Source organism: Euphorbia lathyris, chromosome 9 (assembly GCF_963576675.1).
Source record: "Euphorbia lathyris chromosome 9, ddEupLath1.1, whole genome shotgun sequence".
In the NCBI taxonomy this organism is placed as follows: Eukaryota; Viridiplantae; Streptophyta; class Magnoliopsida; order Malpighiales; family Euphorbiaceae; genus Euphorbia; species Euphorbia lathyris.
Genome location: NC_088918.1, coordinates 39046276 through 39118364, shown reverse-complemented (window position 1 = coordinate 39118364; position 72089 = coordinate 39046276). Strand labels below are relative to the sequence as shown.

The 72089-nt window shown below is 38.8% G+C and overlaps 1 protein-coding gene across 1 annotated transcript; it reads right to left on the bottom strand.

The window, feature by feature from the left end:
- Positions 1-51766: 51766 nt before the first annotated feature.
- LOC136205122 (uncharacterized) lies at positions 51767-55264 on the bottom strand. Its single transcript, XM_065995605.1, has 7 exons — positions 54947-55264; positions 53643-53720; positions 53447-53522; positions 53030-53103; positions 52872-52942; positions 52616-52659; positions 51767-52151 (listed from the first exon to the last, which is right to left on the bottom strand). The coding sequence occupies exons 1-6, from the start codon at positions 54977-54979 to the stop codon at positions 52617-52619; spliced, it is 375 nt and encodes a 124-aa protein (XP_065851677.1). The 5' UTR covers positions 54980-55264; the 3' UTR covers positions 51767-52151; position 52616.
- Between the last annotated feature and the right edge of the window lie 16825 nt (positions 55265-72089).

Below are 72089 nucleotides of genomic sequence, written 5' to 3'. Positions count from 1 at the left end.
CATTAGAGAGGTAATAATAGATCCAAATATGATTGTTGATCGCATGTATTACTGAAAAGCATAAAACTAAATCTAAATTCTATTGCTATTTGAGGATTTAATCCAACTAAGGGCTTTTTAAAATGCTAGAGCTTCAGATAATTTAGGGTCAAAGAGACCGCATAAAGAACCATTGCTAGCATAACTATAATATCTGAATTGGTCATGAACAAGAAAGCCAAAAGAGTTGTATCCCCATTGGTAAATATACCTGCATCCAAATTGCAGATAATGATTCTTGTTGAAGTGTTATGTTGGGGTTTAGTGTCCTATAGATAATTGTTCTAGGATACGAACTTAATGTAAATAAAGTGTCCTTTATATCGTTTGTTTTAATGAGATATGGTTTCATAACTATATAAAGGCAATCCCTTTTTAAGAACTAAATAAAGTCTAATAAAAGGAAATCCATAAGTTTGTTTAAAGTGATTATAAAGTGTTCATACAAGCATGAAGTGAGACGAAACTTTATGATAAACTAATAAACCTAAAACCACCCCAAGTCAAGTAATATGTTTAGGATTGACATATCACTGCTGAGACTTGCATGTAACAATGTCTTCTGTCGAGACAGAAAGCTGATCTCACAAGCTTCATATATACAGATATCTGGACAGTTACATGGATCCAATGAAAAGAAGTTCATTAGGATTGGGGACCCGACTTGAGATAACAGGATGGGTAGATTCATCATTGTCACATATTCATCTCATTGGTATTAATAGGTATAAGTAATCCTCAGACTCAAAGGAATGTTAATTGGTGATTCTGGATTACGGAATGTGATGCTTTGATCTTGTTGTAACACGATCCATAACAGAGATGACTCTGGGGTGTGAACGGCAGACGTTGGGTATCACAGAAAGTAATTGCAGGATAATTATACATTGGATTTAGCATTTGTCACTCCCGATAAATGGGAGATACGTCCATGGATCGCTTGTGGAAGACTCGACTTTAAATCCTTGGAAGGTGATAGCTTAAGACTTGAAATACAGATTTCACTTAACCTATCTAATTGGAGTTGACTCGGCATGTACAAGTAAAACGAACGTCTCACTATATGTGACTTGACATTATCTATAGTTATAAGATTCAGTTCAAGGATGTAGTTGACAAAGGATGGAATTATACTGTAACTAATACGGAAAGGTCAACGACAGAATCAACCTGTCTTCTTATAGCTCTGGGGGAATGTTTCGGATTTGCTAATCACATTTCGCGTACTCATTCCGTTATGCAAAGATTAAATATAATTCTGTGAAAATTAATTTAATAGTTGCATATGACTAGAAACAATAAGAACCTAATGGGTCACACATAAGACTTGGATCCCAAAAGAGAAACAAATGTTAATTAATTAATGAAAGCCCAACTGAGTCCACTAAGGCCCAGTATATAGGGGGGGCGATTTTCATGTATGAAAATACATGAATAATTTAATTTGATTTTAACAATTCTAATTAGATTATGATTTTGAATTAAATTAATTAAAGGATAAATAAGTTAGGAGTTTTAATTAGATTAAATTGCTCCTATTATTATCCTATAAGGTTACTATTATTACCTTTATATTTAATATATAATTAAAGATAATAAATAAGAATTATATTCCGAATTAAATTCTTATTTCAGTAACCTAATTCTATCTAACTAGGGTTTTAGATACAAGAGAATATAAATACCCCCTATATGTGTGATTTTCGAAACACACTAGAGCAACCAAGAGAGAGAATTTCGACCCCCCTAGACGAGGACGAAATAATCCACCGCTTCCTACCGATTCAATTGATTTCATCTCTTTCTCTTTATCCTTGATTTGGGTTGTGTTTTGTTTTGTGCTCGTGAACTCGGAGTAAGAGTTGAGGGCACTTCGCTTTCAACGGTAGATAGTTCGTCATAAGGTATTTCCTTCTATCCCTCTTTATATGAAATAACGATTAACAGATCTTGGTTTAATGAAAAAAGGTTAAAATTTTTATATTTCCGCTGCCATACGTTAGCCTTAATTCCAACAGTGGTATTAGAGCCTGCGTTAAATCCGTTATTTCATATATGAAAATTTAGAAGTTTTTCAATCAGATTGAATAAATATTTATAGTTAGGTTAATTAACAAATCTATTTTGATTAATTAGTTCTAAAGATAAATAAGTTTTATTTAGTTGTTAATTAAAATAGTTTATGCATATGTTCCTAATTATTTCGGTTGATAATCATTATAACAAAATCTATTAGTTTTATAGTTAGATTGATAAAAGTTAATTTTATTGATTCTAAAGATAAAACGGAAAATCTATAATAGGTTTTCTTATTTTCTGAAAATCGTTTTAAAACTTATATGTATGTATATATATATAATTAAAAAAAAAATTGGACAGCAGCTCGGGTCGCGCCTCACGACGCAACCCCGGCAGCAACCGCACAGCGGCTGGCCGCCGCTGCCGTGAGGCAGCTGTGGGCCAGACGCGTTAGGGCTGCTGCCAGACGACAGCAGCCGCGTCCTCGGGCCCGGCCCGATATCCACTTATTTTAAAACCGTTTTAAAATCAGTTTTAAATATATTTGTATATATATATATATATATATATATATATATATATATATATATATGTGTGTGTGATAACCCGCGAAGCCCAAAACGGGTTATATTCATTTCGCAAGCCCAGCCCATATTAAAGCCCCATGGGCTAAGATTGGACGGGACCCGAATGAAGAAAGCGGGCGCAGCGAGTAAACCGCCCCGAATTCCTAAACGTAGCGTCAAGACTCCCACTCAGAACCACGTTCGTTGCCATGAAAGCCACGAAAGGGACATGGCCTAAAAAGGGGTAACCGCCCTCAGAACGTGGCCCACTAAGGAGTAACCGCCCTCGGCGGTTACCCAAAAAACACCTATAAAAGGCCTTAAGAATAAGGGGGGAGGTACGTTCACATTTTTTCCCACAAAGCTATTGCTAAATTATAGACTCATTTTTACAAAAACTGACTTGATCGTCGGAGAGTTTTCCCGGAGATCCTGTCTCCGGTTTTGTTTTGCAGGTAACTCCGGCAAAGAATATCAAAGCGGATCCAGCAAGTTATCATTGGTGCGGTGAAGGTGGACCTTTTTTACCAACACTTGGTTAAAGGTACACGAAGAACATGTCAGAACCATCACGAACGACCGGTGTTACGACCAGATCCACTAGCATGAACTCACGAGGTTCACGGATTGCAAATTCGCAGCCTGCAGGTACTCAGCCTGTGGTGCCTAGCTCGTCAGGCCCCTCGGGACAATTGGGTCCCTTATTGGAAGTGCAGGTGCAAAATGAAATGGAGATGTCCAATAGCGATTTCGTGCAGATGGCAGGACAGGTCTTGGCTTCGAATATGAGCCAGGCGGCTGGCGATCGAATGATTAATTTATTAACCGCCCTCGCCGAACGCGATACCGCCGTGGCGCCTGCCCCTCAGGAACCTGTGGTTATCTCAACACAATCACCGACTATTCCTGTCATACCTGTCCTTCCGCAGCCATCTCAGGTGCCAAATCAAGTGGGCCAGAGTAGTCGCACGAATCCACACAGTCACCCGAGCAACTACTCGCACCCAGATCTCATTACGATGACACATCCAACCTGGCAACCATCCCAATCGTTGCCAGGAATGCAAGGCACTCTTCCGCTACAACAACTGGACCCTTTTCCTCACAGACGTTCGGAATTGATGACGCCTAACACAACTATGTCTGGGCGTGAGCACACATGGAACTTTGATCCTATAATGGGACGGCGATTGGTCCACCAACAGGCACCCGTCTCAACACCGATGGGCGAGTGGATGCCATCTAGAATTCACCAGCAGCGGATGGAAGAGGTCCGGCGAGTACCCGATATTGACTTAGAAGATCAATTACGGAGCATGATGGAGCGAATGGGGTACTCACCTCGGCCGAGAGCAGAGGTCCAAAGCGATTCACCTTTTGCCCCTTCGTTGCGGGAATTCATTCCAGATCACAGAATCAAAGCACCTGCCATACCAAAATACTATGGGGATCCAAATTCTGACCCTGAGGCTCATGTCAGGAACTACAGAGAGTTAATGGATGTTGCAGGGGCAAGCGAAAGCATAATTTGCAGGTTATTCTCGACAACTTTGGGCGGTGCGGCATCTGATTGGTTTCGATCTTTACCGGCAGAATCTATTCACAATTGGCAACAATATAGTCGGGATTTCTGTGCGAAGTTCGTGGGCTGTAAAGCGGCAGATGTGACAGATAGACAGCTGAAGGAGATCAAACAGAGAAACTATAATTCCCTAAGGGAATTTGTTGTCTCCTTTAACGATATCCTGGTGCGATTGCAGAACCCAGATATCGTGAGTATTCGCAACATCATGGCGGATGGAACCACAGATTGGAGCATGCGGGAAGAAATCATCCGTAACAAACCACGCACTGTAGCCGAGCTCATGAAGATAGCAAAGGAATTCATGGAAGTGGATGATGTCAACAGGGAATATAGAGCCCAAACTCGGCGAGAAAGAGAGGCCGCTAGAACCACTTCGGACAGTCGGCGTCAGACCCAGTCCAAAAGTAATTTTGTTCGAAGAGGCGATCGTCCCTTTCAAGGTGGAGGATATCACACGCCACTAAACACGACTCGCCAAGAGGTGTTACTTTGGATCAAAAAGAGCCCCTTGAAGAAGGATGTGCGGTTCCCCGAGGTGAAAGGCCGAACCAGTTTCGGGCGCTATCCCAGTAAGTATTGCAGGTTCCACAGGTTGAATGGCCATGACACAGATGATTGCTACGAACTGAAGAAGGAAATAGAAAAACTGATCGAGAGAGGCAAGCTGAGTCAATTTGTAAGAAAAGAAACAGCTGATGAGAAAACAACGCTCCCGCATGAGGGAGAAACATGGCCAGAAAAAAAGCAGAAGAAAGGGGTGATAAACGTGATAGCAGGCGGAATCTACGAGCCTCCAACAAAAAGAACTCGCCGTGAACGGCGAAAGAGCAACACACATAGGGGGGATTCCCTCAATTACTCATTTGCGAGAATCACGGAGCCACATGCGGATGCCCTGGCGATCACGATGGCCGTTGAAGGATGGGACGTCAAGCGGGTCCTTATCGACACAGGCAGTTCTTGCAACGTCATTACCCGTACAGCATTCAACAAGTTGGGAATCAACGACGAGCGGGTGGAACACACCTTCATGGATGTAACTGGTTTTGGGGGTCAATCCTCCCAAACAAGTGGGCAGGTGGTGTTGGAGGCATAAATGGGCGATAAGAATCTAAAATGGCGAGGTGATTTAGAATTCGCAATTGTTGATCTCCCACTGGCCTACAACATAATTCTGGGACGGCCATTCCTGTCGGAGACGGAGTCGCTCATCTCAATGAAGCATTTAACGTTACATTTGCCAACACACCAAGGGCGAGTCATAGTTGAAGGTGATCAACTTGTATCTCAACAGGCCTATACATTATCACTTGAACCAAAACCGGAAGAGGAGGATAAAGTCGAAGAGAAGCTGCCGACAGAAGCATTGGGAGAAACGGAACTATTCGCCATCTCGAATGACAAGAACGTGCGAATAGCGGCTGGACTCTCAGAAGAAACAAAGAAAGCCATTACCGAGGTATTGATCCAATGTGAGTCGGCATTTGCCGCCCCAAATGAAGTGCTAAAAGGAATAAACCCAGACGTAGCAACCCATCGGTTGAATGTAGACAAAGGGGCAACCCCAGTGCGGCAAAAGAAGAGGGGACATGCTCCTGAGCGGCAAAAGGCGATTGAAAAAGCAGTGGCGGACTTGCTAAGGTCGGATGCGATTCGAGAAGTCACCTATCCGGAATGGCTAGCCAATGTGGTGCTAGTCAAAAAGCCAAATGGAACGTACAGAATGTGCGTCGACTTCAAAGACTTGAACAAGGCATGTCCGAAAGATACGTATCCACTTCCTAACATTGATATATTGGTAGATGGAACTGCAGGATATGAAGCTTTATCATTCACCGACGTGAAATCCAGTTACCATCAGATACCCATGGAGAAGGCGGATGAAATCAAAACATCATTCATAACTCACCAGGCGACTTATTGCTTCAAGGTGATGCCCTTTGGATTGAAAAACGCGGGAGCAACATACCAGAGGATGATGAACAAGATATTTTCAGACAAATCCGGCGAGAACTTCTCGATCTATGTTGATGACATGATCATCAAAAGCAAGAAAATGCAAGACCACCCGCGGGATATCAAAGAAATCCTAGAAGTGTTGATCAAATATGGCCTCAAATTGAACCCAGAGAAATGCACATTCGGAGCAAGAGCGGGAAAGTTCCTGGGTTTCATTGTTAGCGGCAAAGGGGTTGAGGCGAATCCTGAGAAGGTTAAAGCAGTAATGGAGATGAAGACGCCAAGGAACATAAGGGAAGTACAGAGACTGAACAGGCGGTTGGTGGCATTAGGGCGATTCATATCATGCTCAGCTAGGCGATGTCTACCTTTCTACAATGCCATCAAAAAATCCAAGTCCTTTGAATGGACGCCGGATTGTCAAGAAGCATTTGAGGGGATAAAGCGATTACTATGTTATCCGCCCTTAATGAGCAGGCCGGAAGACGGAGAAGATTTGTTTCTTTATGTATCCGTCACCAGCATGGCGATATGCACTGTGATGGTGCGAGAAGAAGAAAGGCAATAATATCCAGTATACTACGTGAGCAAAGTCTTGAAGGACGCAGAACTCCGGTATTCGAAGTTGGACAAAATGGCCCTCGCGGTGATAACCACGGCGACTAGATTGAAACCATATTTTCAGGCGCATACTGTCATTGTGAGAACTGGCATCCCAATGCGAAAGGTATTGCAGAAACCTGATGCATCCGACCGGTTGATGGAATGGTCAATTCGCCTGGGCGAATACGATATCCGCTATGAAGGAAGACCAGCGCTAAAGAGCCAAGTGCACGCCGACTTCGTGAACGAATTCACCTGGGATGATGATGAATGTCCAAAGGCACAAAAAGAAGAGTGGAGCATGTACACAGATGGGGCCTTATCTACAGACGGAGCTGGGCTAGGAATCGTCATCAAAGGTCCGGAGGTTATCCGCATGTACTATGCAGCAAAATTAACTTTCAAAACTACCAATAATGCCGCAGAATACGAGGCTATGATATGTGGATTGAGGTTGCTCAATGAACTCACCCCAGAAAGAGTGGTAATCTACAGCGATTCCAAACTCATGATAAACCAGATCACAAAAAATTATCTGGTGAAACAGGAGGAGCTAGTAAAATACCATCAGGTGGTCAGCCGATTGACACAAGAGTTAACGCACAAGGGAGTCGTTTGGGAGATGGTGCATGTTCCACGAGGCCAAAATGCAAAAGCTGACGAATTGGCAAAAGCAGCGGCAAGTAGAGAACCATGGAGTCAAAAAGCATGCAGCTTGGAAATAAAATCGGCACCAGCATTCGAGGTTGATCAGATTATGATCATCGAGGAACTGGAAGACGATGAAGATTGGCGGATGCCAATCCGTCAATATCTGGAGCAGGGAGATTTGCCGGTTGATAAGAGCTTAGCCAGAAAAATAATTGGGCAGTCGGCACGATATTCAATGCGGGATGGAACTTTGTATCGGAAATCGTACACATGTCCATGGTTGAAATGCGTTAGTCGCAATGAAGGAGACTACGTGCTGCGAGAACTACACGAAGGAATTTGTGGCGCGCACGAAGCTTCGGCGGCATTGGCAAGAAAGGTCAAACTGATGGGATACTACTGGCCCAAGGTGGTGGAAGATTCCCAGAAGATGGTTGCGGAATGTCACAACTGTCAAATCCATGCGAATGAAAAGAATGTTCCCGGAGCTGAACAAATCACTATAATGACGGCGTGGCCATTCGCAACATGGGGAATTGATATAGTGGGTCCATTCCCAGAAACAACAAAGAAAAGGAAGTATTTGATAGTCGCAGTGGACCACTTCAATAAATGGGTAGAAGCGGAGGCAGTAACCGCACAAACACCCGAGCGAATGATCGAGTTCTTACAAGAGAACATTATCATGCGATTTGGGATCCCGCAGAAGCTTATAACCGACAATGGCACCCAGTTCAACTGTGCCAAGTTCAAAACATACTGCGAAAGCATGGGAATCAAGAATCATTTTTCTTCTGTAAACCATCCCCAATCAAATGGTGTGACGGAGGTTACCAACAGGGCCATGGTTCAAGGCATCAAGAAGCGGCTAGGTGACAAAAAAACAAGTTGGGCGGATGAGATACCCCATATGTTGTGGGCATACAGAACCTCTGTAAAGGCAGCAACAGGCGAAACACCTTTCTCGCTAGTTTATGGAGCCGAAGCAGTCCTACCTATTGAAATCAAGTCGCCCACAGATCGGACAATTTATTATTGCGACACACAAAATCCTATCAACATCAGAGATGCTTTGGATTCTGTGGAGGAACGAAGAGAAAAAGCTTACATGCGAATGGCAATGTACCGCAATAGAATCAAGAAATACCATGACAGAAGAGTGCGAAAAGTAATGATCAACGAAAACGACTTGGTCTTGAAAAAAGCAAATAAAATACAGTCTAGAGATGGCAAAGGCAAGCTAGGCGTCAACTGGATCGGGCCATACAAAGTATCCAGGAAGATGGGACCGGCCACTTTCGAAATAGAAGAAATGAGTGGAAAGAAGCTCCCGCGCACCTGGAATCTAGAGAATCTACGCCTATATAGAAAGGCCGAGTAGTTCGAGGAAATGACGAATACTCTTTTTCCTTTTATGAGTTTTTCCCACTGGGTTTTCTGATAAAAGGTTTTAATGAGGCTTCGATCCCGCACAATTGGTGTACATATGTAATAAACTTTTTGTCGTCATCAATAAAAGTTATTACATTCACTCAGTATGTTACAACAAAATGCGGATTCTTTACAAAAACACATAAATGTGTTGCCTCTTAAAGAAAGGCGGATGCATGATTACGCATCACTCGCAAAAAACCTTAGGGTTAAAATCAAAAACACATAAATGTGTTGCCTGTTAAAGAAAGGCGGATGCTTGATTACGTATCACTCGTAAAAAACCTTAGGGTTAAAATCAAAAACACATAAATGTGTTGCCTGTTAAAGAAAGGCGGATGCATGATTACGCATCACTCGCAAAACCTTATGATCAAAACTTATGATTATTTTCGAAAGAAGAATTATAAGTTAAGGCATAAAATTAAGCGAATAAACGAGTACTCAAAATTGCAAAAAGGGTCTGGCCACCCTAGCTATGAAGAAACACAAATATGGAGTCGGTAAAAGGACAAAGGGCACATATAAAGGGCAAAAAAGTGACAATCACACACATATGAAAAGCAACAACCGAAAGAAAATATATATATCAGAGCGGTTTGTTACATACAAAAGTCCAAATATAAGTTAAGCTATGCTACAGCTTCCTCTCCTTCGCCCCTAATTCCCTCCTAGACTGCGGCGACTCCCTCATCTCCTCCGGTAGGAGGATCTACTTCAAGCGAATCCTCAACCCTTGAATCGGTAACCGCTTCAGTAACCTCTTCGGTGAGAGGTACCTCTTGCACAGGTTGAGAAACGGCTTGGGGTGCCTCTCCTATAAAAAGACCCTAAAAGGGCTCTTGCTAGACCAAGGGGGAGGCATGTGATAACCCACGAAGCCCAAAACGGGTTATATTCATTTCGCAAGCCCAGCCCATATTAAAGCCCCATGGGCTAAGATTGGACGGGACCCGAATGAAGGAAGCGGGCGCAGCGAGTAAACCGCCCCGAATTCTTAAACGGAGCGTCAAGACTCCCACTCAGAACCACGTTCGTTGCCATGAAAGCCACGAAAGGGACATGGCCTAAAAAGGGGTAACCGCCCTCAGAACGTGGCCCACTAAGGAGTAACCGCCCTCGGCGGTTACCCAAAAAACACCTATAAAAGGCCTTAAGAATAAGGGGGGAGGTACGTTCACATTTTTTCCCACAAAGCTATTGCTAAATTATAGACTCATTTTTACAAAAACTGACTTGATCGTCGGAGAGTTTTCCCGGAGATCCTGTCTCCGGTTTTGTTTTGCAGGTAACTCCGGCAAAGAATATCAAAGCGGATCCAGCAAGTTATCAATATGTTTCAGAAATTAATAGTTTTATGTTTTGATTATCGAATAAAAAGTTTATTTAAAAGTTTGTTTTACCTATTTGTAAATCAAAAGTATTAAATGAATTGAAATCAAAATAATTCGGACATGCATCATTAAAGTTTTGTATAGTTGTATTAATCTAAAAGGTTAATATAGAAGATACGAAACTGTTAGAAGTAAAATTGGATGAAAGTTAATTTGATGTGTTAACGTGATTAACCTGAATATTACATAAAGTATTTATGTAATCAACCAATTAAATTTATTTAATTGAGTCTATGCATGTTTGGAGTTATGGACATATTTGGACCCTCTTTTAGTCTTTTGGTATTTTTAAAATAGGGCATGCGAGTCCTGTCTTTCTACTATCTATTGTAATTTCTCCTCTCATCTAATTCCCTTCAAGTTAATTGAAGTTTTCTTTAGTAGAATAGAAATTAACATGTAATTTCAAGGCGCCATGGATAAGACGGAAGACCTAAAGAGAAATATTTAATAGTTAGTATTTCCCTAGGTTTGGCCCTTTATTCCGTCTCTGGCTCGACAGAATAATTTAGATGATATGTCCATAACGCCAATGTATGTGTCTGATGTATGCTAAAGCAAATCAAGACTAAGTTAGATTATGAGACTTAAATAAAATCCCTCACTAATTAAAAGTTAAGTAAATAAGCAAGTTATTAAAATCGGTTGCTCCTCCCTAATATTATAATTCAGCCGGCAGTACTGGGGGCCTTTGGGTTGTTGAGCAAACTCAAGCTCGGAGGTCTTATGGTAACACCTGAATTATCGAAAATCATTCTTTCATGAGTATTGGGTAATACTTAAATTAGATTATGATAATTGGATGAGCAAACTCGTGTTGTCATTAACTAATGGGCAATATGGTTGGGATTAATATGAATAGCATATTAGTTACTAATGTGGTTAGTAACCCAATAACCTAGGAATCACATCAAAGATGTGATTGATTATATGAATCTACCTAACAAATGAGACTAGCTTGTTGAACAAACTCAAGGTGAAATCTTAGGAGTTAGGATCCTAGCTCACTAAAGGATTTGCGAAATTCTTCGAATTAATATGGAGGGCTATTAATTTGGCAAAATAGTGGGAGCACTCTAAAATGAACAAAAGGCCTATAATTTTAGATTGATGTATTTTAAAGCAAATGAATAACGTACGTTTACTCTTTCTCACTCTCAGGTTAAATTAAAACACTCCTAAAATCATGACTAAAACCAATCTGCAAAATATACTTACCGATAACAAGTTGAACGGTTCAAACTTCATCGACTGGTTTCGTAACCTCAAAATCGTTTTGAAGTTCGTTAAGATAGGGTATGTACTTGATACAACGATACCCCCTATCCCAGCTGATGATGCTCCCATCGAAGAAATTGATGCTTACCAGAAGCACAAAGCTGATGACGATCATGCGGGATGCATCATACTTGCATCGATGACACCGGAATTGCAAAGGCAACATGAGGAAATGGATGCCTATTCCATCATCATGCACCTAAAGGAGTTGTTTGGGAAACAGACTAGGTGCGAACGCTACGAGATATCCAAGTTGCTATATCGTTGCAGGATGCAAGAGGGCACATCTGTGATGACACATTGTGTCAAGATGATTGGCTATATTACCAAGCTTTCTAGTATTGGATTCACGATGGATAACGAACTAAGCATAGACTTAATTCTTCAATCCCTCCCAGAGAGTTATTCACAGTTCATCATGAACTACCAGATGAATGACTTGCAAACCTCTCTTGAAGAGCTTGCAAATATGCTCAAGTCAGTTGAGCCTAGTATGAAGAAAGACAAGGCAATACCGGCTCTTGTCATAGAGGGATCAAAGAAGAGGAAGGGGAATTTTCCCAATCCTAAACATCCCAAGAAAGGCAAGGGAGCCATGCCCACTAGAGCTAAGGGAAAGGAAGTGAAGAAGCCCAAAGGAGAGTGCCACTTTTGTGGTAAAGACAGGCATTGGAGAAGGAACTGCAAGGAGTACCTAGCCTCCCTCAAGAAGGGAAAGGGCGGTGCTTCAACATCTGGTATGTTTTATATTGAAATAAATACAGTTTCACAGTCTGAATCTTGGGTACTTGATACCGGATGTGGATCTCATATTTGTACAAATATGCAGGAACTAAATCGGACTAGGGAATTGAAGAAAGGGAGCATAAACTTGCGAGTAGGAAATGGAGCAAGAGTTGCCGCCCTTGCCATTGGAGATTATGCTTTGAGCTTGCCCTCTTCTGGGCTTGTAATAGAATTAGGGAACTGTTTGTATGTTCCAGAAATGTCTCCTAACATTATTTCTATTAGCCGTCTTGTTGACGACGATTTTCATATTTCAATAAAAGACAAACATTGCGATTTTTATAGAGATGGGATTTTCTATTTTTCAGATATATCACAAAATGGGATTTATGTGCTAGATGACAAAATTTCTGTTTTCGCAATTGATACCAAAAGACATAAGCTAGATAATTCAACTTACTTGTGGCATTGTCGTTTAGGCCATATAAACAAAAGACGCATGCTTAAGCTACATCAAGATGGGCTTATAAATTCAATTGATCCTGAATCATTGGAAACATGCGAAGCATGTTTAAAAGGTAAAATGGCAAAGACACCCTTTAGCAATAAAGGTGAGCGTGTATCAGACGCTCTAGGATTAATACATTCTGATGTATGAGGTCCTATGTCAGTCCAAGCAAGAGGAGGATTCAGATACTTCATAAGCTTCATAGACGACCATACCCGATATGGTTATTTCTACTTGATGAAGCACAAGTCCGAAGCTTTTGAGAAATTCAAATGCTTCAAAAATGAAGTAGAAAATCAATTAGGAAAGAAAATAAAGATACTTCGATCCGATCGAGGTGGCGAATATCTTTCAGATGATTTTCTGAATTATCTAACTGAATATGGGATATGCTCACAATGGACACCTCCCTATACACCACAACACAATGGTGTATCTGAGAGGAGGAACCGTACCTTACTAGATATGGTACGATCCATGATGAGCATATCATTACTTCCAAAGACATTCTGGGGCTATGCCTTAGAAACTGCCCTCTTCACCCTAAATCGAGTACCAACTAAATCCGCTAGTTCCACACCATATGAATTGTTCGTTGGTAGGAAACCCACATTCTCATTCATGAGAGTATGGGGTTGTTCAGCATTTGTCAAACGCATAGCGTCAGACAGACTAGATTCTAAATCTGATAAGTGTTTCTTCATTGGATACCCTAAGGAAACTGTGGGGTATTACTTCTATCATCTAGATGATCAGAAAGTAATAGTATCCAAACATGAAACCTTCTTGGAGAAAGAGTTTCTCGAAGAAACAGAAAAGGGAAGCATAATTGAACTTGATGAAGTTCAAGAACAAGAAACACCGACTGAAACAACAGAGGCGGTTGAGGAACCCGAAGCAGTCCCATTAGATGAGACTCAAGTGCCACCCATTCGTAGATCATAAAGAGTTCGTGAACTCCTAATTAGATAAGGTTTTCTAGTGGGAGATGATGATGAGGTTCCCATGTTAGACGACGAACCCGAAAACTATGAAGAGGCTCTTAACAGTCCAGATTCTAAAGCATGGCTCGAAGCCATGGATTCTGAGATGGATTCCATGTACACCAACCAAGTGTGGACTTTGGTTGATCCACCCGAAGGGATAAAACCCATTGGGTGCAGGTGGATCTTCAAAAGGAAGACTGACATGGATGGAAAGGTTAGCACCTACAAAGCTAGGTTAGTAGCGAAAGGATATCATCAGAAACAAGGAATTGATTATAACGAAACTTTCTCTCCAGTGGCTATGTCCAAATCAATCAGAATAATGCTCGCTATTGTCGCTCACTACGATTAGGAGATTTGGCAAATGGATGTGAAAACAGCTTTCCCAAACGGAAACCTGCTTGAGGATGTATATATGATGCAACCTGAAGGTTTCACATCAAAGGATGCAAACAAGGTTTGCAAACTTCAGAGATCCATTTATGGACTCAAGCAAGCATCAAGAAGCTGGAACAAGCGTTTTGACGAAACCATAAAACAATTTGGTTTCGAACAAAATTGCGAAGAAGCTTGCATTTACAAGAAAGCAAGTGGGAGCTCAGTTGCATTTCTGATATTATATGTGGACGATATATTATTAATGGGAAATGACATAGCTCTACTACAGTCGGTAAAAGTATGGTTATTTGGTAACTTCTCCATGAAAGACCTTGGTGAAGCAGCTTATATACTTGGTATAAAGATCTACAGAGATAGATCAAGAAGATTGTTTGGTCTTTCACATGCTACATACATCGAAAAGGTGCTAAAGCGGTTTAGCATGCTTGAATCGAAACGAGGTAACTTACCCATGGTACATGGAGTAAAGTTAAACAATCATCAATGTCCTAAAACCGAAGATGATAAGAAGCACATGGCTGTAATCCCGTACACCAGCGCAATCGGTTCGATTATGTATGTTATGCTTTGCACTAGACCTGACGTAGCGTTCGCGTTAAGTATAACGAGTCGTTACCAAGGTAATCCGGGAGATGAGCACTGGAATGCCGTCAAGAACATTCTTAAGTACTTGAGAAGGACTAAAGACATGTTCCTAGTGTACGGAGAAGGGGGTCTGAAAATAGAAGGATTTTCAGATGCAAGTCATCTGACAGATGAGAACGATTTTAAATCCTAATCAGGATACCTGTTTATCTTGAATGGGGGCGCGGTCAGCTGGAAGAGTTCCAAGCAAGGAAGCGTAGCTTTCTCTACGACTGAGTCAGAGTATATCACTGCTGCGGAAGCAGCAAAGGAAGCGGTTTGGATTAAGAAGTTCATTACTGAACTTGGTGTGGTGCCTGACATTGTAAATCCCATTACACTGTACTGTGATAACAATGGAGCCATTGCGCAAGCAAAGGAACCACAGTCTCATAATGCATCCAAGCATTACCTGAAGCGATACCACATTGTAAGAGAAATTGTGGTAAGAGGAGATGTGAGAATAGAAAGAGTACCTACTGAGGACAACTGATAGCGCGACGCCTAGTGGTAGAGTTTTCACGACGAAATGTATATATTATGAGTGCGGACTCTATATCTATGGATGTGATCTTTATAAATTGCTCTTAACTCTACTAGACGCTACGACTACTTAGGGGCAAGTGTACCCCGTCGTATCAAGTAATAATCCGGTTAAGACCGGGTATCGAATCCACGGGATTTATAATTGCAAGTATTAAACGACTCGGTTTTATACGTTATCTAAGCGGTGAGTACTTTGAGTTGGTGTAAGACACAACTACAAACTACTCCTAACCTATTGGTGACACAGATTTATGTAATGGAAAACTCCACGGAGTGATATGGGTGACGATAAGTTATAAATATAATATGCAATAACTCCGAATATATTCGGTTGACGATTTACTCTTGCAAAGATGACTACGTGTAGTTCGATCGACCCGTGAAGTACTTAGACCACGTGGTTCCTAGTCAAGGGGTGTCTAATGCTGGGGATCAAAAACTAGGGCCCGTAAGTTCCGTGGCTTGTCAATTCCTACGGTTTCCGGTTTGTCACTTTCTGTAAGGCAACACATATATGAATCCCTAAAGATAGCCCGAATGGCGTTGGAAATCGCGTTCCCCTACACAATAATCAATTAAGAGTATCAAAACAAGCAATAAACATCAACACGTATATAGAACGGAAATTGCAAATCATATATTATAAATATGGAAAGCGTGAATGTGGAATACAACCAAGCCTAGTACATAGGAAGAGTGCAAGCTAATTAGCAAGTAAAGAGGGAGAATTCGGCCCTCGGGACTAGCTAACCGGACTCAAGGCCGTCTCTTAGGACTTGGAGGTGGAACTCTCGAGCTTGGTGAACGAAGGTGGAACGGAACTTCGAGGAAATGACGGATCAAATGAACAAGCTCTCGAGGTGGTAGAGTTTTATTACATAAAACTGAATCTAAAACAACAAGAATTCTATCAAAAGAAATAAGATGTAGCTATGTACAAGGTTTCAAGAGATGTCTAAATGAGTGCTAGTCACTCTTATTTATACATCAAGCTAGGGGTAGGATTGTAACTTCACAAGGTACAAGTATAGAGCAACATTATTTGGTACAGAAAACCCATGATACGCCCCACGTAAGGTGGTCTACGCGCCGCGTAAGTGCCCATTCCGTCAGAAATCTCCTGCATGTGGACCAATTCTATGTCTTGTTGTCTCAAACACGTCCTGCGTAGCTGAAGTACGCCCCGCGTAAATGAGTTTCTGAGATTTTATCATTGAGGAATTGCCTGGTATGCCCCACGTATATGGTGGTACGCCCTGCGTATGGAGAGTTGACTCTGGGAAATAGTGCAGTCTGACTTTCAAGATTAGGCCAATTATTTCCGACAAGTGTCATACGCCCTGCGTAGGGTGGCATACGCCCCGCGTATGCTGAGTCAATTCCACATGGCGTCTGCGGATAAGGCAATTATTGCTGACACCATGTTTTACGCCCCGCGTAAAGGACAATACGCCCCGCGTATTTGAGTAGATTTTTGCTCCTTGCTCGTACCTGAAATACAAATCTTAAGAACCGAGTTAGCTTGACGTTTTTATTTCCTAAACTAATCAAAAACACGGAAAATTAACTAAAGGTACGAAATTTATTCTTATTTCTTTATTTTATCAAAACACTTTATTTTTGTAATTAAACTTATTTATTTTATCCAAAATCAACCCGTAAATCACGCTAAAAGATAGGGACGAAACGCCCCTATCAAACCTCCTCGGACTTTAAAGTTTTACTTGTCCTCAAGTAAAAGAAATCGAAAGACAAGGGATTGAGATAATTGAGAAACAAACCGAAGGTTGGTTTTACCAAGTGCGTGATTTCAAAGTTACGGTTTTATGCAAAGGTTTCGGTAAGTACCTACGCAAGCAATTGATTACAAAAACTTATTTGAGGCCTCCATGATTAAGTTTAATAGGCGATATTAACGGGAACCGATCATCTTTTGAGAACTCGGTAGTACCTCACCAAGGAATTTCACTCTTACGCTCAATTTTTGGTGGGTCGGTGTTTTCGCACTCTTCCTTGCACTTACTCAAGATCATGTTGAATTTGCATTTTCATCCGGGTTTTTCCTCCTATAGCATGGTTAGGCAACATTAAAAATGAACCCGAAGGGGGGTTGTAATGTGGGTGGCTTTTTAGTGGTTAGTTTAAAGAGACTCAAGTTCCAAAATACCGACTTATGATCGCACCGTATTTGGCTTCGGCCTTAGCGAATTTTACAAGATATACTTCAAAATTGCTCGGGTGGAGCTTGAGAATGCCTTTTTACTTTTATTGTATCCTTTGTTTTGATAGAGGCACAAAAACAATATTTTGAAAGCTTATGGTGCTCATTTGCTAAGGTCGTGACTTATTTCGGATAATTCGGGTGCAAATTGATTTTGTCGGTATTTGAATAAAAGGGTTAAATGTTAAAAGGGTATTAATAAAAAAGTTGGTTAATAGGCTCGAAGGGGTTTCCTAATGTTTAATGAAAATGAGAAAAATAAATTAAGAAAAATTAGCCTAAGTAGGTTCAGTTTATCATCTATTGCCTTTTTACCAAAAATAAGTGTACTTAACCCGGAATTGGATGCAAATTCTATGAGTCGAGTGAAGTCAAAGCTCTCGAAAAATTGTGAAAGAATTAGAGTTCTCGTACGAACTCTTTTAGGCTCAAAAATACCTCACAAAGATTCGGGTTTAAATTGTGTACTATCAAGTCTTCGCTAAATTCTCAACTATCCCGTTTTTATTACCTTTTTAAAGTTCATTATGGAGATGACATGTGAGTTAGGACTCAATGCTTTTGTTTAGTACTAGCCTAAGCTTTTCATAAATTCCCTAACTTCAAAACCAAGACTAAAATTTCTCAATTAAATCATCCTTTGTGTTCCGATGTTTTTATTTTTAACGACAAATAACGGAACTTTAATTAATTTCCGAGGGAGGTGTAGCGTGTCGGAAGAATTCAAGAGTTAATAAATTTGTTTAATTATTTTGATAATTATTTGATTTTTATTTTTTTGTTTTTGTTAGTGCAAACCAAACTAAGAGTGCGGGGTTGCACGACCCTCCGCGTTATTAAAATGACGCCTATTCCAAAGGCGTCGCAAAAAGAGGTTAAAACAAAAACAAAAATAAAGTAAGGAAAGGAAACGAAGACCCTTAGTGGTCAGGGGCCCTACGCGAGGCGTATCCCTAGGGGCGCCCCGCGTAGAAGAGGCTTTTTAAGTGCACCGGGGCCAGAGACTCAGATACGCGGGGCGCACGTAGAGGGACGCCCCGCGTGTTCCGAGCTCTGAGCCATCTTATTATGGAAAAGGTGGAGCACGCGGGGCGTAACAGGGATACACCCCGCGTGAATGTTATTAACTCACGCAAAAACATAAATAACAAGCACGATGCGCGGGGTGTGTAGGTGTGTACGCCCCGCGTGGCTTATTCTCCTTTGGATAAAGTGGGATTTTTTTTTTCAAAGAAATGACATACGGAAAATAAAAGTTGGGAAAGAAAACTCCCTTATTCGAGCTTGGGTTGCCTCCCAAGAAGTGCTACGTTATAGTCGGTGAGCTCGACTTAGCATTTCCTCCTAGGTGTATACTTCCATTCGCGTTAGAAATGCAAATTCTTGAATAAACAATCCGTACCTACAAAACGGATTGTTAGCTTCAAAAGAATTTAACAAAAACCAAAAACTATATTTACAGAAATTATTGAAGAGTTTCGTTTGCTCCCTTTTTGACTCCTTTGGTAGTTCAAAAAGAGTGAAATATTCCGAGGTAGAAGGAACCTCAAACTCTTCTAGCTTTGGATTTATTTCCATGGGCCCGCACACAACCGGCTTATCGATTAGGATTTCCGGATCCTCGCAGTTGAGACATCCTACATGACTTGGGGACTCCTCTTGAGAGGGCTCAATTAACTCGACCCCTATAACTTGACCACCCAGATTGGCGTCTCGAATTGATTCATCCGTGGTTGAATCAATACGAGACGTCAATCTAGTGATTTGATTTCCCAAATCCCTGCAATATGCCTCATTGTTAGATAATCTCACTTGAATATCTTTAACGATAGAGATTACCACATCAAATTGCGAGGGAGATTGTTGGTGCGAACATTCGTCATCCATGAGGTCGTCCCACAGATGACAATTATAAGACATCATACCATGGAAAGAAACTTAACATCAAGAAACAAAATAAATTATTCACAAAAAGAAAATGAAATTTACAAATGCTCAGACTAACAATAAAACGTTTTTGTCTAATATTGCAAGAAATTATAAATCCCCGGCAACGGCACCAAAAACTTGATAGCGCGACGCCTAGTGGTAGAGTTTTTACGACGAAATGTATATATTATGAGTGCGGACTCTATATCTATGGATGTGATCTTTATAAATTGCTCTTAACTCTACTAGACGCTACGACTACTTAGGGGCAAGTGTACCCCGTCGTATCAAGTAATAATCCGGTTAAGACCGGGTATCGAATCCACGGGATTTATAATTGCAAGTAATAAACGACTCGGTTTTATACGTTATCTAAGCGGTGAGTACTTTGAGTTGGTGTAAGACACAACTACAAACTACTCCTAACCTATTGGTGACACAGATTTATGTAATGGAAAACTCCACGGAGTGATATGGGTGACGATAAGTTATAAATATAATATGCAATAACGCCGAATATATTCGGTTCACGATTTACTCTTGCAAAGATGACTACGTGTAGTTCGACCGACCCGTGAAGTACTTAGACCACGTGGTTCCTAGTCAAGGCGTGTCTAATGCTCGGGATCAGAAACTAGGGCCCGTAAGTTCCGTGGCTTGTCAATTCCTACGGTTTCCGGTTTGTCACTTCCGGTAAGGCAACACCTATATGAATCCCTAAAGATAGCCCGAATGGCGTCGGAAATCGCGTTCCCCTACACAATAATCAATTAAGAGTATCAAAACAAGCAATAAACATCAACACGTATATAGAATGGAAATTGCAAATCATATATTATAAATATAGAAAGCGTAAATGTGGAATACAACCAAACCTAGTACATAGGAAGAGTGCAAGCTAATTAGCAAGTAAAGAGGGAGAATTCGGCCCTCGGGACTAGCTAACCGGACTCAAGGCCGTCTCTTAGGACTTGGAGGTGGAACTCTCGAGCTTGGTAAACGAAGGTGGAACGGAACTTCGAGGAAATGACGGATCAAATGAACAAGCTCTCGAGGTGGTAGAGTTTTATTACATAAAACTGAATCTAAAACAACAAGAATTCTATCAAAAGAAATAAGATGTAGCTATGTACAAGGTTTCAAGAGATGTCTAAATGAGTGCTAGTCGCTCTTATTTATACATCAAGCTAGGGGTAGGATTGTAACTTCACAAGGTACAAGTATGGAGCAACATTATTTGGTGCAGAAAACCCATGATACGCCCCGCGTAAGGTGGTCTACGCCCCGCGTAAGTGCCCATTCCGTCAGAAATCTCCTACATGTGGACCAATTCTATGTCTTGTTGTCTTAAACACGCCCTGCGTAGCTGAAGTACGCCCCGCGTAAATGAGTTTCTGAGATTTTATCATTGGGGAATTGCCTGGTACGCCCCGCGTATATGGTGGTATGCCCCGCGTATGGAGAGTTGACTCGGGGAGACAGTTGCAGTCTGACTTTCAGGATTAGGCCAATTATTTCCGACATGTGTCATACGCCCCGCGTAGGGTGGCATACGCCCCGCGTATGCTGAGTCAATTCCACATGGCGTCTGCGGATAAGGCAATTATTGCTGACACCATGTTTTACGCCCCGCGTAAGGGATGATACACCCCGCGTAAAGGACAATACGCCCCGCGTATTTGAGTAGAATTTTGCTCCTTGCTCGTACTTGAAATACAAATCTTAAGAGCCGAGTTAGCTTGACGTTTTTATTTCCTAAACTAATAAAAAACACAGAAAATTAACTGAAGGTACGAAATTTATTCTTATTTCTTTATTTTATCAAAACACTTTATTTTTGTAATTAAACTTATTTATTTTATCCAAAATCAACCCGTAAATCACGCTAAAAGATAGGGACGAAACGCCCCTATCAACAACGTTGCATATCCGTTGACAAAGCCCTTAACCCAGAAAGTACATGATCGTCATCTTAGTTCTACTAGGATAAGTTGTAGAAACAATTGGCTTTAGTCCAATTGGGAGTATGTTGGGGTATAGTGTCCTATAGACAATTGTTCTAGGATATGAACTTAATGTAAATGAAGTGTTCTTTATATCCTTTGTTTTAATGAGATATGGTTTCATAACTATATAAAGGCAATCCCTTTTTAAGAACTAAATAAAGTCTAATAAAAGGAAATCCATAAGTTTGTTTAAAGTGATTATAAAGTGTTCATACAAGCATGAAGTGAGACGAAACTTTATGATAAACTAATAAACTTAAAACCACCCCAAGTCAAGTAATATGTTTAGGATTGACATATCACTGCTGAGACTTGCATGTAACAATGTCTTCTGTCGAGACAGAAAGCTGATCTCACAAGCTTCGTATATACAGATATCTGGACAGTTACATGGATCCAATGAAAAGAAGTTCATTAGGATTGGGGACCCGACTTGAGATAACAGGATGGGTAGATTCATCCTTGTCACCTGTTCATCTCATTGGTATTAATAGGTATAAGTAATCCTCAGACTCAAAAGAATGTTAATTGGTGATTCTGGATTACGGAATGTGATGCTTTGATCCTGTTGTAACACGATCCATAACAGAGATGACTCTGGGGTGTGAAAGACAGACGTTTGGGTATCACATAAAGTAATTGCAGGATAATTATACATTGGATTGAGCATTTGTCACTCCCGGTAAATGGGAGATACGTCCATGGATCGCTTGTGGAAGACTCGACTCTAAATCCTTGCAAGGTGATAGCTTAAGACTTGAAATACAGATTTCACTTAACCTATCTAATTGGAGTTGACTCGGCATGTACAAGTAAAACGAACGTCTATCTATATGTGACTTGAAATTATCCATAGTCATAAGATTCAGTTCAAGGATGTAGTTGACAAAGGATCGAATTATACTGTAACTAATACGGAAAGGTCAACGACAGAATCAACCTGTCTTCTTATAGCTCTGGGGGAATGTTTCGGATTTGCTAATCACATTTCGCGTACTCATTCCGTTATGCAAAGATTAAATATAATTCTGTGAAAATTAATTTAATAGTTGCATACGGCTAGAAGCAATAAGAACCTAATGGGTCACACATAAGACTTGGAGCCCAAAAGAGAAACAGATGTTAATTAATTAATGGAAGCCCAACTGAGTCCACTAAGGCCCAGTATATAGGGGGGCGATTTTCATGTATGAAAATACATGAATAATTTAATTTGATTTTAACAATTCTAATTAGATTATGATTGTGAATTAAATTAATTAAAGGATAAATAAGTTAGGAGTTTTAATTAGATTAAATTGCTCATATTATTATCCTATAAGGTACTATTATTATCTTTATATTTAAGATATAATTATAGATAATAAATAAGAATTATATTCCGAATTAAATTCTTATTTCAGTAACCTAATTCTATCTAACTAGGGTTTAGATACAAGAGAATATAAATACCCCCTATATGTGTGATTTTCGAAACACACTAGAGCAACCAAGAGAGAGAATTTTGACCCCCCTAGACGAGGACGAAATAATCCACCGCTTCCTACCGATTCAATTGATTTCATCTCTTTCTCTTTATCCTTGATCTTGTGTTGATTTATTAGAGACAATCTATACTTGATTGTTTTTCATGGTTGATCACTAACTTGATTTGGGTTGTGTTTTGTTTTGTGCTCGTGAACTCGGAGTAAGAGTTGAGGGCACTTCGCTTGCAACGGTAGATAGTTCGTCATAAGGTATTTCCTTCTATCCCTCTTTATATGAAATAATGATTAACGGATCTTGGGTTAATGGAAAAAGGTTAAAAATTTTATATTTCCGCTGCCATACGTTAGCCTTAATTCCAACATGTTACTCCTGCTTTCCTGTTGGTGTAGATTGTTCTTAAGTGGAGTTTCGATAATAGTGGTATTTGGCTTTGCATACCTAAGATTACAGGATTTGTAGTTTATCTCCATCGCCTGTATTGTAGGAATTGTCGACACCAGAATTTCCCTCGTTTTCATTCTCTGATGAATCACATAGTCATATTCTACCAAACTGAGAATTAGGTTTACGTATCTGAGCTCGAATGTGACTGCCAAATAGGCGTTCTATTGGGTTATTGGGATTATAAAAAAAGATATTGTAGAATTTATCAGAGTGACCTAAAGTCCCATAGTATAAGCAGAACCCTAGCTACTTTTCATAACGAAACCGAATCCACAACCAATCCCCTCCCTTCACCTTTTACCCCTACTTAATTGATTTTCTTACATCAATAGTGACGTTATTACGCAAATAACTGCGTCTGGAACCTTAAAAATTCTTCGGGTCCGATTCAACGCACTTTCCAATCTGATTTCCTAACGCATTATCTTATATAACCTGGGTTGAAAATCCGAATTCTCATATGGAGCGAATACGTCTACCAGATGGACCTATTACTCGAGCACGCGCAAAGAAGTTCGAAGAGGAGCTTCAAATATATGTGGTGCAAATGTTAGATATGTCGGAGCAAAATGACACAAATGAAATTCAGGAAGCTCTAACTTTGTCGTACCTCTCAGGTTATTCGGAAAGCGGACACATCAAAGAAATCGAACACGGACTAAAACAAGCGGTGAAATTGAGTCAAAAATCATCATATGAATTTTAACCATTTGGATGGGGAAAATAAAATTAATTAAATATGAATTGATTTAATTTTTTTCAATGGTCAAAATTACAACTTCCAAAAAACCATGTGAACCTAATTAATTCCATGAGAATTGAGTCTTGTTTTCTCATTTGCATTATTGTCAAATTATGTGTATTGATTTTCTTTGTCTTAATGATTGACTAAATAAAGTACTTAAATGCCCTTGTATTATTGTTGTTATCAAAGATATGTGAGGGCAATTCAAGTCATTGTTTGTATTTGCTTTACCTATTTAAGGGTGAGCTTTTTCATATGTAAGACACAAGTTTGATATTAATAAAAATATTACTCTTAAGAGTTTGTGAGTGGTTTCTCTTGTGTTCTTTGGGGCACTACTTTAAACAGTTCGGGATTAAATCCTTAATTGTTGGTGACTGGGATTGGGTCTTTACAACCTAGTTTTGTGAGGGTTCTTTTCTGTCCGACCCTAATTCGTTAGCTTTCATAGGGATCAAATCTAGTTGTCGGGTTTTCGAGGCACTGTTCCTCGTGGGTTCGCATCATTATCACTTTCCTCTTTCTGTTCCTATTGATAAATATAACAATACATAATAATTTTAATGATAAATAAACAAATAAGAAGTGCGTATGAGAAGTATCAATTGTTTATATTATTTTCAGAGAGCGAACTAAGAATTAATTATTTATATTATTTTCGGTTAGTGGAGTAAGAATGCTATGAGCTAGTTTAGCAAATTCAACAAAATGTAGAGCTTATTATTATTATTATTATTATTCAATTTAAAACAAAACTATAATCATGCCACGTAATTAAATGACTTAATACATCAAGAGCCCCTAAACTTGCAAAGTATTGCTTTTGCACCCTCAACTTACTTAAAATAAATTATTGGGTAAATTCCAAAAAAAAACCGTGTGGTTTCATAGTTTTCAAAAAAAAAATCATGTGGTTTGTTTTTACAAAAAAAAAGGACCGTGTCATACACTGTTACAAGAATTACGGAAAATGACATAACACCGTTTAACTTGATGACGTGGTAAAGGGTAAAATGGTCTGAATTAGTTGGGGACCTATATAAGCACCAGATCTTTCTATAACAACGTTTAACTTCATGACTTTTCATATTTCAATTCGTTTGAAAGCTTTCCAAAATCGGAAATCGAAGAAGCAGCCAACCAAGAAGTCGATCAAAACCACTTCGATCATCGTTTGTACTATTGAAGGTTTGTGTTTTCTAGAGCCACGCAGCTAAATAGAAGTTGGAATCACTATTCGAAGTGGGTAGGGCAACCACAGTTGAAGGTTTTGCCAAGGGGTTACGTGTCAGCTAAGGTAAGTAAACCATAGTCATGAAAATTTCGATTTTTTCTTCTGTTATATGTGTTCTGGGTTTCGGGTTTGGTTTGAGTAAGTTAGGGTTTGTAGTGGAAACGATTAAGAATCAGATTTGTGGTTTTTTTGTTGGGTTTATTAATCATCTCGAGTTATATTGCATGTAATAGTAGTTGCACTCATGGATTCGTGTATATTATTGAATGGTCATATAGGTATGAAATTCTGCATTTCTCTTTTTTAGTTATATACATTCAACTGTGATATGGTCAATGTTGTTTTTTGTTTTTTTTGTTTGATATCTAATTTGGTTTATGTGATATGTATTATGGTTTTTTTGTTTGTTTTTGCCTGTATGTTGAATGAATGGGTGCAGATGGCTGGATATGTGACCCTAGTATTTCACCACGGAGGCAAATGATCCTCATTTGATGACTCTATGAAGTATTTAGGGGGAAATATAGCTGAGATCACATTAGACAAGGATTACTTAGGTTATTATAGACTGAACTGTGGTCAAAATCAAAACTGAACTGAAGCTAGACTATGGGTTAGGAGTTCCTAGGGAGATTGTTTTGTTTCAACACATGTATGTTAGAATGGTTGCCCAGAAGCAAGGATTCTTCTCTGGCCTATGGCCAATTATCTTCCTTGATGGTTGTCACTTGAAAGGAATGATAGGGGGGACAGTTGTTGGCTGCAATTGGAAGGGATGGTAATGAGAACCTATTTCCAATTGCTGTTGCTGTGGTTGACTCAGAGTGCAAAGAATCCTGATCATGGTTCCTTCAAGTTTTGCAAGATGATTTTGGCTCAGTTAGAGAAACTGGATGGGTCTTCATGTCAGATCAATAAAAGGTTAGTCATGGTTAGTACTAATTTTTTATGGTTTATTCATATTTACCTATTGATGGTTTGTTTATTAAAAAAAAACCTATTGATGGTTTGTTTTTATTTTATAGGGGCTGGTTCAAGCTATGAAGAAGCTAATTCTAGATGTTGAACATCATTTCTGTGTCAAGCATATGTACAAGAACATGAAACTGAGTGTTAGACGAGGTGCCGTGGCCTAATCTCCCGGGCGGACACCTCATGGCGACGTAAGCAGTGATTGGCACCGAAAGCAACCAATCGTGGAATCAACCTTGCGGGAGACCGGTGAGGGTTCGGGAAACTTAGGTACGAGCCGAGAAGGCTAGCTCCTTTCCGGAGAAAGGCTACTAGGCACCCCGACATCGCCCGGTTATGAACCACCGGCCTCCTACTCAGCGTGTTAGGCGATAACGGACTAATCGCATATTTCTTTAAGTTTAAAATTCATTTGAAACCTTTTCTTTCTCATTTTGAAAACCGTTTTGAGCATATATTATCGAAAGCCATTTTAGTAAAGAATCACCCATTTACATCAGTTCAAAGTACATAGAAGAGAGAGAGGGGGAGAAGAAAGAATTGATTTGTTTACAATGTGATTTATGATTCGTATTACACACTAACTCTAAACTAAACTCACTTCCCAAAAATGAGTTTATTTACATGGTCCATAACTTAATCGCCGTTGGAATGATTTAGGAACGTTTTAAAACCCCGTTAATGGCGTTCACTCGAATCGCCGTTGGAACGACTCGAGCGTTTGAAAATGTTGAGATAAAAGCCTTTGATAAGAAAACGTGATTAAACATACAAGTCAATTTATTTTGTACAAAACCATTTAATTAGGAAAGCGATTCAAAAACTCTATTATTAAAAGCAATTTTAAGAAACAGCCTTTAGTGATAGAAAACGTAAAATTACAGAAATGAACCAACAGTTTCCAGATTTATTCAAAAGCTTTAGATTAGATCTATTCTATCGTTTTGGACCTCCGAGCTACCCCAAATTGGATCATAGCCTACCTTTGAATCGGATCACGGTTCGTATTGGGACGTTAAAACGAGGTTTTTATTTTAAAACAAAACCGAACGTTCATCTAATACGAGACGAAAATTAAATAAATACGAAAAATTAAGTAAAACGTGATATATAAATAAATAACTAAATAAATAAAATTATAACATAAAAATAAATAAATAAAATAAAATAGAACGAGTCTAGTCCTCGGATAATACCTCAAGTTCGGTATTGACGGTTGAAGTCGGTTGATTCCACGAATCGTGCTTTTCCGGTGTTTTTTTGTATTTTCGGTAAAATTTTAACTTTTAGGAAATTCGAAATTTTTAGGAAAAAATTTTTTTTTCCCAAAAAATAACTCTCTCTCTAAAAAATGTCTTAGAGTGAGAAGCTCTTCCAAAATCCCCCTCCTTTCTTGTATGGGGATCCGTGCCTTAAATAGGCAACGGGTCCCGGAAAATTTTGGGCGACGCCCAACTAAGATTGGGCGTCGCCCAAAACAAGTTGGGCGAACGCCCAACCTAGTTGGGCGGACGCCCAACTTATGTTGGGCGAACGCCCAACTTTAGTTGGGCGAACGCCCAACATTGTTGGGCGAACGCCCAACTGACATTGGGCGTTCGCCCAGCGAGCGTTGGGCGTTCGCCCAACGGCTGCCGGGCGTGCGCTCCCAGCGGCCGTCGGGCGTGTGCCCGCGCTATCGGGCGCGCGCGCCCAACGGTCATCGAGCGCGCGCCGCCGGACGTGCGCGCCCCGCGGACGTCGAGCGCACGCCCCGCGCTGCCGGGCGTGCGTCCAACTGTCGTCGGACACACGTCGGTTGCCGCTAGCCGCTCGCACCACGTCGCTGGGCGCTCGCGAGCCGTCCACTTGACGATCGCGATTTCCGTTGACTTTTTCTTTTCTCTCTTTTTCTTATTATATATTTTTCTTCTCTCTTTTTTTTTAAAAAATTTTTTCCGGAACCAACCGCTTCGACCGCTTTGTTACAAGTTTTCGTCATAGGTCCTCCGACTCGGTGTCTACAGTTGCCCCTACTTTCCTATTTTGACAGTGATGTGTGTGTTTTGAAAACATTTTTTTGCTAACGCAACACATGCAATGTAAAACATATAAAAGTAAGAGACACGTAAAGAGTAGGAGGAAGAATACCTGACCGTTGCGCTGCGCGTTCCGGCGTCGTTTTCGATTCTTTCCGTCCTTGCCTTTGAATCGGCTGGCGGTGGATGCTCTTCTTGCGGACCCTAGCCTAAATGGACTGCGTGTGAGAATGGCTCAAAAGCAACTCTGGTGCACGACCGCGAGTAAAATGGCTCAAAAGCAACCCTGGTTTACGATCGTGGGTAAAAACGGCTCAAAAGCAATCCTGGTCTACGACTGTGGGAAAAATGGCTCAAAAGCGACCCTGGTCTACGACCGTGGGTGAAATGGCTCAAAAGCAACTCTGGTCCACGACCGCGGGTAAAATGGCTCAAAAGCGACCCTGGTCCACGACCGCGGGTAAAATGGCTCAAAAGCAACCCTGGTCTACGACCGTGGGTAAAATGGCTCAAAAGCAACCCTGGTCCACGACCGTGGGTAAAATGGCTCAAAAGCGACCCTGGTCTACGACCGTGGGTAAAATGGCTCAAAAGCAACCCTGGTCTACGACCGTGGGTAAAATGGCTCAAAAGCAATCCTGGTCCACGACCGCGGGTAAAATGGCTCAAAAGCGACCCTGGTCTATGACCGTGGGTAAAATGGCTCAAAAGCAACCCTGGTCCACGACCGCGGGTAAAATGGCTCAAAAGCGACCCTGGTCTACGACCGTGGGTAAAATGGCTCAAAAGCCACCCTGGTCTACGACCGTGGGTAAAATGGCTCAAAAGCAACCCTGGTCCACGACCGCCGGTAAAATGGCTCAAAAGCAACCCTGGTCTACGACCGTGGGTAAAATGGCTCAAAAGCAACCCTGGTCTACGACCGTGGGTAAAATGGCTCAAAAGCAACCCTGGTCCACGACCGCAGGTAAAATGGCTCAAAAGCAACCCTGGTCTACGACCGCGGGTTAAATGGCTCAAAAGCGAAAGGTTCTTTCTAACAGTTCTGAATTCTAAAACACTATCGTCTGTATTTTTACTGGAGCTACTGTCTCGGATGTTTGAGTGGTTCGATAGGAACGTTTTTTTCGTCCGGGGTGATTCAAACTAACAATTATTTTTCTATTGACTGTCGTCTGTATTTTGACTGGCGCCACTGTTCTGTAAAATTTGGCTGTCGTCTAGAGTCCCATCTTGATATTATTAGTCACTGTCTGGCAGAAACGCAGGCTGAAACGGACTGCAAATCGGAGGTTTGTGCACCTGGTAAATAATTATTTACTTCTTACCTTTATGTCACATCGTACCTTTTTCACTATTTACGGGAATGTCATTCCCTTTCCTTATATAAGGTGGTGGGGTTTCATTTCAACCCCACACCTTCTCTCTCTTCTCTCTCTCTCTAACTGCTGATTTGGATTATTCTCGGGATGGATTTGGATAAACATGATGGCACGAAGGGCATGGATGCGGGTTTTGTGAACCTCACTACAGTGGCCCCTTTCCAGGATCCTACCTCACATTTGAGCCGGACCCGCTCTAACCAGGTAAGTACTTTCTTATTTCCTCGTCTTTTGACTAGATTTCTAGGCTTTAGTAACCCTACTTTGAACATGATTTGCAATGCTAACTTCTAGGTTGCTTTAGAAGACTTTAGCTAGAAAATATGAATTTCTTTGCCCGCAAGTAACACTTTATTTGTCTTTTGAAAGAATGTGAATTATATGCATGTGAATAGTAAAACTATGAAAAATGCCTGCCAACAGTAAAAACGTGAATAGTGAAAACGTGAATAGTACACGTGAATAGTAAAACGTGAATAGTAAAAATGTGAATAATGCACGTGAATAGTGCATGTGAATAGTAAAAACGTGAATAATGCACGTGAATAGTAAAAACGTGAATAATGCACGTGAATAGTAAAAACATGAATAATGCACGTGAATAGTAAAAACATGAATAAAGCACGAATTAAATGTTAAAATTGGATCGATCTCTTTGCCAATGCGGGGAAGAGTAGATCAAAGAATAACGAATTAATCAAATCATATACAAACAACCCTAAAAACGAGATCCCACAAAATGACGGTCCTAATTGACCAAGTGTCTCTAGGTTGTATTTGACCGAAAGAATAGCTAGATTAACGAGCTTTTATTAGACGCAAGCCTAGGAATGACACTTAAACTTACTTGTTTCGTCCTTTCCAGATTATCGGCATTTCTGGGACCACGGAGGACATTCATGTGTGGTATTCCATGTTTAGCCGAGCGGCTAGAGCCCGTGTGCGAGAGTTGGGCTTTGAGCCCTTCATTTTAGCATTGCCCCACGCCAACGGGGTGTGTGACCGCTTCGGCCTTCGCGCCCTATGCGAGAGATGGGTATACTCGACCTACACCTTCCACCTCTCGTTCGGGGAGATGACGATCTCGCCCCGCGACTTCTCCTTGCTGACCGGATTGCGGGGGAGTGGTATTCAGGTTCCTTTCTCCTTTGATATGGTGCGTCCATGGGTTGACCGTGCCAGGTTGGCTGCTCTGATCGGACCAGGAGTCTATATGGGTGTCAAGTCCACCCCGGCGAAGTTCATCACCACTTCTGGGCTTTTGAGTCGTAGGGACTTTTGTGCGACAGACGACACTGATCTGGCTGTCCGTAGCTTCCTTTTATACACTTTAGGCGAGACGATCTTCCGCACCAAGAGCGGGACGATACACGCGGGTCTTATTCATGCCTTCAGCGATTTGGACACCGTGTCGTCTTACGATTGGGCAGGAGCGGGCTTGGCTTACTTGTACAAATTTTTGGATCTGACTTGCCGGAAGCGCAAGGACTTCGGCGGTTACACCTTTGCTCTCCTGGTACGTGGTTCATCCTTAACTTGCTTTTTTTATCCTCTTCGTGATTTCTGTCCGTAACCCTTATTTCTACAAGCAGGTTTGGGCCTATGAGAGGCGGATTCTTCCATGCGAGCGTCGGCGCAGGCTGCGGGTAGTTAGGCCCCCACTTATGGCTTAGTGGAGCAAGTTTGGTCTAGGCACCGAGGAGAGGCGGACAATGACGCAGTTCCTAGATTGGATCGATTCGCGGACCTTGGGGCAGGTAAATGTCTTCTAACTATGCTAGATTTTTGTTTGATTAGACCTGACTTTTTCTTTGTGTTTTCAGATTCGATTCGAGTGGGATGACCTTGACTTCGGTCCTGATTACGCATACGTCACCCGTATCCAGGGGCAACAGAGCGTACTTATCGACCCCTGCGTGCGGGCATGGTACTTGGGCGACCGGGGCATCACCGGGGTTATTGCCTCGTATTGGACACCAGGCGAGATCCCCGCCTCCATGTTTGCTGTGCGGACCATGCCCTTATCGGTCATTCGTCATGATTTGACCCGCCGCTTTGCCCCTAGAGATGTATGGGACCATGCCGGGGGCCGCGCTCTCTATTTATCGACACTATTGACCCCGATGGACGCCCCTGAGGTTGCGATGGAGGTGGACCCTGTGGCGGACGTGTTTTCGGCAGAGGCCGTCGATGCAGTCTTTGGTCGAGAGGAGGTTCCGGTGAGTGGTTCGACCTATTTATTTTTATTTACGAGATAGTTAGTGGTATTTAGTGTGCCTTTGCTTGCAGGAGGGTTCCTGGAGGAGTGCCTATATGTCAGATTTTTTCGATGGTGCCCGGGCTCAGACGTCTGCGAGCGAGCCGTCACATTGTGTCGGCGAGTCCTCTGGCACTGCTCGACCAGAGTGGCCCTCTTTAGGCGTACCTATCCCCGACTTTGGGAGGGATTTCTCGACAGTTTGCTATGACGAGTCCGGAGTGGCCTATGCCGGTGTTGAGATGGCTCCTCCTGCTTTCACGTCGAGGATACCGTTTGATCCCTCCGATGCCCTCCAGACTTCGAGGGAGACATGCACCGACTATGTGGGGCTATCTGGTTACCTCAGAGATCGACTCAGATTGCGTTGCGCCAGCCACCTGGTTTGTATCTTTATTTTATTTTAGTGTAGTGGAATGTATGCACATATGTATGTATGACTTCTATTCTCATCTGTATTTCTTTTTTATATCTGTTTTTTTTTTCTTTTTTTTTACAGAGCGATCTCCGTGCACATGAGCTGAGACAGAGCGAAGCACTGCGGGAGGCCGATGCCAGGGTCGGCCAGGTGTATCGGGAGAGGAACGAGCATTGGTCCGGGGTGATGCGAGCGGAGACCGAGGGGCATCTTTTTGCAGAGGAGAGGGTGCGGGAGGAGACCACGGGACGCCTTACCGCCGAGGAGAGATTGCGAGAGGAGACCGCGGGGCGCCTTGCCGTCGAGGAGAGACTTCTGAGGGACTTTGAGGCTCACTGGAATTTCCCTCCTGTTAGGCTTATCATGTACAGCTTTGTAGCTTTTTATTAGGATTATCCCGATGTATAGCTTGTGTATAGGGAGAGGGTGGATAGTACGTAGGCTTTTTATTGTGAAAAGAGAGGTAGGAAATGTATAACTCATGATTCATATTACCACGCATTCAGTAGATTATAACGACTCCAATCATTCTCTTCAAATATATTCATGCCTTTATTTATTTACAAACAACATAAATACTTAGCCTCTTATACATTATTTTTGATAATTGCTCAAGATATAACTATCGTTACCAGGACCTACCTTTTCGGTTTTCAGATCCTAGCGATTTTTCAACTCTCCTTTTATTATCCCGGAATTTTCAAATGAGTGCCCTTTTGGGTTTTCACCCATTGGGATGTCCCTTATTGTTGCATAGGCCGCCCTTTGCGGGTTTTCAACCTATCGGGAATTTTTCTTTCTCTCTTTTTTTTTTTTTTTTTTTTATTACGAAAGGTATTTCTTAAGCCTATCCAGATTGGTAGGTTCGGAGAACTCCATGCCGTCCATAGTAGTTAACTTCACCGCTCATTTGCTTAGTATCTTCTTCACGAAGAACGACCCTTCCCAGTTTGGCCTAAACTTGCCCCTCGGGTCGGTGTGCGTCACACGGATCTGTGAAGGCATTGACCTTTTTATTGAAGGCTCGGGCCATCCTTCGCTGATATAACTGCACATGGTAAAGGGCCTCCATCCTTTTCTCGTCCACCAATGCTAACTGTTCACATCGCTTCTTCACCCATTCTGTCTCGAGAATCTCTGCTTCTACCGCGATTTTCAACGATCGTTTTTCAATCTCAATCGGCAGGACTGCTTCTGCCCCATACACTAAGGAGAACGGTGTTGCCCCAGTTGACGTCCTAACCATCGTGCGATAAGCCCATAAAGCGAGTGGAAGCTGTTCGTGCCAGTTCCGGTGCGATTCTATTGTCTTTACGAGGATCCTTTTAAGGTTCTTGTTATCCGCTTCTACTGCGCCATTAGCTTGTGGACGATACGGAGAAGACCTGTGATGTCCAATACCATATTCTCGGAAGAGACTTCTCACTTCTCCTTGAAACTGGACCCCATTATCTGTGATTATGTGATGAGGCACTCCGAATCTGGTGATTAAGTGTTTTTCGATGAACTTCCTCATCTGCTTAGACCCCAACTTGCCGAACGACTCTGCCTCTACCCACTTGGTGAAGTAATCAATGGCAACTGCGATGAATTCGTGTCCATTTGACGCGTTAGGTCTCACCTCGCCGATGATGTCAATGCCCCAAGCTGCAAACGGCCAAATGGGTGCTAACACGTGCAGTTCCATAGCTGGTAAATGATTATAATCTCCGTGGATTTGACAATCATGGCATTTCTTCGCATATTCGTTACAATCTCTTTCCATGGTAAGCCAATAGAAGCCTTGCCTTATGATTTTCTTCGCCAATACCGCTCCTCCCATATGGGCTCCGCAAATTCCTGAGTGTACTCACTCCATTGCCTCGCGGGCTTCTTCCGCATCCAAGCACCTCAGTTGTAAACCATCGGTGTGCCTTTTGTAAAGCAAGTCGTTGTGGATGACGAACTGCTGAGCTAACCTTCTAATCACAGCCTGATCCCTAAGTTCTGATTCTGCCGGGTATGTTCCACTTTTCATGAAGTTTACGATATCGAAATACCAAGGCTTTTCATCTGCCCCCAACAGCTTTACATCTTCGTAGCATGGTTTGTGAGACCTCCTCAATACCAAAGGCTTTGAGGCAAGATTCCGAGGATTATCCCATACCGACACTAAAGTGGCCAAAGCATCCGCTGCCTGATTCTGTGCTCGAGGAATGTGGTAAAAACGACACTCGCTGAATCTCTGCGCCAATCCCTCCAACTGGTCTAGGTATGGACGCAACCTTTCTTCCCTTACTTCCCAGTTTCCCTGTGCTTGTTCGATAATCAGTTTTGAGTCGCCCCAGATTTCAACATATGATGCTCCCAGCGCTGCTCACGACTCTAACCCGTAGATGCACGCTTCATATTCGGCCATATTATTGGTGAGAGGGAAGGATAACTTTTTTTTGCCATTGGAATCCTTTCTCCTTCTGGTGAGATAAGCAGCACTCCTACTCCGGCTCCATTTGAGTTAACTGCTCCATCGAAGAACATTTTCCACGGCATGACTTCTATTGCGTTCAAGTGCTCATCGGGGAAATCATAGTTTATCTCTTCCTCTTCTGCGTTCAGAGGTTGGTTGGCCAGAAATTCTGCTACGACTCTCCCCTTGATAACCTTCTTCGTTACATATTCGATATCAAATTCGGACAAGAGCAACAACCATCGGGCTAGCTTCCCTGTTAGAGACGGAGTTCGGTACAGATACTTCACGGGATCCATCCTAGAAATAATGATCACTTTGTAAGATTGAAAATAGTGCCGTAGTTTCTTTGTTAACCATACTACCGCCATGCACGTCTTTTCGATCATGTTATACTTAAGCTCGTATTCCAGGAACTTCTTACTCAGATAATACACATCATGCTCCACACCGGTGTCCCCTTCTTGGGCCAGCATTGCCCTAATAGATCGCTCTTCGATTGCTACATAGAGGAGAAGCGGTTTTCCCAGTTTAGGGGGTCTCAGAACAGGTGGATTAGACAAATAGCTCTGGACGTTCTCTAAGGCTTGCTGACACTTATCATTCCAAATCGTGGGTTGATATTTCTGTAGCAACTTAAAGATCGGCTCGCAGATTGCAGTGAGTCTTGCTATGAACCGACTGATATACTGAACCTGTCCTAGAAACCCTCTCACCTCTTTCTCATTCTTTGGTGCCGGCATTTCTTGTATGGCCTTCACTTTGTCGGGATCTACCTCAATTCCCTGTTTCTGATTACATAGCCTGAGATTTTCCCCGATGAAACACCGAAGAAGCACTTTTTCGGGTTTAACCTTAGTTTGAATTCTGCAATTCGGGCCAAAAACTTCTCGAGTGTAGCGAAATGCCCCTCTCTCGTCTCCGACTTGACCATCATGTCGTCCACATAAACCTCTACCTCTTTGTGTATCATATCATGGAATAGTGCCGTAGCCATTCGCTGGTAAGTTGCCCCGGCATTTTTCAAACCAAACGGCATCACCCTATAGCAGTATGTCCCCCACTCAGTTGTGAACGAGGTTTTTGCTTTGTGTTTCTCGGCCATCTGAACTTGCATGTAGCCCATGAAACCGTCCACATTCGTGTGTAAGACGCTCGATGTTGCACTGTCGATTAACACGTCAATATGAGGCAACACGAATTCATCTTTGGGGCACGCCTTGTTAAGATCTCTATAATCGACGCACATTCTTACTTTGCCATCCTTCTTTGCGATGGGCACTACATTTGCGACCCAAGGGGGATAGTCGATTACTTCGATGAACCCTACTTCTAACTGCTTCTTCACTTCTTCTCTGATCTTATCTGCCCATTCCGGTCTCATGCGTCGGAGTTTCTGTTTCACGGGCTTAGCATCGGGGTATGTTGGAATACGGTGAGTTACGATTGATTGATCAATTCCTGGCATGTCTTCGTATGTCCAAGCAAACACTATTTCGTATTTTTTAATTATTCTCTCAAATTCTTTCCTCTCTTCAATATTAATTCTTGAGCAATTTGTATAAGTTTAGGATTTTCATCCGTGCCAAGATTAAAAGTTGACATTTCTATTGTATTGATTTCAAATGTAGGCATGTTATATGAATGAGAATGCATGGAATGATCACGATCAACATCAAACAAGTAAGCAAAATCAGAATTCATTTCATTGATAGTGTTGGCGAGTACATCATCGGATTCAAATAAAGCAGTAATACAATTCTCATCATCAGGGTTCTCGGGTTTCTCATAAGCTTTGGAGGTACCGGGTTCATCCACCGCTCCTACAGTGGCCTCAATAGTGATGACCTGCTCCTCGGCATTCAAATCTAACATCATGATCTCCTCGATGAAGCAGCTTGCCTTTCCTTTGCCCCAGTCGGTAACATCATTGAAGATCTCAAAACCCGCCAGAATCTTTCCTTCGGTGCTAGTCCATGACTCGGGAGTCCCCGAATAAACCTTTCCGTGCCCCTCATTCACAAAATACTTCCTTAGGCCCACCTTTCCTTCATTACTTGCGTTGGACGGACCTCCCAGCTCATATCCCAAACCCCTCCGGGTTTTCTGACTCTTGAAATCCGGAAATTCTGGCAACCCTTGATGGTGTGCTCCCAAGCCCATATCGGGGATGAAACCCCCTTTCATCATCTTCACCACATCAGTGGTCATGCTAGACTCGTAGATCCCAGAAACTTGGAATCCGGAGAAAAGCTGAGGCTCAATTCCCAATGCCGCTACTAAGCTCAATTTTTCCGCTCTGATCGTCACAATCTCCTCCCCGAAGGGGAATTTGATCATTTGGTGGAGAGTGGAGGGCACACCTCCCAATTTGTGGAACCATGGACGTCCCAACAACACAGCGAAGGTCACCGGTATATCCAGCACAGTGAACTCAGTCTCCTCCTCATGCGGCCCTACTTTCAGCTTTGCCTTAAAAACTCCTTCGATGTGCCTACGACTATCATCATAGGCCCTGATCACGGTTTCTGAGGCAGTCAAATCTCTTCTTTCTACCCCCAACTTGGATAAAAGTTTTAGTGGGCAAACATTAATGGCCGATCCATCATCGAGCATCACACAGCTAGTCTTTTTCCCATTAATTTCAGCTCGGATGTACAAAGGCTTGTTGTGAGCCTTCCCCTCTTCTGGGAGATCTTCGTCAGTAAATGTGATTTTGGTCTTCTTCCGGGCCATAATTGCCCCTACTAACGCTGCCGGCTCAGTATCGGTAGAAATAACCAAATTCTGCAGCTCTTTCATCAGATTTTCACGGTGGTACTTGGAATGGCATATGATTTCCCACACCGTAGACTTAGCTTGTGTTTTCTTCAACTGCTCGAGGACTTGGTCATCTGGCTTGGGAGCCGATCCTTCCCCTATCTCAGTCTCAACCATAGGTGCCTTTCCCTTGGCCACTCGACCTGATCTTGTCATGACGGCGATTTCCGGCTCATCATCAGATTCATCCCAAATATTGATAGGAATCCTTCGATCAGTATCCTCCTCATCCGAGGAACTTTCCCAAATGTCTACAATCATCAGATCCATTACGTGAGGAACGTTTGAATTCAAATAAAAGGGATCCGCTGATCCATACAAAGCCCAGCCTATCAAATCATCATAATCCCTGAGGGATACTCTGCTCATCCTCCTTGCCGCCAACGGAATTGCGCCTCTCTGTATGCACATGAGCTGCACCTTATCACTCATCATCTCACAACACTACTCGTAGCGGTGCCTCCACCTCCTAACATAATCCACGAATGGTTCCTCGGGGAATTGCCTGATCCTATCTAGATCTTCCAGGGATCCCGTCCATGGAACATACATCTCGTATCTCGCCACAAAAGCATCCTTAAGCGGTATCCAATGACCCATTTCCTCCTCTGATAGGCCTTGGTGCCACAACAAGGCTTCTCCCATGAGGGTTTCCAGGAAATGTTCATGTAATTCACATTGAGGAAACCCGGCGTCATACATATGGTTGCGGAATATCCTCGCATGCTCAATAGGATCTCGGTATCCATCATACCTAGGCATTGCTAACACCGCTTCAGGTGTCTTATAGGAGGGCGAGTCCGGTGTTTGCTCCGCAAGCATCCATACTGTGTACTCTTTGATAAACCTCTTCGTCATCGCGGCCCAATCGCGCTTAATATGCATTGGGAGAGACATATACCACATTAGCGGCTCCCCCATTAGTGAATTGCAAAACAGGGTAGTGATCTCTTCTTCCTTAAAACCCAAAGGTCCCATGGCCGACAAGTAGAAGTGAAGATGTTCCATCGGATCCTTGTTGCCATTATACTTACTGACCCTCGGTAACGGATGCTTGATAGGTCCAATCTGCATCGCGAAGCGCTCTGCGGTCCTGTCCTTAGCTCTCTGGTACTTTTCTAGGAATAAATCTGACAGCCGCTCCCAATCATGCTTGCAGGAGTCGGGCAACGAGTGGAACCATCCCAAAGGCTCACCTATTAACGAATGATGGAACCACTGAGCAATCTCGTCCACCCCGAAGGATTCAATAAACATATCGTGCATATATTCACGCAAGTGCACATTGGGATCCTCTCCACCACTAAACAGACCCAATTCTGGCACAATAGTCCGAGATGGCCCTTCCCCAGTCTCTTCAGCACTATCTTCATCATACGGTGCTCCACCATCCAACCCTTCATCCATCGGTTCACCCTCCTATTCTTTGCCAAGGAAGGACACATATAGACCATTTCCTACATTGCTCTCCTCATCGGAGTCCAACAACTCCTCTTCATTTTCCCCGAAGGATTCCACAACCATGCTTTCTTTCAGCCCGACTCCGATCATGCTCACCCTATGATTAGGCAGTGGATTACGCCTAGTGGAAGGGTTCGCCGACGAAGGATCAACTATCTTTTTCTCCTCAATCAAATCTTGGATCTCGTGCTTCAACCTCTCATAGTTCTCCATAGTATGCCCATAACTACTGTGGAACTCGCAGTATCCCCTTGCCTGTATCTGCGAAGAAGGTGGTGCTTTGTTATAAGGAGTAAGAGCTTTCAACAACCCCTTTTTCTGCAATCGTTCGAAAACTTTTGCGTAGGTCTGATCAAATTTGGCGAACTGCCTCTTCTCGATAGCATTAAGATCAAGCACTTTCACTGCGGCAGATTCTGCACTCGCACTTGGCCCTCCGGCACTATATCCAGACTTCGTCCACTTGGTATAAGCTTTCTTCGGCTCTCCGTCCCCCTCAACTGTCAAGGCCCAGCTATACATCTGATTGAAATCAGTAAAAGGCATATACCACAGCTCATTCTTAATATACGGCAATGTGTTACCCACTACCATTCGGATCTGATCCTGCTCAAGCGGCTTCTGCTTCATAACTGCCGCCTTGGCTCTCCACCTCCTCACAAAATCGGAAAAAGACTCATTAGCTTGTTGCTTAGTGCTTTCCAGTTCCTTCAAAGTGACCTCAAGCATGGTGTTGAAGCTATACTGAGCGATGAATGACTTCGCTAGCTCTTTCCAATCCCTCTTCGTCACCATCGGTAATGCATGAAACCATGTGAGGGCAGCCCCCTCTAGATAAGTGTTAAACAGCCCCAGGACTTGATCCTCAGTCAGGATCATGTGCTTCATCACAGCAACATACTGATTCATGTGGGCAGTGGGATCCCCAGTTCCATCGAACTTTTTCATGTCAGGGAGCTGGAATTTCAAAGGCAAAGCAGTTGCCGATAAACAATTCCTCAAGTTATAAAAGTCCTGACTCCCAGAACTTCCCCCACGTAGATCCTGCACCTCCTGAGTGATGTGTTGCTTCCACTCCTCTTCCTTAGCTTTCTCTTTCTCAAGCTGTTTTCGGATATAATCCTGATAGTCGTCCTCATTCCCAAAGCGGGGACCATCGTTTACCTCGTTCTCAGCGTGCTTACTGCCACTCTTGTCATCCTTCATGGCCAACTTAGCTATCTGGGCCACTATCGCGGCTAATTGCTCATTAATGTTGTTCACAGAGTTTTCCAATCCGGCCACTTTTTCGTCGGTCGCAGACATACTGACGGAAGAATGAGTATACCCGGATGAAGATGAATCAGAAGCCACAATTGCCGGTTCGGAGCTGTCAATCTGTAACTGATCAAACTGCCTAACTAGCCGATTGCTCTCACGGAACCACAACCGCTTAATGATGACGTCTGCGCGAACAGCATCCATTAGTATGTATGCATGGTTTTATATGCATGATTTGTGGTGTGTGCGTTTATTTATTTACGGATATATAAGATAAGAAGAACAAACGTTAGTCTAATTACACGTATCACAACATCTCTCTTCCACCCTTATTCCTCCACACACTCGATGGTCCAAGTCTCTTTTATAGGATTTTGGTTTGGGGCTCACATTGCGGTCCAGGGGACGCGTGATGCCGTCGATTATTGCGGAAAAGTAAATCATCCATCAGACAATACAGTTCGTTTTGAGGTATCAGCGTTCAGTGACTAAGATATCGACCAAGTTGGATTGTCCTTTCGGGATAACTCGTTTTTTGTCATTCTGCGAGATGCATTAGTTCGGGTTTTGACTCCCTTCGAGCGCATCTCGGTTTTTTAGACGTGGTACGAGTTATTCTTTCAGTCCAATCGTTCGTTATTGATAATGACTCGTTCCCTTTTATTCGCGTGGGTTCGTGTCTCGATTTTTAGATTACGACGGGATCTTTTGGATCTATCGAGAGACGTAACCACGTGTTCATTCAGTGATGAAAGCACTTTTTTATTTTAAGGAACGGACTCATCGCGTAACGTGTTTGTTTTTAGCGTTAAGAATCCGTTTGCTCATTTTGGCTAAGTAAAAAGACGGCGAGTCTTATTCGAGTGCACGATAATCTTTCGGCTATTAACAACTCTTTATTCCTTCCAATCTACGAGATATATCACCTTAGCGTGGTTATAGAAAATCAACGTTTCGTTGAATCACATGTTTATTCGGAGCGGGGATATCACCGTTCTTTTTCATTTAGGCACGAGTTTAAGCAAGCGCGCATATCAGGCCATATTTCTTGTAGTTTTGGTAACGGTCGAAATGATCGAGTCGTTAGTCAAACCCACAGTCTCGTCCATATGGCGCAATTAAGCGGTTTAGCTCAATTCGGCTTTGTGATTTTAAACGGCATACATACCGGCTCGAGACACGTATTCAACGGTATTGGTTCATTTTCTTTAACTACCCTCGGGATGGATATACATCGTAAATACAGAATGACTTTGGTCGTTTGTTTATTTTTGTTTTTCTTTTATTTTCTTAGTCACTTTTGCGGACACGTCCATTTCTCTTAAGAATGACACAAGGCATAACGTAAGAGCTCGTCTTTTATTCGGAAGGGACGGGCCACGTTTGCGAAACTCTTTACGTTACAGCAGGGTCATCCGAAACAGAAATGTTCTTTGTTTTCGTTTCGTCATAATCTCGTTTCATCCCAACCTATTTAAAGAATGTGAATAACGGCTACTATTAATATAGTCCTTTGAATCGAGATATAACTATCCTTAATGCCAAACCGATTCGTACTAATACGTGCTTACGTCATAACGTATTTCCTGAACATGTGCCTTCTTCGGGACACGAAAAGGGACCAGGCGGGTCGCACAAGTTTATCCATACGAGATGACCAAGTCGTCTTTAGTTTGAATCGTTTCGATGTTTTGGGGTAGTTTGTATATCGGTTTAAGAGTATATATTAACGTATCGTTTCATTTTCTTTACATATTTTAGGATTAGACACGTATCATGGCAATTTGAAAACACGAACTGATTCATTTATCACATCAAAAATAGTAACGGGTAATCCTATGGCAACTTCTAAGGCTACTATATGCTGACACGGCTGATCGCGGGACCTCACAGGACCGCACAAATTCGCCCCTAACGAATGGATGGGGACCCTTTGGCGCCTTACTGTAAGGGGGAATTTACACTAGCCTCTTTCGAGCGACGAATGGACTCTCGCTAGAGGTTTCGTGGAAATTACCCAAAAGGTTTGCAATAATGCTTATGAATGCATACGAAAAGAAATAATACGATCCGTCCCCGTTAAGGGCTTAATACACGCCTTCCGGAATCAAATTTCTCGCTTCCCCAGTAGAGTCGCCACTTGTTAGATGAGGTGCCGCGGCCTAATCTCCCGGGCGGACCGGGGGGTGGACACCTCATGGCGACGTAAGCGGTGATTGGCACCGAAAGCAACCAATCGTGGAATCAAGCTGCTCGGCAGGACCGGAGCTTGGAGTATGGAAGAGTCGCCACCCACGAATGGGAAAATGAACACCGATCCCTTGCGGGAGACCGGTGAGGGTTCGGGAAACTTAGGTACGAGCCGAGAAGGCTAGCTCCTTTCCGGAGAAAGGCTACTAGGCACCCCGACATCGTCCGGTTATGAACCACCGGCCTCCTACTCAGCGTGTTAGGCGATAACGGACTAATCGCATATTTCTTTAAGTTTAAAATTCATTTGAAACCTTTTCTTTCTCGTTTTGAAAACCGTTTTGAGCATATATTATCGAAAGCCATTTTAGTAAAGAATCACCCATTTACATTAGTTCAAAGTACATAGAAGAGAGAGAGGGGGGAGAAGAAAGAATTGATTTGTTTACAATGTGATTTATGATTCGTATTACACACTAACTCTAAACTAAACTCACTTCCCAAAAATGAGTTTATTTACATGGTCATACCTTAATCGTCGTTGGAACGATTTAGGAACGTTTTAAAACCCCGTTAATGGCGTTCACTCGAACCGTCGTTGGAACGACTCGAGCGTTTGAAAATGTTGAGATAAAAGCCTTTGACAAGAAAACGTGATTAAACATACAAGTCAATTTATTTTGTACAAAACCATTTAATTAGGAAAGCGATTCAAAAACTCTATTATTAAAAGCAATTTTAAGAAACGGTTTTAATTACAAGGTTCGCTTAATCCGTCGTTGGAACGAATTAAGGTTTTAAAACATGATATTTTGGAAACGATTTAAAGATGTCAAGACAACGTTATTTACACTTTAGGAACATCTAGAAAAGCTTTAATTTAAACCAACAAATTAAACTCTCTTTTTGTGATTTATTTTCCCATTTTTCACTCAATTGAACCTTACTTGAATATAATAACGACAATTAATGAATTGAATCTCAAACCCACCCAACCCAAACATATTTAAAGAATATATACCTATAGGAAATTCAAATGGAGAATAAATATACATATTTATACATATACGTAAGAATGGTAAAATAGTAATAATATATATAGATTAAATATATGATAAGGAAAGTAATAATACATATATAAGTGAAAATAAGGATAAGGCTAATTAAAATACACTTTGATTTTTATTTAAGAGATAATATTAAGATGGAGGACAAAATTCATAAATAAGAAAATCAACTCTAAATCAAAATAGTATTGTACATAATAACATATAGAGAATAAACTCTAAATCAAATTGATGAAAAGAAATGATATATAAACACATTAAATAAGTATATGTACAAAGTATTTAAAAATAGCTTGAAAGTATATATTACATAAATATACATATATATATATATAAAGGACCAAAAGCCTAAAAGTTGAGAAGGAGGGACCAAACAGCATTTTTTACATTTCAGCAGCTTTACCGACGGAAAATCCGTCGGTAAACAGCCTTTAGTGACAGAAAACGTAAAATTACAGAAATGAACCAACAGTTTCCAGATATATTCAAAAGCTTTAGATTAGATCTATTCTATCGTTTTGGACCTCCGAGCTACCCCAAATTGGATCATAGCCTATAACGGATATTCCTAAAACGACGTTTCTATTTTAAAACATTATTTAGAAATATTTTTAAAGCGTATAATTACAACGTTTTTATTAATCCCGAACTACCTTTGAATCGGATCACGATTCGTATTGGGACGTTAAAACGAGGTTTTGATTTTAAAACAAAACCGAACGTTCATCTAATACGAGACGAAAATTAAATAAATACGAAAAATTAAGTAAAATGTGATATATAAATAAATAACTAAATAAATAAAATTATAACATAAAAATAAATAAATAAAATAAAATAGAATGAGTCTAGTCCTCGGATAATACCTCAAGTTCGGTATTGACGGTTGAAGTCGGTTGATTCCACGAATCGTGCTTTTCCGGTTTTTTTTTGTATTTTCGGTAAAATTTTAACTTTTAGGAAATTCGGAATTTTTAGGAAAAAAATGTTTTTTCCCAAAAAATAACTTTCTCTCTCTAAAAAATGTCTTAGAGTGAGAAGCTCTCCCAAAATCCCCCTCCTTTCTTGCATGAGGATCCGTGCTAGGCAACGGGTCCCGAAAAATTTTGGGCGACGCCCAAAACAGGTTGGGCGAACGCCCAACCTAGTTGGGCGGACGCCCAACTTATGTTGGGCGAACGCCCAACTATCGTTGGGCGTGCGCCCAACAAGCGTTGGGCCCAGCGAGCGTTGGGCGTCCGCCCAGCGTCGTTGGGTGTCCGTCCAGCGTCGTTGGGCGTCTGCCCAACGGCTGCCGGGCGTGCGCGCCCAGCGGCCGTCGGGCGTGCGCCCGCGCTATCGGGCGCGCGCGCCCAACGATCGTCGAGCGCGCGCCGCCGGACGTGCGCGCCCCGCGGACGTCGAGCGCACGCCCCGCGCTGCCGGGCGTGCGTCCAACTGTCGTCGGACACACGTCGGCTGCCGCTAGGCGCTCGCACCACGTCGCTGGACGCTCGCGAGCCGTGCACTTGACGACCGCGATTTCCGTTGACTTTTTCTTTTCTCTCTTTTTCTTATTATATATTTTTCTTCTCTCTTTTTTTTTAAAGTTTTCCGGAACCAACCGCTTCGACCGCTTTGTTACAAGTTTTCGTCACAGGTCCTCCGACTCGGTGTCTACACTGAGATTCAAAGGGGTTGAATACAAAGAGCATTTATGAAAGGCGACATCAGCTGGTATTGTGAAGTTATGGGAGCATCATATGGAGAAACTCCAAACATTTGACCCTGCGGCTTATCAATGGGTGATGGACCATGACCTTCACACATGGGAAAGGAGTTACTTCAACTCTAGAACCAAGTGTGATGCAGTTCAAAATAACATTTGTGAGTCATTTAACAAGATGATATTGCCTTGTAGAGATTTTCCTATACTATGTTTGTTGGAATGGATTAGGAAAGCCTTCATGGAAAGACAGTACACTAAGTTCACTGGTATAAAGAACTACAATGGAAATGTGTGCCCAAATTACCAGACTATGCTTGAGACGATAAAAGTTGAGAGTAGAAACTGTTTCTGCACTCGAGCAGGCGATAAATTATATGAGGTTGTTAATTATGGGAGACGTGTTGCTGTTGATCTTAAGGAAAAGACATGCACATGTAGGATCCGGGATATTTCTGGTATTCCATGCAAGCATGCAATGGCTGCCATTATTTATCAGAGAGAACAACCAGAGAGCTATATGCATGATTATTTTATGAAGACAACATATTTGGCAGTATATCAACATGTATTCAAGCCTGTGCCATCATAAGAGGAGTGGGAAAGGACATCACTGCCTGACATCCATGCTGGCATTGTACTTAAACCGCCTGGAAGAGCAAAGAAAAGAAGGAATAGGAGGGCTGATGAGCCAAGGGACCCTCATAAGGTTTCGAGGATAGGAGGTGGTGTTAAGTGTGGCCTATGTCAACAGCTTGGGCATAATGCTAGGGGTTGCAAGTCTGGAATAACAAGTGAAACACCATAGCAAAGAAGGCATCGCAAATTAGCCAACAAAAGGAGTGGTACACAAGTTCAAGTAAGTTCAAACTGTTTGTTTTAATCTACATTAGATGGCCAAGTTTTAAATAATAATATGTATTTCCTTTTGCATGGTAGTCCACCTAGAAAAGTAGGCATACCTAGAAAAACCAATAATGCAACCACTTCCAACCCTGCACAATCTAGTGTAAGTTGGATAAATTTGTTGATTTTGCTATTTTTTTAATAGTTAGTAACACAAATTTGGATTTTTTTGATGTTCTATGATGCAGCAAGGACATTTAGTTGGAAGTACTTCACAGCCACCCCCAACACAGCCTTCAGCAAATATTGGTGGTGTTACTAAAGGAAGTGTTTCACAGCCACCACCAACACAAAACTTAGCAAATATTGGTGGTGTTACTAGAGGACAAAGCCAACCAGTGGTGAGAGGTAGGTGCAGAGGTAGGGGCAGTGGCAGAAATTTCATGGCACCAACAATTTCTACAACTAGGAAAAGAGCCAAATGAAGCAGAGCCTAGTGTTCCAACTAGACCAAGAAGAGCTGCAAACCTTGCTGATTTAGCCCAGAGACATGTCCATTTCACTGGAAATGTTGAAGACTATTGAGAAACTTGATAGGCATTTTGGAAACACTACTTTTTGTTAGCTATTTTGTATATTTTGTGAATTGTGACCTCTACAGGGAAGTCAAAGCTTCTGACCTATATGTAATACCTTTGTGACAATTAAGGTTGTGAATGTAATTAAGGTTCTTTGCAATTGACATATATTGTGACCTGAACAAGCCACATTTTTAGTTATATTGTGTATGAACAAGTACAATAAAATTAGCACAAGAACAACTCACAGTCAAGATGATTAAATTGCACAAATAACAAATTCGCACTTCAAAGACAAGTGATTTTTTGGTCACAATTAACACAAGTCAATAACATAATATCAATTCACCTTCATTTTCACACAAACATTTACACAAACATGTAAATGGCAATACATTTTTGGCTACAAAGTGTAGTTTGTCTACCACTAAGGCAACCCAAATCTGCCATCTATCCTACTATCATTATCTATACTGGCAAATATCATTACAATAAACCCCATTATCAGTACAATAACAATAACAATAACAATTAATTTCTTCTTTAAACACCCATTTTCTTATTTCAATCTTCTATTTTCTTCGTTCTCCTGCAAAAGTTCCATCTCTAGCTTTTTCTTACTCTCAGACATGGTCCGTAACTCCATTTCGAGTTCACCCACACGAGCACGACAAACCTCTAATTCATCAGGATCAAGCCACTCAAAATAACGACAAGCAGCTCGATCAGGATATCTCGCACAACCAACGAATCTCCTTCCATTGTTTAACTTTGTTGATGCTCGACGTATTGGAGCTCTAATCCCACAGAAGCAGTTTGATTCATGCCACTGACCCAATGAAATATGAGAATTTGATGAATTCGATGAACTCATCTCTTCACGCTTTAGGGTTCAATAAATGCTACACGAATTTGGTGAAATTTGAACTGCAAATCTTGGGGTTTACATTCGAAAATTCAAGAGAATCACTAACATGTTAATTAATCAACATGATTTGAAGGGAATTGGATTTTAGGTTTTCGATTGAAAGAAGAAGTTGAGAAGAAATAGTAATTTGGGGGGAAGAAGAAGACGATCTGGTGCTTATATAGGTCCCCCAACTAATTCAGACCATTTTACCCTTTGCCATGTCATCAAGTTAAACGGTGTTATGTCATTTTCCGTAATTTTTACAACGGCGTATGACACGGTCCTTTTAAAAAAAAAAAACAAACCACAAGATTTTTTTTTTTGGGAATTTACCCTAAATTATTTGTCACCTTATATTTTTAATTGCTTATTGGCACCCTATATTTGGTCTGAATTTGTTTAAAGTGATATACATTTCAATTTGTCTAAACTTGTAAAAAAAATTCAAAACTGAAAAAATAAAGGCCTAATTCGTGATTCTAAATCATTACAACGAATTAACTTTCTATTTTTTGACACTTTAATGGCGTTTTTATAGATTTAGAGATTTAATTATGACATTTTAAGTAAATTTAAAGAGTAAGGAGACATCATGTAAACTTAGAGAGTCCATCAATTTTTTCTGAACAAGTGTAAGGTGCAAGCGAGTTTAAGGTACAATCATCAAAGTAATATTAATTATATATTTGGCGCATGGTTTATAAAACCAATATTAATATTAACGGTTTTGATATATGCAGCCCTTAGGGCTGCATGTAAGCATTAAATGCTTAAGAATATTTTTTTGTATTTTCAATATCCATATTTATTATGCATTGGACTTTTAAATACATCAAAACTCATTTATTGCAATAATATATTCTTTTATATTTTTAATATCTACATTTATTATATATTGAACTTCTATCATTTTTGAAAAAATGCAGATTTACCCGTAACTATGAATTTATACAATTTTATCCTAACAATATCAAATAATTTCAATTTTATTCTTACACAATAGAAAATTTGAACTAACTGATTTGACAGTTATTTGACTATCACATCAGATATTCTAAAGAAGTTCGTCGATAAAATAAAACAGTTATTTGTATTTTGACGGGTTGTATGCAGTTTTTTCTGACTAACTTTTATGTGACAGATTTGAATATTATAATTTTGACAGATTATTTATAACTGTATTAGCAACAAATTAAATATTTTAGGATGTTTGCAAGGTCTTATGCTACAATTAAATAACGAGTTGAATAACAGTGAAACAATTTGTTTAAATTCATAGTTACGGATAAATCTACACTTTTCCAAAAATTATAGAAGTTCAATATATAATAAATGCAGATATTAAAAATATAAGAGCATATATTATTACAATAAATTAGTTTTGGTGTATTTAAAAGTTCAATGCATAATAAATATGGATATTGAAAAATACAAAAAAATATTCTTAAGCATTTAATGCTTATATGCAGCCCTAAGGGCTGCATATATCAAAACCGTAATATTAATCCTCCCTTTCGACTAGCGTTTGGCCTTCTCAAAAGGGTTTGCCAATATTCATTTGAAAGCTAAAATAAATACTGTGTAAATTGTCAAAGTATGCCTTCACTTGTAAGATGTTCTTAAACAACAAAGTATTTTCAATTTGAGTCTAAAGAAAATTAGAGAGTTTGACAAACATTTGGTCATGAACTTTTAAAAAAATTATTGGATTTGTGAAATTTTATAAATTTCACTTGTAAGATGTTAGTTGCTTCAATAATAAAAGTTGTGTATCTCCTATGTAAATAGGCACAAATTGATCAAATTATGTAAATTTCTTGTATTATTTATTTTATTTTACTTTCAATTATTCGAAACAAGTCGATCTGTCTCTTAACATGTTTTAAATCCTCTATTTATCTAATTTTCTTTAATAAACTAACTCGTGTACTTTAATCTCTAATTTAACAAATAATCTAGCTCATGATTAACAAGTCTATAGAAATTAACAGATAAGTGAGAAATTAGATTTGTGAAATTTTTAAATTTTTAAATCTAATTAAAATTGAAGGATAAAAGGATGTAGCAAATGTATAAGATTCAAAATCTGAACTCCAAGTTAGATAATTTTTTTACCATGAATTTTAACCAAATAATAGAATCTAAATAATTATAGATTAATTTCTCTCTCATTTGATTTTTTTTACAAATGCTTTAGCTGATAGCTATTACCGAAACTAGTGCGATTAGATGTTTGTTGTTATTTGGTAAAATTTTAATTAATTATTGTTAGTTTGTAAATATCTAATCAGCAAATAAATTATAAAAGCAAAAATATAATATAATTAATAAAAATAACTTAAATAATTAAATAATAATAATAATTTATTGAATGGAGAAAAACTCTTTTGTTTGGGTAATTGTATTATAAAGATCTGAATAATGTTAAAAAAATGTTTGTGAAAATAAAAAATAATAATTTTATCAAAATCAAATAAATATAAATAAAAAGCTTTTCATGAAAAGTTTCATAAGGCTATTATATCCATTAAAAAAGCTAAAAGCCATTGTTTTACAAATTTAACTAAAACTATATTTCTTTCTATGTGGGTAAAAAACAAAAGGAGTGCTTGTTTACTCTATTCTGAAAAGCAACAACAAACAGCAAACCATAACAGCAAACACAGTAAACAATAATAAACATGCGTAAGAACTACATTGACAACTTAAAACAAGCACAGTTGTGTTGATAACAAAAATGCATATGCTAATTGAAATTAGTAAAGCAAAAGGACGTAATATTATGTGTTTTGACCATTTCTTTTCCATCAATTTTCAACTCTTTCCAAAAATTTAGTTTGAAAATAAAAAGTGAATATACTAGTCAATTAAAAACTACAAATGACGAGAGCTTACAAGAAAATTTCTACAGATGAGACATAGTTTGTCTAAATATATAATACAAACATGAAAATTTAATCCTATGGGACAGAGTGAATGATGTACAAATTTAATCTTATATATGGAAGCGAAATCTATTCTCCAATATAACTATAAAACTAAATTTTTAACTTATTCTATGCAATTTTTTATATATAAAAAAACTTATTCTATGCAAATATGTATTTGTATATATTTATGTATTATTTGAGCTCTTGAAGAGGCAATAAGTCATTAGCTTTTTTTTTTTATCAAAACGTAATCAACTGACAAAATTAATGCTGAATTATCAAATTAAAATATAGTTACGGTCAATCAAGTTTAGAGTCCTTCAATAAATTAATTAAACTTTACATAATTTAAATAAAATCATCCTTACTGGAAGAAACACTGAATTATGTTGAATTTGAACTTAAAAACCATGTCCATATGTATCTCAATCATCAAAAGCAAAATAAATAGTTGACATTCAATTTTCAATAAATGAATAATAAAATTCTAGACTTCAACAACTAAATCTCAATTATTCATTTTTACAATTAATGGTAGAGATTACGATCTGAGAAAGAAACTTCCTCCTTTGAATTGTTGCCTGTCCACATCATATACTTATTGGATGCACCAAACCTCAAAAATAAAATAAAAAGTGTTTGTCTTTTATAGCTAAAAAATAACTTTTTGGAAAAACAACAAACCAGGAAACAAGAAACATCAAACAATAGGTAACCAAACGGATCCTAAGTCTTAATATTAAGACTCCTTTAAATTTGGTTCAAGAAACTATTAACATCTCCAAGAAATTTATTTGTACATTTCATTTGTTAGTTCTTAAGTTAAATTTTGAAAAATTTATAATAAAATTCAACTCTAAAAACCTTTTAGAGTCTAAAGGTGAATGATCAAATACTACAGAACAAAACTGTTCCTCTATGTTACTAAACGAGGCTCTCTCCTTTCTAACCCTCATTTAATTTTTTATTGAAAAATCTCTCATGTCTCACTATATTCATTAAATTACACCACTATATTCATTAAATTACACCATTCTTTATACCTCAAAAACTTAAAATGACAAAAAGAGTAATTGATGTCAAACTGATTAATAAGAAAAAAATAGAAAAAAATTACATGACAAATAATATGAAAACAATAATTCTGTGATAAATAAGTATAAAACGGAGAGAGTATTATACTAAAACAAAATGAAACTTAAATCAAAAGTTGAGTAATCATTTGACCCCAAATCAATGTATTGTAATATTTGAAAGTTTCATCTGAAGAGGCAAAACACTAAAACCAACAGTCCAACAAAAACAATTGGGCAGTGGCTGACTCAATCAATTAATCTAAAATATTCTAAAATGAAGGAATGACAAGTTCTCGACGAAAACACCATTTACAAAGACAATCCGATAGACACAAAACGATTGACATGAAAATCAATTTTCTAACATTTTATATATAACCATATGGAACATTGCCACTTCTACCAAAATGCTTCCAAAGCAGGTTACACAGATCCTGTAACATTTGCATAACGTTGAAATTCATATACTTGGTAAATGGTAATAGCAATACAATTATGGATACCTTTTGCTCTCTTCAGTAATTCATTCAAAGTAGAGTCTCTTACCACATTTTCCAAGTTAAATGCTCATGATCAAGCATATATTTGGTTTTATACAAATTGAATTTTACAAAGAAACATGATCATAAAAGTGTCATGCCGCATAATTATCTCAATCGAATCGAGGCTCGTATCATAATATTTTACACACAAAATGAGCAGGCTGTTTCCGGAAGCCACTGTTGTGTATCATAAACATGATTACTATCCATCTCAAATACAACAAAAATAGACCAGCTTCATCTTCATCTTCAGATTTAGGCAAAAGTTTGATAAATGATATTCTCTAGCAACATATTACAAGTGCTAGATAGAGTATTAACAATTTTCCAATTCCATAACAACTTTTTCATCATACCTTATTTATCTGCATATTCATTAGTTTCAGTCAGGTGCTGTGTCCTGCAGTGTCATGAAAGATCAAATTCAAATTTACAGATATTTCATTCATTACCATAATCAATATGCCCAAACTTTACTTTGATAATGACTAATTGGGTACATGATCAAGATACTTGCAGCTTAAACTGCATATAGCTTGATCTGCTAATTCAACAATCAATTAGAACTTCTTAAGCTAAAAACAGTACATCATAAAGTCCTGAAAATCTTACCGTGTTGATGTATGACTGATACCAAGCCCGTTGCAGGTAAGAATCATTCCTTTAAATCTGGCAAGGTATTCCTGCATTGCATAACACAGTTCTTAGATTAGCATCAATAGACTATGCCCAGTCAAACTTTGGCACCAACTCAAAGAATGCCAACTTACCCGCAAACTGTACTTATCAATCTCATAAATTCCGGTCAAATCATAGTCTGAGCGCTTAGCTGGATCACTCAACACTAAAGAAGAAAATACCAACAAAAGTGAATGGCAGATACTTGTAAACACAATAAAAAATGTGTAGTGGATCATCAAATATTACGATGATTTTACAATACATCATCTGCCTGATTACTTATATGCACAAAAGTTATGCGCTGTACTTCTACAAAGATGAGAGATAGGTTCCATAACTTCTGTTTTATCTTAAGTGTACTTATGAATGGCAAGATTAAATATGATGAATGTATTAGTAATTTCTAAGAACTGCAAACACTGTAGAGGGAACAGACTAAGATTTCTCTGTTTCACATGTCATGCTATATGCATCAGATGTAATAAAAGAACATGCACGAAAATTACCTCTATAAGCTTCGTTTATCTCTTGAAATTTTTCTGTAACAGCAGTATCACCCTGGTGTTTATCTGGATGCCACTTCTGTGAATAAATTAAAATATCAATCCTACGGAGTTGAATATAAAGCTACCGTTGGTCCATTGCAATCAAGAAATGTAAAAGCTCACATAAGAAGCTGTTCATAGCAGATGCACCACTAACCAGCGCAAGCTTCAGGTAATTTAATCTTATTTTCTCATCTGTTGCATCGTAATCGACCTCCAATATTTTGTAATAATCCTGAATGGAGTAAGATTTCATCATTAGATGTCAAATGTCATAGACCATACTGGAAAATGCTAACTGACCTATGCTAGGAAACTCAATAAACTACCACAAGACCAGATGCCTGGCAAAAAGAGGCAACATTAAATCTATTGCTCAAACAAATGCAACATTAAATCTTCTGATATTGACCTTACAAAACCGACCTATCAGATGACAAAATCATTCAATTAGCAAATTATAATCAGCTAACATGATGCTTGCTAAATTGAAAGAAGATGCAGACAACAGATGGGCAATTGGGAAGCATTCAAGAATGTTTCTTTCAATTTATTGATCATTTTATTTAATCCCTTTGTTCTTCGAAATTCTTTGAACAATATAAACTTTTTCTGCTAATAAGGATACCATTTTCCAGTCATAACTAAGCCATTTAGAAGTCCCCACATTTACTCACAATGCTTAAATAGCCTTAAAATTACATAATCTTGCAAGTAAAGAACCTCCTTCTAACCCAAGGTAAAAACAAACCCTTCTCGAATCTTTTTAAGTCGGAAATTTTCTGGTTAGCTGCCTCATTTCCTAAATTGGATGGCATGATAGGATCAACCAATGGCCAAAAAAAGACATTATCCACTTCGATCCAATTTTTTCAAAGAGAAATATTAACTAGAAAGCATTTGGTAGGGAAAATCAACACATGACATGTCATTTAGACCAAGTAAGAGATAAATGATGGAGCTGCTAAAATAAATGAGGTGCATGGACCTCTGAATGATAAAGATAAATCTAAAGCAGGATCTTAATCATTAGATAGAAAAGACGTGCTTTGTTAAAGATAAAATCAGAACCATTTCTCAATTAATTGGGCAGATAAATTAGTTAGAGTTGAATGTTTCTCAACTTCTTAGGAACGCAAATAGGAGCTTAGCAGAATCTGGATAATGGCAATTCTGCATCAAGTAGTTGTAATTACAGCAGCTCCACAAAAGTAACAACAACTATTCAATACATTCAAAGCATGAAATTCAGCAACTCAACCTACATATCTATTACTTATCAGAAAAACAAAATTAAAGACGGAGAAACCAAGAACCCCGAAATCCCAACCGGACTTCATCATCATCATCATCATCATTTGAGAAAAAACAGAAACCTAAATTCATAATTAAAAAGGAAAAAAAGAACCCTAAGGCAAGGAACATATCTGAAAAGATAAAAGGAGAGTTAAGGTAGTGCACCTTTTGGGTGGTGTTATCTTCATTGCCTTCCATCCGCAATGGCTATGGGTTTGGCGTGAAAGGGAGTTTGTGCACACTTCATTTCACAATAAAGCAAGCTTGATTCTTGTTCAAATACTTTAGTTTCTATTCATTCATATCTTTTTCAAATAAAATCAAAAGGAAGGGTTTTTGTTTTTGTTTTTGAGGTGGATTTTGGATTCTCGAGAGAAATAATCGAAAGTTTCCAAGGTAAGGTTATTGAGACGCCACAACTCTCTGTAGATTTTCGGATGTTTTTTTTTTTTTTGTCAATTTTGTTGTGATTTTCTAATTGTCCAACAACTCCTCATATCATAGTCATAGTCCTATCTATCTGTAAGTCTTGCACGTGCCACGTTTAGGTCATCTTTACAACTACAACGGCAATATGGGCTTCTTCTTTTGGTTTCGACTCCACAAAATATCATGGCCTTTTTAACAACGACTCCACAAAATATCATGGCCTTTTTAACAAAATACTTGGTTCAAATACATTAATATCATAATTAAAATCATATCACCAAACTTAATTCTTAATATGTCATTATTTTCTATATATTATAATTTTATACTATAATTTAAAAATTCTAAATTCCAATTCATAAATCATAAACCCTAAAAAATATATTTTATACTTTTAATTTATAAATTTCAATCCTTAAAGTATATTAAAAATACTGATTTTACTAATTTGACATAATTCAAAATTATGATTTAACATAGTTGTAAATAGTTTTCCAAAGATGAATTTCTATGTAATTTTCCCAAATACTTTCAATTATTTTAAGCAATGTTATCTTAACCGTTTGAGACATCAAACCGGATTTATAGTTACATTACGAGTCATTTAATCGGACTGGACGATTTAGATTGGTTAGACCGGATGATATAATAAATAAATAATATTTATATATAATCAATTTGAATTTTTTTTATAAATTATATATAAAAAAAATTTAATTCAATGTGATTTAACATACTTATTATTTTTAAATTAAAAATAAATACATAAAAAAAAGAAACCTAATTAATAACTAAATGTATATTGAAAATTTTGTATTAAAATAAAAATTTTGGTTCGTTATGTTTTTATTAACTTAAGGTTTAAATATATAACATATAAATTGAGTTTAAAATAATTTGAAATATGTCAACGTATTTTATATAACGAGATCTTTTTAATGCTATATTATAAGTTCAAAACAGAAAAATGATGAATGGAAAATTGATGTTCAAAGTGAACCACCTGAAATGGTTTTGAAGAGGATAGAAACAAATTAAGTTTTCTCATCCCACACAAGAAAGAAATAAGAATTTTCACTAGCTTATAAATAAAAAGTCTTTACAAGTCTTTAAGCAAATACTAGGGAAAATTATCTCATGCGCATGGGAGTGGTGCAGTAGAATCACCACCAGATTAAGGATGCATTCGCACGAAATGGGGGCTCTTGGACCGGCCTACTTTTACTTCAAGCCATTATTATCCCGGACCGATCGAACCAACCGGTTCGGTACAAGTTTTATAAACTTGGTTTTAAAGGAAATTATAAAAAAAGGTCATATTTGGAAGTTATGTCCCGATGTGTAACCACATTTAAACGAATTATTCTTAACCTAGTAAATGTCATATTTGGAAGTTATGTCCCGATGTGTAACCACCATCATTTTGAGTTAAACCCAAAAAGAGGTCATTTAAGCGAATTATTCTCAACTTGGTAATAGTTGGAAAATAATTCCTTTTAAGATGATGTCTTTAATTCTATAGTTAATACACAATTCAACATTACAATAAACATTAATCACATATTGCTTCCATAGTTAGTTATCATCAACCTATTAATTCCTCTTAAGTTATCATCATCGTCAATTTCATTGTGAAAATGTGACGGATTTTAGTTTCCGATTCCTTCAATCTATAAAGTAGGCTAGACAGGCTGAGCTGGAGTCATCTGAGGAGAATTAACAATTTGATAAAAAGGGGTCAGTGTACGGCGTCCCTCCTCTGATGTACGGTGTACGGCGTCCCTCCAAGCCCTACCCAACCAATCCACATTATATCTATAACGAGCTCTGACCGGCTGGACCAAGATAAGAAAACTGATTTCTAAATCCAACCCAATCCTCCCGACTAATATATATTTATATTAACAAATTTATTTAAAAACTATGTTAAACTATAAATATGAATAGTAAAAATAAAACAAATTAAACTTTTAGTTTTTTTTTGAAGAAAAATTAAACTTTTAGTTAATTAATTCAATAAAACTAAAAAAAATTATGTGACAAAAGAATATTCAACAAAATAATAAAAATAAAATAGAGGTAATAAAAAATAAGGCTAATTACATCTATGTGGTTTTACCGATTTGCAGATTGGTACTTGTGGTATTTTTTTGCAAACGCGTGGTTTGCAAAATTTTGTATTTGGGTTCACTTTGTCAGAATTTGGCCGATAACGGCCTCGAAATAAAAAATTTCAAGAGTTAAAAGATATTTTAAGCAATTTTAATTCTTCAACTTTTTAGGTTTGATGTCATTTTAGTGTTTTTTTATAAGAGGAAACTTCAGAAATGATGATTTTGAAAAAAATAAAAATATGGTTCGATAGTAAATATGATACCAAACAACTTTAATTCTTGAAAATTTTCATTTTGAGGTTGTTATTGGCCAAATTTGGTAAAATAAAAAAATGCAAAATTTTGCGACCACAAGGTTGCATTTGTAAAGAAAAATATCACATGTGTCCATCTGCAAATCCGTGTAACCACAAGACATCTACTTGTAATTAACCCTAAAAAATATATAATGTACATAATATAAAGACATATCGGGTTGATTTCAGGCTTTGAAGATAAATTTCAAACCCAACTCATTCTATGTGCGAGCTTGAGTGGGTTCATGCTGGGCCAGTCCAATTCTCAAATATACATGTCCAAACCCAGCCCATAAGAGACGGGCTTGGGTGGGACGAGCAGACTCATTAGAGACCAAGATTTGAATCTCCTTTTATTTTATTTTATTTTAAATTGCGTACATGAGTTTACATTAAATAACAAAGAAAAATTCTTACCTCACCCCATATTATTAGAACCTATGACCTCCCAAATCATAGATATACTCTCAACCACTAGGCTAAGAGTTTCGCCACTGAATCTCCCTTTATTACATGAACTAATTTTTTTTAGGGTTAATTACAAAAAACTACCCTGTGGTTTCACCGATTTGCGATGTGGTACCTGTGGTTTTTTTTGTTACAAACACCTCCCTGTGGTTGTCGCCGTTATACAAATCAAGGAAACGGCAAAAAATCTGTTAAATCAGAGGGGCAATTTGGGAAAGAAAAATTTTGACTTTTTTTTCCTTAATTTTTAGGTTGACTTCATCTTCTTCTTCTCTTCTTCTTCGTTCCTCTTTTTCTTCTTCCTCCATTTCCTCTTCCACTTTATGTTCTTCTTCCATTTTCTCCTCTTCTTCCTTTCTTTTCTTCTTCTTCCTTATTTCTTCTCTTCATCTTTCCCTTTTTTCTTTTTTTTTCTTTTTTTAATTCTGGAAATTCCTGATTTCTGGAAATTCCAGAAATCTGGAAATTCCAGACGTCAAGAACGTCCAGAGACGTTCTTAATTTCTGGAATTTCCAGACGTGAAGAACGTTCTTCACGTTCTGGAAATTCCAGAAATCTGGAATTTCCAGAATTAAAAAAAATTAGAAAAAAAAAGAAGAAAAATAGGAAGAAGAAGAGAAGAGAGGAAGAAGAAGAAAAAAGAGGAGGAGGAGGAGGAGGAGGAGGAGGAAGAGAAAGAAGAAGAAGAAGAAAAGATTCTAGGTGAAGGTGAAGAAGAAGAAAATCGTCAAAGAAGAGAATCAACGATGAAGGAGAGAGGAGGAGAGAGAAAAAAAAAATAAAAAAAAAAATCGAATTTTCTAAATTGCCCCTGTTCCACGTCAGATTTTTTGCCGTTTCCTTGATTTGTATAACGGCGACAACCACATGGAGGTGTTTGTAACAAAAAAAACCACAGGTACCACATCGCAAATCGGCGAAACCACAGGGTAGTTTTTTGTAATTAATCCTTTTTTTTATATTAAATATAAGTAAGACAACCGAATTACACCGTTCAATTGGATTGGTTCAAATGGGTTTTGGTTAACCCAACGAGTTTGAGTGATTCTATCTGATTTTAAGACATAAAAATATAGCATCAACTGGAATGGATATATGGTCGGTTTGCGGTCGAACCAACTGATCCGGTCCATTTTTGAAAAGCTGTTATTACGTCTAAGGACCTGGTTTGACAATCTCCTACCCTTTTATATTTTGGATGATTTACCTTTTGATGCATATTACTATCAGACTCTCTTTTATACTATATATAAAAAAATTAAAAACCCTTAACTTTTAGGTTTGAACATTTAATATATGAAGTTTGTAAAATTTAACATGGTTGGTATGAACTTTTAATATATGAAGTTTTTTATATATATATATATTATTGATGAAGATTGAAAATGCTATTATATATTGTGTTTTAATAAATGGTAGTTTTTGTTGACTTCCATATGAAAATATAGTAATGTAGAAAATAATTTCTAAGATTTTGAACGTCACCTTCACCGAATGAATTGCATTGAAAAGTACTAGAATAAATGAAGCAGTTGAAGTGGTGAAGCCGCCAGATTGCGTCAAGATTTCATCTACTACTACCATTTCTATATATACAAAATTATCACTAAGAGAACAAATTTATGTCTTACATAATGCAATTTTAAATTTAATATTTCAATTTGAAGCCCCATAACAAAAGATATTAGGGTAAATTGTGTTAGTTTGAAGTCCCAATTAAATGAGGGATCATTTGTATAATTTTATAATTATTAAAAAGATTATTCGCATTAATTAGGTAATACCAATTCAGTGTACACCCAATTAATAATTGGCCAATTTGTTAGTTGGCAGATAAACCCATCTTTGACCTATAAAAGGCCAAAGGATGGAGGAAAAGAAAATAATTGTAAGTAAGAGTAAATTTGGAGAGTTGAGTGATTTTAGAGGGCATTCTAATTATTTCAAGGAGAAACAAAATAGTAAATAATTATTTTTGGGTATTTTTAGGAAACACCTGAGTATTGATATTTTGGTTTTATCTCATTCTAATTCTAGAAAGTTTCTAAAGAACATCCTCTTTGTACGTCTACTATTTTATAGTGGAAGAATTTACTCTCGAGCTTGGTCATGGACGTAGCCCGTAAGAGTGAACCACGTTAAATTATCGGTATCATTTTTATTGATTATTTTGCACGTCTTTAATTTTACGGAATAATTTTTCGCGTTATTCCCAATAACTGGTATCAGAGCCTAATCAACATGGAGACAAAATTGACAAGCAAAATAATCATTCTAAATGGCTCAAACTACCACATATGGAGAAGGAAAATGAATGATCTCTTATATGTGACGAAGATGCATCTACCGGTGTTCAGGACAGATAAACCCGACGACAAGATGGATGGAGACTGCGGTTTTGAGCATGAGCAAGTATGCGGTTTTATCCGACAATTTGTTGACGATAATGTGTATAATCACATTGCTGGCGAAACTCATGCACGAACGTTATGGAATAAGCTCGAGGATTTGTACGCCTCAAAGACCGGCAACAATAAATTATTTTATTTGACCAAATTGGTTCAAATGAAATATCGAGGCGGTACTTCTCTCGCAGATCACTTGAATGAGTTCCAAGGGATCGTGGATCAACTTTCCAGTATGGGGCTTAAAATTGAAAATGAGCTCACTACTTCACTGACGCTGGCTTCCCTACCAGAGTCATGGGAGACTCTAAGAATTTCACTTTTAAACTCAGCATCAGATGGCAAAATTACCACGGAGTTTGTCAAAAGTGGAATTTTATGAAGAGATATGGTGCAGGATGAAAGGAGCCTGTACATCACAATCAGATGTTCTGGTTGTAAATTCTAGAGGAATAAGCGAAGCTAGAGGATCCAAAGACAGAGGCAAGAGCAGAGGAAAATCCAACAAGTATGCCAACGTTGAGTGCCATCACAGCAAGAAAAAAGGCCATATCAGAAGATTCTGTAGAAAGCTCATGCAAGAGAAAAGCAAAGGCAAAGAAGAGAAGAGAGATGACAGTACCGATGACGAACGAGCAAACGTTGCTCCCGAGTTTAATATTGTCTACGATGCTGATATTATCAATCTTGTAACTCATGAGACTAGTTGGGTGATTGATAGTGGTGCTACTATTCATGCCATGCCTCGAAGGGAATTTTTCTCATCTTACACACTTGGAGATTTCGATGTTGTAAGGATGGAAAATGACAACTTCTCCTAAGTTGTATGAAAAGGTGACGTTCAAGTAGAAGCTGAGAATGACATGAAGTTAGTGCTAAAAGATGTTATGCATGTTCCAGATATGCGCCTGAATCTAATCTCCGTAGACAAGCTTGATGAAGAAGGCTTCTCTAATACCTTTCGCAATGGCCAATGGAAGCTCACCAAAGCTTCAATGGTGGTTGCAAGAGGTAAAAAGTACTCAAGGCTGTATCTAATACAGACAAAGCTCTCATAGGAAGCAGTCAATGCGGCGGAGAATGAAAACACAATCGAATTATGGCATAGACGCCTCGAGCACATGCCTGAGAAAGGCATGACAAAGTTGGCCAAGAAAAATATTCTAACTGGATTGGATCATGTTAATTTAAATATATGTGCTAACTGTCTGGCTGGAAAACAAAACAGAGTTGCTTTCAATAGTTCCTCTTCTTCTAGAGTGGAAAATATATTAGATATGGTACACTAAGATCTATGTGGGCCGTTTCCAAAGTCACTTAGTGGTGCTCATTACTTTGTGACTTTTATAGACAATCGCTCTAGAAAGACATGGGCATACACTCTGAAATAAAAAAAAAAATCAAGTCTTATATGTTTCAAGCATCTTGTAGCACAGGTTGAGAGACAAACTGGAAAGAAGTCGAAGTGCATTCAGACAGATAACGATGTACAGTACACTAGTCCATTTAATGTGTACTTCAAGAAGCATGGTATTCGACATCAACAAACTCCTCCAAAAACACCGCATTTGAACGGGTTGGCTGAAAGGATGAACATAACTTTAATAGAGAGAGTCAGATGCTTACTCTCACATTCAAAGTTGCCAAAGGAGTTCTGGGGTGAAGCTTTAGTCATATCAGCTTATATTTTGAATCTTTCACTATGTGTGCCGTTGGATTACGATGTTCCAGAAAAGGTGTGGTCTCGAAAAGACTGTTCCTACAAACATCTGCGAGTGTTCAGTTGTAAAGCTTTTGTCCACATTCCCATGGATAAAAGATCCAAGCTTGATGTCAAAACACGAGAGTGTGTATTTATTGGTTATGGCCAAGATGAATTTGGCTATATCAATGCGTACCTGTATCCATATCTGACTATACAAGTGTTGTAGTGGCACTTCCTACACAACTACACAACTACACATATACTGGATGTATAGACCTTTAGTTATATTCGTTCCCATGAATAGAACATGTCTCAGACAGTTCATGATTATCAATCAATGGATACTTCATACATGTTTCACAACACAAGATATAAACATTATGAAGTATTGCCTTTATTCATAAAACACTTATATAATGTAATCAAAAATATATTCAAAATGTCTGATACATATTACAGAACCAATGCCTATGAACTGGGGCACACCAACATATAACCCCCATCATCCTCATCTTCAATTGGCTCGCAAAACACATCCTCATCTTCCTCATAATCATCCTCATATGTTTCCACTACATTAGCACTTCGCCTCTTAGGACACTAATTGTATCGGTGCCCCGACTTATTACATAAAAAACACTTGAATAAAGTTGGTTTAACATAGGGATTGTTACCCCTTGGAGGTGGTGGTGCCCCTTGTAGGGCCTTGTATCCCCATTTGGTTCCTTACTCACTATAGGAGCCTTGGTTCCACTTGTGCTAGCTACACTCTTCCCTTTATCATGGCTCTTGGAAGCCTCCATTCCGGCATACGACCCTTCACTTTCGGATCTTCTATAACCATCTCTTGCTCTTACACTTAACTGACATTCGACCTTCAAAGCAAGATTCCAAGCGTCTTGCACACGAACGACCATTTGTGTTCTAATCCTGTTGTAGATATCAAGCCTCGCTCGGAAGACCGGAGGGGATGATACCGTTGGCGATAATGATGTGATTGAAGCCGAAAACAACCAATCTGGGAATCAAGCTACTCGACGGGACTGAAGCCCAGAGATGAAAGAGTCACCACCTACGAATGGGAAATGATCACCGGATTCCTTGCGGGAGACCGGTTGGGTTCGAGAAATTGGGTACGATTCGAGAAGGCTAGATCCCTTCCGAAGAAAGGCTACTAGGCACCTCGAAATCATCCGGTTTGAAACCACCAACCTCCTACTTAACACTACTAAGCGCTAACGGTCTAATCGCATATTCCTTTATCAAATTCGTTTGAAAACCTTTTCTTTCTCGTTTTGGAAAACCATTTTGAGCATTTTAATCAAAGCCATTTAGTTTAAAGAGAATCACTCATTTTCATGTTAACAACCGATGTGTACGAGGTGATACGTATCGAAAATATAAAGCGTGGAAAAGTAAATTACATCAATTGGATATATATTCCTATACCAAACTATATACTAACGTAAATGTCTAATTCCCTACCCCAAAACCCCCCATTTATTTACATGTTTGCACAAAATCACCGTTGGAATGATTTTGTGTATTAAACGTGAGATGGGAAATAGTTTGAGTTTAACAACTAAAGACATGATTAAGTATACATGTTAGTTTATTTATGAAAAAGTATTTTGAAAGAATATGAAATTAAAATCTTTTATTTACATTAAAACTCATTTTAATTACGAAAAAAATTTGAAAACATTTTATAATTTAAAAATCTCATTTTCTAAAGTCGGTCGTTCGCCTGTGCTTAATTAACAACAAAGGAAATAAATAGTGCACAATATGTTATAAGCCAAGGGATAAATTCTAAGCTACCCAAACATGTATATATATAATATATATACCCAAACCATATAGCATAACCCTATATACCTATATAATATAAATATATATAACTATACAATATGACTATACATAAATAAATATATAAACAACTATATATTAAAACTATATATACATACATACGCGTAATGCATTTACATTAAATAAATGAAAATTACATTAAAGATAAAGGAAAACCTCAAACCCACCACATTTCATGTGATTCAAACCCATGACCTCTATAGTCATAGGTAAGCTCTCAACCAACAGACCAAAAATTTCACCACTAATAACTATATACCATAACTATATATAAGTAATATGTAAACCATGGTATAACTATATATAAATATATATAAACTATATAAAATACGAATATAAGATAAATATATATTCATATATATACAATATACATATATATGAAATAATAAATGAATAAATAATAGTATATAAATAAGTGAAGCTCTTAGCCTGTTGGTTGAGAGCTTACCTATGACTTTAGAGATCATGGGTTCGAACCCATGACCTCTAAAGTTGATTTTAAAGTTGATTTATATAATTCTGTATTCGGTTAATTTCTGATTTAGGATATACAATTAGAATTGAAAATTTGGGGTTGGAGTATGATCAAGAAGATGTCTACATGGAAGTGATAAAACTATGGGTATATAAAGGTGTGGATGCTTCAATTATGAAAACTGCAACAATTTGTAACGAGGAATATGATCAAGAAGACGTATACATATTTTGCAGAAATTTGAAACATAAGTATGAAGAAGATGTCTTCTTATGCAATATATATCAGAAGCGTATAATTATTAATAAAATCTATACTATTTTAACGATGTAATCTCTTTATGTAATATGTCTCACTCAATTATTCACAATTCTTTCTGATTTGAGTATGAGTTGCAAATTGTTTAATTAAATGAAAGATATTCTCTTTTTTTTGTAAGTTACTAAAAAAATAAAAACCACGAGATATAACATTGTTAAATTATATTGTAACTAATATTAAATGAGCAATGAAAAGGTACAACAAGTAAAGATTAACATTTGATGAACTAATCAATATAGCTATCAGAGTTCTCTTCCAAATCGGCTTCCTTCTTTTTATGACAATTCCTTGAATCATGACCAGTCCGACCACACATTTTACAATGGTTAGGAGTTTTTCTTTTTCTTTTGGTTTGGCCTTTGTTCTGGGGTTTTGATGAAGAAGCAACCTGCTTTGATTTCAGCGTACTAGCCACGGTAGGTCGACCCTTTGTTTTGCTAACATTGGAGTCCAAAACAGCATCATGAAATGTTCCTTCAGCATTTTGACGATGTTGGCTCTCGTCCTATTTGGACAATTCCACATTCAAATTAGATATAACTTGCATAGCCCTTTGAAAAGATTTGTCTGATCTTGAAGCAAGGTATGAAGTTATACCACAATTCTTTGATAGTGTTCCGTACCTCAAATTTCTAGCTGATTCTGGATGAGGGTACTTTCTTTCCGTATGGTTGGTTAAATAATCAAAATGTTTAGCATCTTTCAGCCAACGACGATTCACCAAACAATCAGGGAAATTCAGTATCTCCAAATTCTTCATACAAACAAAAATATGTCTGCATGGAATTCCTTTCGTCTCAAATGAATAGCAATCGCATTGAACTGTTGCTCGATCATTGGAAATCCTAACCGTGTGCTTTGCCCCTTTACCCCCCGAATGGTTTTACCTTACAAACATCTTGATTCTCCTCACGGTCTATGATGGTAATATATTTTTCTGAGCGTTGCATCTCCCGCTTTATCCTTTTATAAATTTCCCTCGTGAAAATTGAAGAAACATCATCCTTCACACTTGGCATCGAAGTTTGGTTAGGCAATGTTTTGGTCATATTGGTTCTGTAGTGCTCTTCTATCTCATTGAAGTGTAACATTGACAGAGAAATCTCAAAGTGTTTGAAAAACTTCCACAATGATACTCTATTATCCCAGTCTTTTTTCAATAAAGAATTCATTAACTCGCATCGGCCCGTAGCTTTTGCACCGCCAAAATAATGACCACTAAGAAAAGTGTCTGCCCACTGCTTTCTAGTTGCATATTGTGCCTCTATCCATGCATTGCCTTCCAAATTGTATTCTTTTACCATCTCATTCCATTTAATCTCCCATTCGGCCTCTTCGTAGTATCTAATATGTTACAAAAAATATAAACGACGTAATCAGTATTGAAATCAATAATGAAATTAGTATCTAAGGGATCGTAAACTTAAAACCATAAATATAATTTTTTTACCTGAAAATAAACTTTCTAAAATCTGTATTGAAACCTGAGGCTTTAATATGTGCAACTGCATTTTTCAATATGTGCCACGAGCAAATACGATGTGGAATTCCCGGCATTATAGCTTCTAGTGCCTTACTCATTGATCTGCAACCGTATATTAGAACCGTTTTCGGCATCTTGCCATCCATACACCCTACAAATGTTTCCAATAGCCAAACATAATTTTCTGTTGTCTCATCTTGGAGGAGTGCAGCTCCAAACACACATGTCTTGTCATGATTGTTTGATCCAAGTAGAATAACCAATGGTTTTCTGTACCTATAAGGAGTATTATGAATCAGATAAAAAGAAGAGATCCAATAATAAAAACTTATTAGATTTTATTGTAACTAAAAAAGGGATTATGAAAACATACCTGTTAGTCTTGTAAGTAGCATCAAAAGACAAACAATCGCCAAACAATTTGTAATCAATTTGGCAACTCCCTTCAGACCATAATAAATTTCTTAGTCGTCTATCCTCATCTACCTCAAACTTATAGAAAAACTTATCATCTGCTCCTTTTTTCGATTCAAGTAAACACATCGCTCTATTTGTGTCGGTATCATCCAAAGTTGAATTATCTTTTGCAATTTCCTTATACAGGTCTTTTTTCAGAAATCCTACTTTTTTCCCAACCATCATTAAGATGTAACAAGTAATTGTAACATTGAAATGTATTAATTCTAGCTCTCTTCATTGAAAATGCTTGCTCCTTAGTAGAATCATCGATTTTTCTGTGAGACCTCAGAAATATTTTTTCGCTCGAGACTGCTAGTTTGTGTGTATGGCTGGTATTGAAGCATTTAACTATCCAATTTTTATTTTCTTTATCGATATTAATTCTGAACTCCACTGCACACATCAGTCTTGTTACAAGACGTACTTCCCGAGTCCTATTTTCAGTATTACAATATTTTGTTTCTCGTTTACCTTCGCATGAGCAAACTCAATTCTAACAACTATATTATTGTTTTTTTTCTTTCCTTTTTTATTTCCTCCTAACACTAAACCCCACCAGCTTTGCATATAACATATAAAAAGACTCAGCTTATTCAACACTTACAAATCTCTTGTTATCGAAGTCCGATAACTGTATATTCATTGGATCTTTGTCGATTTCCAGGAAAGTGAGTAGGCTAATCCACTCTACAATATCTGGTTCGATCCATTTTCCGTCCGCCCCTGTTTCTACAATCAACTCATCTTCGTTGACCTCGATTGTCTCTTCCTCATGTCTTCCCTCATCACTATTTTGGTCATTTCCGTCTTCATAATCAACAGGCTGTATTGAGCTCTCCATATCCTTTAAACAATAGTATTTGAAATGAAATTTGTTGATAATATGTTTACAATAATCCAATATAGCGTTTGTGTTTAGTTTAAATTCAAATTTTCGCGAGCCCCAATGATATTAATGGACAGTTGTGTCGACGTTAATTATTGTAACCCCCCAAAACACCTCTAATATTAGATTATGTAGAATGCTTTCAATGATTTGAATTGGATGGGTTGGTTTGAGTTGTTTCAATTAAAGAAGAGAGGTTGGGGTTCCCCCATGAATCTTATTTTATTTTTTTGAGTCATTTATATTTATTTGTACTTCTATTTTTAAAAAGAATATGAAATATTAATCCCTCCCTTTGGTACTATATGACGTTTTAGAAATATTAATTTGTACTTTTTTATATGTCGTTTTGTATTAAAAAGACGGCTTTTTATAATGATTTCTCTAATTTGCCCCCTATTTATGCAAATAAACTTAATTAAGACATACAAATTAATGTGGGTAAATTATTCATGTTATTAGTGTTATGGGTCCCGCCCATATTTAAGGTCCATTATTATTAATTTTGGCTTCTTTGAGAAGCTAGGTTAATATGTATTTAAGTGAATTAATTATCATTTATTGAGACAAGTGAAGGAAGAAGAAAAGACACACACAAAAGAGATTTTCGGACTTGGCCTTTCTCTCTTTAGGTCAGTTCACGTTTTTGTCGATTCCCGAAGATTAAACCGTCGGATCGTCACGATTTTTGGACAGGAGCTTCTAGACATATTGTTCCTTGTTCTCACCGTTGGGATTGCCGTTCGGAGGTCGGGAAGGTCTGTTCGGAGTTGGGTAAGATTGTAGACTGATTTCTTCTCTTTCTTGGTATTTGTCTACTTCTTCAAATCTCTTATTGTTTCATGATTGTTGGTGGGTTATAAACCTTTTGTAAGACTTTATTGGGTTTGTTTTGCCCTCAATTTTATCATAATAAGAGAAGTAGGGTGGACTCCTCAAAGGTCCCGTGGTTTTTACTCTTCACACCGAAGAGGTTTTCCACGTATAAATCTTGTGTTGTTGATTGTGGTTTAGATTTCTATCCTTGTGGTTATTATTGCTGTTTTGATTTGGAACTTGGGTTGTGCTTTGGTTGATTGTTTGTTAGATTGATCCTTGTGGTGTTGTTATTGGTATTCCGCGTATTTGATTGTTGTTATTGGTAACCCGTCTTTTGGGTCCTTCAATTGGTATCAGAGCAATGTTAATTTTGAAGTTAGCTATGGATTCTAATAGCAGTAATAGTTCCATGGTTAAATTGACATCAACCAATTATTCTATATGGAGACCTATGATGGAAGATTTGTTATTTTGCAAAGATTTGTATGACCCAATTGATGCAGAAACCAAAGAGGATGGTAGTTTGTCCAAACCAGTCAAACCAGAAACATTGGAAGATAGAGAATGGGAAAAGTTGAAAAGAAAGACTTTGGGGACTATCAGACAATGGGTTGATATTAGCATTTTCAACCATGTTTCTCAAGAGTCTGGCCCATATGATTTGTGGAAGAAATTAGAAGGTCTTTATGAAAGAAAGACTGCTAATAATAAGGCTTCTTTGATTAAGAGGCTTGTTAATTTGAAGTTGAAAAGTGGGAAGTCGGTTTCTGAACATCTTAGTGATTTTCAAGATATAATCAACAAACTTACCACTATGAAGATTATTCTTGATGATGAGTTGCAGGCTTTATTTCTGTTGAGTTCATTGCCAGATAGTTGGGAAACTCTTGTTGTGACTATTAGTAACTCTGCTCCAGATGGTGTACTTTCTTTGGATGTGATCAAAGAGAGTATGTTTAATGAAGAGATAAGAAGAAAGGAGATGGGAGTTGATAATTCACACGCTCTTGTTGTTGAGAACAGAGGTAGAGGCAAGAGTAAAGGTCCAAAAAGACGTGGTAACTCGAGAGGTAGGTCTAAGTCCAGAGATGGGAAAGAGCCTATGGTATGTCATCACTGCAACAAACCGGGTCACATAAAGAAATACTGCTACCGTTGGAAAAGAGAACAAGGCAAGAAGCAAGATTCTCAGAAGGAGGGAGATGACAAAAATACTGCAGCTGTCACTTCTAAAAGTGATGATGGTGTTTCTTTGATTTGTGCAACTAGTGAGTGTCATCATGTTGATGGTTCAGGCACAGAGTGGCTTGTTGATACAGGAGCTTCCTATCATTATGTTCCTAGAAGGGAATACTTCTTGAACTACAAAGCAGGAGATTTTGGTAGTGTCAAGATGGGAAATCAGAGTTCGGCAAGCATTGTTGGCATGGGTGATATTCGGGTGAAGACAAGTGTTGGGTGCATGCTTATATTGAAGAATGTGCGCCATATTCCCGATATACGCCTTAACTTGTTGTCTGCAAATGTTCTTGATCTAGAAGGATTCAGACATACCTTTGGAGATGGAAAATGGAGATTGTCCAAGGGTTCATTGACAGTTGCTCGAGGTGATTTGTGTTGTTCTTTGTATAAAACATACTTAAATGTATGTTCTGGTGAGCTAAATGCAGTTGAAGAAAAGAACTCTCCTAATTTGTGGCATAGAAGATTGGGACATATGACAGATAAAGGGTTAAAACTTTTGGCAGGTAAATCTCTTATTCCTGTTGATAAATCTGTTTCTTTTGACCCTTGTGATTATTGTTTAGCAGGAAAGCAACATAGAGCTTCCTTTTCTAAGAAGTCTACAAAGAAGGAAGGAAAGTTGGAGTTGATACACTCTGACGTTTGTGGTCCTTTAGAGGTGGAGTCTCTTGGTGGCAGTAAATATTTTCTCACTTTTATTGATGATGCTACTCGGAGAACTTGGGTTTACATGTTGAAGACAAAGAGTGAAGTGTTTGAAACTTTCAAGAAGTTTCACGTCATGGTAGAAAGGGAGACAGAAAGAAAATTGAAGTGTCTTCGATCTGCCAATGGTGGTGAGTACACTTCTAAAGAATTTGAGAATTATTGCTCACACCATGGAATTAGACATGTAAAAACTGTGCCTGGCACCCCTCAACACAATGGTGTAGCAGAGAGAATGAACAGAACAATTGTGGAGAAAGTGAGATGTATGCTTAGAATGTCCAATCTTCCAAAGACATTTTGGGCTGAAGCTGTTAATACTTCAGTGTACTTGATCAATCGTTCACCATCAATTCCTTTTGGCCTTGAGATACCCGAGAGAGTATGGAAGGGTAGAGATCCTACTTATTCACATTTGAGAGTCTTTGGATGCAAGGCATACATGCATGTGCCAAAAGAACAGAGATCAAAGCTTGATTCTAAGACTAATCCTTGTGTATTCGTTGGCTATGGTGATGAGGAGTATGGTTTTAGACTCTATGATCCAGAGAAGAAGAAAGTGGTGAGAAGCAGAGATGTAGTATTCTTTGAGCACGAGATGGGCTCAGAACTTCTGAGTACAAGGTACACTTCTACTCCAGATTTGTCTTTTGATATTACTGATACTTCTTCTGTTTCTACTCCTATTCCTGTTGAGCAGCCAATAAATGAGAATGTTGAACCAACACTTGATGGTGTTGAGGAGGTACAACCAAATGAAGATGGTGATGCACCAGAATTTGATAATGATGGTGATGGTGTACCAGAATTTGATGATGTTCCACATGATGATCAAAATGATGTAGAGGATGTTCATGAGCAGGGGGAGCAGCCAGCTCCTTTGGTGGAAGAAGCATCGGTTCGAAGGTCAACTAGAGAAAGAAAACCTTCTACAAAATATCCAAGTTCAGAGTTTATTCTTGTCACTGATGAGGGGGAGCCAGAGAACTTTGAAGAAGTGTTGTCTAGTAAAGACAAAAATCTTTGGCTTGATGCTATGAAGGAAGAGATGGATTCCTTGAAAAAGAATGAGACATATGTGCTTGTGAAGCCTCCTAAAGGTAAGAAGGTCTTGAAAAACAGATGGGTTTTCAAGAACAAGAAAGATGGTGACAAGATAGTGAAGCGCAAAGCCAGATTGGTGGTAAAGGGTTGCAATCAGAAGAAAGGCATTGATTTTGATGAGATCTTCTCTCCTGTTGTCAAGATGACATCTATAAGAACTGTTTTAGGTTTAGCTGCAAGTCTTGATTTGGAGTTGGAGCAGCTTGATGTGAAAACTGCTTTCTTACATGGTGATTTGCATGAGGAGATATATATGGAGCAACCTGAAGGGTTTGAAGAGAAGGGAAAAGAAAAGCTTGTTTGCAAGTTAAAGAAGAGTCTTTATGGGCTCAAACAGGCACCAAGGCAATGGTATCGGAAGTTTGATTCTTTTATGACAAAGAATGGTTATAATAGAACTTCAGCAGATCCTTGTGTGTATTTTAGAAATTTCCCTAGAGGTAACTTCATTATCCTTCTTTTATATGTGGATGATATGTTGATAGTTGGACAAGATGCAGAGATGATTTCCAACTTGAAGAAGG

Coding starts and splice junctions, on each gene's coding strand:
- LOC136205122 (XM_065995605.1), bottom strand. CDS start 54,979: ATGGAAGGCAATGAAGATAACACCACCCAAAAG. Junction 53,104..53,446: donor GATAAACGAAGCTTATAGAG/GTAATTTTCGTG, acceptor TTTCTTCTTTAG/TGTTGAGTGATCCAGCTAAG. Junction 52,943..53,029: donor TTGATAAGTACAGTTTGCGG/GTAAGTTGGCAT, acceptor TATGCAATGCAG/GAATACCTTGCCAGATTTAA.